Genomic DNA, 71,530 nt, shown 5'->3' on the forward strand with positions numbered 1-71,530 from the left:
AAGGATTCTTGAATTTGAAGATCATCCCAGCAGGTTGGGACCAGGCAGGAACTTTCCTCGGGCTTCACAGGGATGCAGATTGGTTGGGCCTCTGGAGGGAGTGGGCTCGCTACCCTCTCTGGCATTGAGCTTCTGCAAGCCTTGGTTACTCTTCTCTTTTCTCAAACAAACACAGAGGAGTGCAGTAACCTGGCATGCAGCAGCCTCACACCCAGTTCCTCACACCCACGTGGTTCTCTGATTCAGGGGCCAAGTTTCCTATTCCCATTTTTTTTTGTCAGTGGTATTTGTTAAGTGCTTACTAGGTGCCAGGCATTGTACTAAGTGCTGGTGTAGATAGAAGATAATCAAGATGGACACAGGCCCTATCCCACCTCGGACTCACAGGTTAAATCAGGGGGAAAAGGGTTTAATATTCGTTTTACAGATGAGGTAACTGAGGCACTGAGAAGTTAAGTGACTTGCCCAAGGTCACCCAGCAGATAAGTGGAAGAGTCAGGATTAGAACCGAGTACCTATGACTCCTGGGCCCATGTTAGTTCCACCCAGTGCTTAGAACAGTGCCTAGCGCTTAGAACAGTGCTTCACACATAGTACGCATTTAACAAATGCCATCATTATTATTATTATTAGGCCTTACTGGTTTTTTTCCCCTTTGTTAGGGTGATGATGCCTAGAAACATGCATGGACAGAACTATGCACCTTTCAAGACAAAAGTGAACATCCATCCTGACTTCTGCCAAACTTTCTGCACCTGGATCTGGCAGGAAAAGGTTGTGGAAGCCCAATCAGTGCTGTTTTATCCAGCATCCTCAGGTAAAGGCCCCTGAATCAGAGAATCTCCCCCTCTTCCCCCTCCCCATCCTCCTGGCCTTACCTCTTTCCCCTCCCCACAGTACCTGTATATATGTATATATGTTTGTACATATTTATTACTCTATTTATTTATTTTATTTGTACATATTTATTCTATTTATTTTATCTTGTTGATATGTTTTGTTTTGTTGTATGTCTCCCCCTTCTAGACTGTGAGCCCGCTGTAGGGCAGGGACCTTCTCTATATGTTGCCAACTTGTACTTCCCAAGCGCTTAGTACAGTGCTCTGCACACAGTCAGCGCTCAATAAATTCAGTTGAATGAATGAATGAATAAAGGTTGTGGCTTGTCTTCAGGGCATTTTCGAGAACTTTCTTAGCATTTTATGGCAGACATAATGCCAACAGCAGAGCAGAACAGGGTGAGGTACAGATCTATGTCTTTCTGGGAGACCACTGTTTTTTTAGGGCTTAAATCTGTCTGGGAATGCAAACCAGCCCATTATCTTATTTCTCCATCGACACAATAAATAAACCATTCCACTTAACTACTTCACTTCATGCCTTCCCTGAAAGAACTGCTGCTTTATTTTCCAGCTTCACTGAATTCTTTCTAGCAAGCAGTGGCACGTGCACACTGCGAAGGAGAAGCTGAGGAGATGCACAGGCTGAGGGCCCCGCACCACACTACGCCCCGACTGACCACACCGTGAAAAGAAGATACAAGTAACTACTAAATCCCCTTGCCCTCTGAATTTCCAATACAGTCATCCTTTCTTTCCACATTGTTGTGACCGACCCAAGAGAGATTGCCCACCGTGATGTTTGTGACCCTAAACTGAAAGCACGAGCGAATTCTGGATTCACCATGATGTCAACAAGCTCCTGAGCTTGTTGAGGGTCCACGGAGGGGATGGAGCTGAGGTGTACATCAACCTGCTGCAGAAGATGAGGGAACTGAGGCACAGAGAAATGAAGTGACTTGCCCAAAGTCACACAGCTGACAATTGGTGGTCACCACCACGGTCTCGGCACACAGTGCCAAAGTTAAAATTGCAGAACTTTCCCCGACTCCTGAAGACTTTTTAAAGTAGCATGATGAGCTGAAATCCAAAAATACAAGAAACTTGGATCCTTTGGTTTATCTGCTAACAAAGCTCACCGAAGATAAAGAAACTCTCCAGTACTTACAGCAGAATGCTAAAGAACGAGCTGAACTTGCCACCAGTGCCACAACGAGTAAGGTCTCCAACTTGGCCATCTCTTCCACCAGCCCCAAGATCTCTATGCAGGAGCTGAAGGAGTTACACAAGCAGCTGGGCAGCATGGCCACCAACTCCAACATACAGAAGATCAGTTGGTAGGTCAGTAGTATTTATTGAGCGCTGACTGTGTGCAGATCAGGTGTCTGTACACCTTGCTCCCTTCCTGCCCCAGGCTCAAGTCTGGAGCCACGCTGAAACCCGGCCATGGGGTCTGCTTGTTTTCTGACATCCCTACAGCCGGGCGGCTTGAACGTTGAAAGAGGGAAGCAGTGTGGCTCAATGGAAAGAGCACGGGCTTGGGAGTCAGAGGTCATGGGTTCAAATCCCTGCTCTGCCAATTGTCAGCCATGTGACTTTAGGCAAGTCACTTCACTTCTCTGTGCCTCAGTTCCCTCATCTGTAAAATGGAGATTAAGACTGTGAGCCACGCATGGGAAAACCTGATCACTCTGTATCCTCCCCAGTTCTTAAAACAGTGCTTTGCACATAATAAGCACTTAACAAATGTCATCATTCATTTTGTTTCCCAGACTGAGCCCCCTTTTTCCTGTCCTCCTCCCCTCCTCATCACCCCCCACCCTATCCCCTTCCCCTCCTCACAGCACTTGTATATATTTGTACATAGTTATTACTCTATTTTATTTGTACATATTTACTACTCTATTTATTAATGATGTGCATGTGTGGCTCAGTGGAAAGAGCCCGGGCTTTGGAGTCAGAGGTCATGGGTTCAAATCCTGGCTCCACCACTTATCAGCTGTGTGACTATGAGCAAGTCACTTAACTTCTCTGGGCCTCAGTTACCTCATCTGGAAAATGGGGATGAAGACTGTGAGCCCCCCATGGGACAACCTGATCACCTTGTTAACTTCCCTAGTGCTTAGAACAGTGCTTTGCACATAGTAAGCGCTTAATAAATGCTATTATTATTATTATTATTATGTAGCTATAATTCTATTTGTTCTGATGATTTTGACACCTGTCTACATGTTTTGTTTGGTTTTCTGTCTTCCCCTTCTAGACAGTGAGCCCGTTGTTGGGTAGAGCCTGTAGCCTCTATATGTTGCCAACTTGTACTTCCCAAGCACTTAGTACAGTGCTCTGCACAAAGTAAGCACTCAGTAAATACGATTGAATGAATGAATGAATGAATTCACGCTTTGAAGGGAGGAAGATAAATTATCAGTTGGATATGAGGCAGGAGAGCACCCAGGCAGGATGTGGGAGAGAGGTCAGCGGCAAGAAAGATGGGATTGAGCTACAATGAGAAAGTTAGCATTAGGGGAGCGAAGTGTGTGGGCTGGGTTATAGTAGGAAAATAATGAGGTGAGAAAGGAGGAGGGGACAAGTTGATCAAGTGCTTTAAAGCCAGTGGTGAGGAATTTCTGTTTGATGTGGATGGGCAACCACTTGAGATTCTTGAGGAGTGGAGAAATGTGAGTTGAATGTTTTTGTAGAAAAATCATCCACACAGCAGAGTGAACTAGGGACTGCAGTGGGGAGAGACAGGAGGCTGGAAGGTCAGATAACAGAAGTGATTGGTTTATCATGGTAGCAGTTTGGTTGGCGAGGAAAGGGTTACCCTAAGCTGAAGAACTGCAGACTGTAGACTGCAAGCTCCTTATGGGTGGAGAACATGTCTAACCAACTCTCTTATGTTATACTCTCCCAAGTACAGTGCTTAGTACAGTACTCTGCTCAAAGTAAGCTCTCAATAAATAACATTGATTTGATTACTCCTGACCCACTCCCCTTCCCAGTCCCTCCCCCTGCCTGAGTGGAATGACTGTGGGTTACTACAAAACCCCCACCCCAAACAATTACCCATAACCCAACCCCTCAGAATTCTTAAAATATGTGCCAACATAGGAAACCACGTTCCTCCATTTCCTTCCACACTTCAATCTTCAGGCAAGCTTAATTTAGTTCTCAACAGGAAGTGGAAGCAGGCCCAAGATGAATAATTAACTAATAAAAGACTAAAACAGTAAAACTTGACAACATAAAGCATTTAGCTGGGTCAGTTCCTAGGTGAAGTAATTTTGCCCTGCTCCAGGTAGACGGTTCTTAGTAAGAACTGTTGCAGCCTTACCAGAATTCCATAAATGGGAATGGTGTTTATTCCCTTAGTGTCAGACAGTAAGAAGGTGGATGTTCTGGCCATTTGGGGGTCCTGCAAACCCCAGAATTTCCCATACTTCAAGGACTACGGGGTGTGTGGATCTCACTTTTTACTTATTTTCCTGTAGTTGTTGTCAAGGTATCTATTGTGTGTCCACTGTATGCAATGCACTGTACTAAATAAGTGCTTAGGAAAGTAGAAAAGACTTAAAAATAGTGTTACCAGCCTATAAAAAGCATACAGTCTAATGGGGAAGCAAGACATGAAAGTATTTACAAATACAATAATCAGAAAAATAAACTGACTATAACATAGATAATAATAATAATAATAATAATAATGGCATTTATTAAGCACTTACTATGTGCAGAGCACTGTTCTAAGTGCTGGGGAGGTTACAAGGTGATCAGGTTGTCCCACAGGGGGCTCACAGTCTTAATAGAGATCATAGTAGATCACACATATATCCATAAGTGTCAATGGAGACAATACATAAATATCTAATTACTAGAGGACCTGAGGGATTGATCATCATCATCATCATCATCAATCGTATTTATTGAGTGCTTACTGTGTGCAGAGCACTGTACTAAGCACTTGGGAAGTACAAGTTGGCAACATATAGAGACAGTCCCTACCCAGCAGTGGGCTCACAGTCTAAAAGGGGGAAACAGAGAACAAAACCAAACATACTAACAAAATAAAATAAATAGAATAGATATGTACAAGTAAAATAAATAAATAAATAAATAAATAGAGTAATAAATATGTACAAACATATATACATATATACAGGTGCTGTGGGGAAGGGAAGGAGAGGGGGATGGAGAGGGGGACGAGGGGGAGAGGAAGGAAGGGGCTCAGTCTGGGAAGGCCTCCTGGAGGAGATGAGCTCTCAGTAGGGCCTTGAAGGGAGGAAGAGAGCTAGTTTGGCGGATGGGCAGAGGGAGGGCATTCCAGGCCCGGGGGATGACGTGGGCCGGGGGTTGATGGCGGGACAGGCGAGAACGAGGTACGGTAAGGAGATGAGCGGCAGAGGAGCGGAGGGTGTGGGCTGGGCTGTAGAAGGAGAGAAGGGAGGTGAGGTAGGAGGGGGCGAGGTGATGGAGAGCCTTGAAGCCCAGGGTGAGGAGTTTCTGCCTGATGCGCGGATTGATTGGTAGCCACTGGAGATTTTTGAGGAGGGGAGTAATATGCCCAGAGTGTTTCTGGACAAAGATAATCCGAGCAGCAGCATGAAGTATGGATTGAAGTGGGGAGAGACACGAGGATGGGAGATCAGAGAGAAGGCTGATGCAGTAGTCCAGATGGGATAGGATAAGAGCTTGAATGAGCAGGGTAGTGGTATGGATGGAGAGGAAAGGGTGGATCTTGGCAATGTTGCGGAGCTGAGACCAGCAGGTTTTGGTGACGGCTTGGATGTGAGGGGTGAATGAGAGAGCGGAGTCGAGGATGACACCAAGGTTGCGGGCTTGTGAGACGGGAAGGATGGTAGTGCCGTCAACAGAGATGGGAAAGTCAGGGAGAGAGCCAGGTTTGGGAGGGAAGACAAGGAGTTCAGTCTTCGACATGTTGAGCTTTAGGTGGCAGGCAGACATCCAGATGGAGATGACCTGAAGGCAGGAGGAGATGTGAGCCTGGAGAGAGGGGGAGAGAGCAGGGGCAGAGATGTAGATCTGGGTGTCATCAGCATAGATTGATGAAACTTGGGTTTGGGGAGTTAATCAGGGAAGGCTTTTTGGAGGAGGTAGAATTTTAGGAGGGCTTTGGAGGAGGGGAGAGCTGTGGTTTTTCAGATTAAGGGATAGGAGGGAGTTCCAGGCTGGTGGAAGGGTACGAAAGAGGGGATGGAGGAGGGAGAAACAAATAATAAGTTCATTGTGGGCAGGGAATGTGTCTACCAGTTCTATTATATTGTACTCTCCCAAGCACGTCTTAGTACAGGGCTCTGCACCCGGTAAATACTCAGTAAGTACCATTGATCAAAAGTGAGGTACAGCTAGAAGGTTGACTTGGGAAGAACAAAGAGAAGAAGCTGGAGAGTAGTGGTTGAAATGTGCAATGCCGAGGGTTGGTGGAGAGACTTAATTTTGGTATTCAATTATGGTATTTGTAAAGCACTGTTCTAAACACTGGTATAGATACAAAATGATTGAGTTGGACACAGACCCTATCCCATGGGTGCTCACAGTCACTTCCCTTGACTCCATGGCTCCCTCCAATTATTGCACCATCTCTCTCTTATCATTCCTCTCCAAATTCCTTGAGTGAGTTGTTTACACATGCTGTCTCAAGTGACTCTCCTCCAATTCTCTCCTTGGCCCCCTTCCAATCTAACTTCCTACCCCTTCACTCCGCAGAAACTGCCCTCTCTTATGTCACAAATGATCTCCTTACAAAATCAATAGCTTTTATTCTGTCCTAATCCTTCTCAACCTCTCAGTTGCCTTCAACCACCCCCTTCTCCAAGAAATATTATCCAGCATTATCTAAGGGAGTGGGTGTAGATGGAGAATAGAAGGGACCCAGAACTGAAGGACTCCCACAGTTAGGGGGCTGGAGGCAGAGGAGCATCCCACAAAAGAGACTGAGAGTGAGTGTCCAGAGAGACAGGAGGAGAACCAGGAGAGGACAGTGTCAGTGAAGCCAAGGTTGGATACTGTCTCTAGAAGAAGGTGGTTGACAGTGTCAAAAGCAGCTGAGAGGTCAAGGTGGATTTAGGATGGAGCAGAGGCCTTTGGATTGGGCAAAAAGGTGATCATTTGTGACCTTTCAGAGGGTGGTTTCTTTGGAGTGAAGGGTGCAGAAGTCATATTGGAGGGAGTCAAGGAGAGGAACTTGAGACTGCGGGTTTAGACAACTTGCTCAAGGAGTTTGGAGAGGAAGGGTAGGAGGATAATGGGGCAATAAAGTATGTGGCCAGGTCATTAGGGAGAAGAGATGGGAGAAGTGGGGGGGACAAGGGATTTGAGTAGGGAGGTAAACATCTGAGTCAATAAGGATGGAAAAATATTGTTGCTGGGAAGAGAAGAGGGTAGAGGTATAGCAAGCAAGGATCAACTTGAAGTGGACAAGGTCAGCCTGATATCTGGATTTCTACCAACAGCATTCTGGTATTATGGCCCTGGCCATAAGATAACTATTGTATTGTACAACTTTACCAACTATTGTATTGTATTTCCCAAGAGCTTAGTACTGCTCTCTGCACAGAGTAAGCACTCAGTAAGTGACCAAGATGGTGGCTGCTTGGATGAAGGGGAATAGGCAGAAATGCTGGATAGTAATAACAGATAGGATTTGAAGTGGTTTGGGTGTGAGAATTGAAATAAATGAGGAATAAAAGATGACACCAAGGATGTCGACTTCTGGGACATAGAGGATGGTGGTGTAATTGACAGGGATAGGAAAGTGTGGAGATGGAGAATGTTTAAGAGGGAAAGTGAGTAATTTAGTTTCAGATATATTAAGTTTGAGATATCAACTGAAGACTTCCTGGAAGCAAGAGGAAATGCAGGTTGACAAGTGCGAAGAGGGGTCAGAGTTGGAGACGTAGATTTGAGAGTTGTCCATATTAAGAGGGTAGTTGAAGTGAAGAAAGCAGATGGGTTCCCCAAGAGAGTGAGTGTAAAGCTAGAGTAATAATAATGATAATAATAATAATCATTATGGCATTTGTTAAGCAGTTATTATGTGCGAACCACTATTGCACTATTGCACTGCAAAGTATAGGGAACACAGGACAGTGCCTTGCGGGATGCCTTCAGTTAGGGGATGCAAAGCAGGAGAGGGGCTAGTGAACGAGACTGAAAAGGAGCAGTAACAGAAGTAGGAGAATCAAGTTATTATGGTGGCAAAACCAAGGTCTGATAGTTTTTTTATGGTATTTGTTAAGCACTTACTATGTGCCAGCTACTGTACTAAGCACTGGAGTAAATACAGATAATCAGATTGGACATAGACCATGTCCCACTGGGGAGGTCACAGTCTTGATTCCCATTTTATAGATGAAATAACTGAGGCACAGAGAAGTTAGATGACTTGCCCAAGGTCACACAGCAGATAGGTGGCAGAATCAGGATTAGAACCTATGTCCTTCTGACTCCCAAACCCGTAATCTATCCAGTAGGCCAAGCTGCTTCTTAAGGAGGGGAAGTCCACAGTGTCCAAAGTACTAAGAGATCACAGAGGTTTAGAACAGAATAGTCTCCTGGACTTGACCATAAGCAGGTGATTGGTGACTTTAGGAATTGCATTTTGAATGGAATGAAGAGGCCCAAAACCCTGATTGAAGAGGAGCCAAGAAGAGAGTAGGTAGAAAGGTATTAGTAGGTAGACAGGTAGAAAGTAGGTAGAAAGGTAGAAGCAGTGTGGCTTAGTGGAAAGAGCATGCTCTTGGGAGTCAGAGAATGTGGGTTCTAATCCCAGCTCTTCCACTTGTAATAATAATAATAATTATGGTATTTATTAAGCGCTTACTATGTGCCAAACACTGTTCTAAGAGCTGGGGTAGATACAAGGTAATCGAGTTGTCCCACGTGGAGCTCACAGCAGACAAGTGGTAGAACAGCTTTAGAACCCAGGTCTGTAGTGTGACCTTGAGCAAGTCACTTAACTTCTCTGTGCCTCAGTTACCTCATCTGTAAAATGGGGATTAAGACTGTGAGCCCCATGTTGGAAAACCTGATTACTTTGTATCTACCTCAGCACTTAGAACAGTGCTTGTAACATAGTAAGTGCTTAGCAAAGACTATTATTATTATTATTATTATTATTATTATTATTATTATTATTATTAAAGACAGTGGGTATATGTAACCTGTTCCAAAAGTTTGGGTAGAAATGGGAGTAGGGAGATGGAGTGATAGCCAGAGGGGGATGCCTTGTTTTTAGTATAGGGAAACCTGAGTTGCTAGAAGGCAGAAGATATCAGAAAGTGAAAGGTAGAAGAAAGTAGTAAGAGAAAGAGAGGAGAAGAGGGGCAACGACGTAAGAGAGAAGAGTGTCAAGAGGCCCAGATGAAAGGAGTTAGAATTAGAGAGCAGTGAGGGACTTCTTCTTGAGAAAATGGAGCTAAGCAGAAGGAGGATAAGGAGGGCATGATGAGGAGGAGGATAAGGCAGGGCTTTGGGGTGCTCAAGGTTGGTGTAATAGAAGGAAGTGGATAGATGAGAGGGAGAGAGCTGAGGGACTCTCTTAAAGCCAATGGTCAGGAGTTTCTGTTTGTTGCAAGGATGAATGGCCAACCACTGGAGGTTGTTGAGGAGTAGAGAGTTGTGTTTTGAACGTTTGATTAAGACAATCCAAGTGGCAGAATGAAATATAGACTGAAGAAGGAGAGGCAGGGTGAAGGCAGGGAGATCAGTGGGAAGGCTAATTCAGTATTCAAGATGGGATACAGCTAGCTCCTGGTCCAGGGTGGCCATCATTTCGAGGGAGAGGAAGTTGGCAGATTCAGAAAATGTTGTGAAGGAAATGAGACAGGTTTTAGCAACAGACTAACTGTGAAAGATGAAAAAGAGAGAGGGAGGGAAGAATCAAGGATAATAATAATTATAGCATTTGTGAAATACTTACTATGTACCAAGCACAGTCCCTAACCTCACTCAGGTGTCATAGTCTAAGAGGAGGGAGAACAGGGATTACAGGTATCTTATCCCCATTTTATCATCATCATCATCAATCGTATTTATTGAGTGCTTACTATGTGCAGAGCACTGTACTAAGCGCCTGGGAAGTACAAATTGGCAACATATAGAGACAGTCCCTACCCAACAGTGGGCTCACAGTCTAAAAGGGGGAGACAGAGAACAAAACCAAACATACTAACAAAATAAAATAAATAGAATAGATATGTACAAGTAAAATAAATAGAGTAATAAATATGTACAAACAAATATACATATATCCAGGTGCTGTGGGGAAGGGAAGGAGGTAAGATGGGGGGGATGGAGAGGGGAACGAGGGGGAGAGGAAGGAAGGGGCTCAGTCTGGGAAGGCCTCATTTAGCAATAGAACTGTCTCATCCTTTGAATCCCAAAGCCGAGAATTCGGGAAGCAGTGTGGCCTAGCGGGAAGAACCTGGGGCTTGGAGTCAGAGGACCTGGGTTCTCATCCCACCTCACCATTTGTCTTCTGAAGGTCCTTGGGCAAGTCACTTCATTTCTCTGGGCCTCAGCTTCCTCATCTGTAAAATGGGGATTCCTACATAGACTGTGAGCCCTGTGTGTGGGACATGGAGTATGTCCAACCTGCTTAGCTTGTAATAATAAGAATAATAATGATGACATTTATTAAGCGCTTACTATGTGCAAAGCACTGTTCTAAGCGCTGGGGAGGTTACAAGTTGATCAGGTTGCTCCACAGGGGGCTCACAGTCTTAATCCCCATTTTACAGATGAGGGAACTGAGGTACAGGTAATTGACTTGCCCAAAGTCACACAGCTGACAATTGGCGGAGCTGAGATTCGAAGCAGCGTGGCTCAGTGGAAAGAGCCCGGGCTTTGGAGTCAGAGGTCATGGGTTCAAATCCCGACTCCGCCACTTACTGGCTGTGTGACTCTGGGCAAGTCACTTAATCAATCAATCAATCAATTGTATTTATTGAGCGCTTACTGTGTGCAGAGCACTGTACTAAGCACTTGGGAAGTACAAGCTGGCAACATATAGAGACAGTCCCTACCCAACAGTCGGCTCACAGTCTAGAAGGGGGAGACAGAGAACAAAACCAAACATACTAACAAAATAAAATAAACAGAATAGATAGGTACAAGTAAAATAAATAAATAAATAAATAAATAAATAGAGTGATAAATATGTACAAATATACACAACTTCTCTGGGCCTCAGTTCCCTTATCCGTAAAATGGGGATTAAGACTGTGAGCCCCCAGTGGGACAACCTGATCACCCTGTAACCTCCCCAGCACCTAGAACAGTGCTTTGCACAGAGTAAGCGCTTAACAAATACCATTATTATTATTATTATTATTATTATTATTATTATTATTATTATTATTTGAACCCACGACCTCTGACTCCAAAGCCCGGGCTCTTTCCACTCCTTAGTACAGTGCCTGGCACATAGTATGCGCTTAACAAACACCATTAGAAAAAAGTCAGAAGGACCTGGGTTCTAATCCCACGCCTGCCACTTGTCAGCTGTATGGACTGACCCTCCGCTCCTCTGCCGCTAATCTCCTCACCATTAGGCCTCGTTCTCGCCTGTCCCGCCATCGACCCCCGGCCCACGTCATCCCCCTGGCCTGGAATGCCCTCCCTCTGCCCACCCGCCAAGCTAGCTCTCTTCCTCCCTTCAAGGACCCACTGAGACCTCACCTCCTCCAGGAGGCCTTCCCACACTGAGCCCCTTCCTTCCTCTCCCCCTCGTCCCCCTCTCCATCCCCCTCATCTTACCTCCTTCCCTTCCCCACAGCACCTGCATATATGTATATATGTTTGTACACATTTATTACTCTATTTATCTTACTTGTACATATCTATTCTATTTTATTCTGTTAGTATATTTGGTTTTGTTCTCTGTCTCCCCCTTCTAGACTGTGAGCCCGCAGTTGGGTAGGGACTGTCTCTCTATGTTGCCAACTTGTACTTCCCAAGCGCTTAGCACAGTGCTCTGCACACAGTAAGCGCTCAATAAATACGACTGATTGATTGATTGATTGGACTTCGGCAAGACAAGTCACTTCTCTGGGCCCAGGTTCCCTCATCTGCAAAAGGGGATTAAGACTGTGAGCCCCATGTGTTCCGGGGACTGTGTCCAACCGGACTAGCTTGGATCTACCTTGGCGCTAAGCGCTTAGTACAGTGCTCTGCACACAGTAATTGCTCAGTAAATACGATTGATGATGTTGATCTACCCCGGCACTTAATACAGTTCCTATCCCATAATAAATGCTTAATAAATCGGATTAATCACAGCGCAGATGGGACCACGTCTCCCCCTGGCGGGAGCATCTGGAAACGCATCGCCTGCTGCCAGCCTCCCCTGGGCCTCCTGGCCACTGAAAGCCAGATTTGGAGGGGAGCCCAAGCCCCCCTAATAATAATAATAACGATGGCATTTGTTAAGCGCTTACTCTGTGCAAATCACTGTTCTAAGCGCTAGGAGGGATACAAAGTGATCAGGTTGTCCCACGTGGGGCTCACAGTCATCAACCCCCTTTTGCAGATGAGGGCACTGAGGCTCAGAGGAGCGAAGTGACTCGCCCAAGGTCACACAACAGACATGTGGCGGAGCCGGGATTCGAACCCATGACCTCTGACTCCAAAGCCCGGGCTCTTTCATTCATTCAACTGTATTTATTGAGCACTTACTTTGTGCAGAGCACTGTACCAAGCGCTTGGGAAGTACAAGTTGGCAACATATAGAGACGGCCCCTACCCAACAGTGGGCTCACAGTCTAGAAGGGGGAGAGAGACAACAAAACAAAACATATTAACAAAATAAAATAAATAGAATAAATATGTACAAGTAAAATAGAGTAATAAATATGTACAAACACATATACATATATACAGGTGCTGTGGGGAGGAGAAGGAGGTAAGGCAGGAGGGATGGGGAGGGGGAGAAGAAGGAGGGGGCTCAGTCTGGGAAGGCCTCCTGGAGGAGGTGAGCTCTCAGTAGGACCTTGAAGGGAGGAAGAGAGCCACTTGGCGGATGTGTGGAGGGAGGGCATTCCAGGCCAGGGGGAGGACGTGGGCCGGGGATCAACGGCAGGACAGACGAGAATGAGGCACAGTGAGGAGGTTAGAGGCAGAGGAGCAGAGGGTGCGAGCAGGGCTGTAGAAGGAGAGAAGGGAGGTGAGGTAGGAGGGGGCGAGGTGATGGACAGCCTTGAAGCCGAGAGTGAGGAGTTTTTGCCTGATGCGTAGGTTGATTGGTAGATTTTTGAGGAGGGGAGTAACATGCCCAGAGCGTTTCTGCACAAAGACAATCCGGGCAGCAGCGTGAAGTGCTTACTATGTGCCAAGCACTGTTCCAAGCGCTGGGGTAGATACATGGTAATCAGGCTGTCCCATGTGGGGCTCACAGTCCCAATCCACATTTTACAGATGAGGGAACTGAAGCTCAGAGAAGTGAAGTGGCCTGCCCGAGGTCACACAGCAGATAAGTGGCAGACAAGGCACAGCAGACTTGTCTGGCACAGCAGACAAGGGCTCTTTCTCTCCCCGGGGCAAAGCGAGCGCTCCCCTGAGCCCCCAGGGAGCCCCAGCGCCTTGAGTCAGAAGGGATGGGGGAGCTCTGTCTGAGAATGCTCTTCCACTCTGCCCTTTCCTGTCCCCCGCATTTCCGAAGCGCCCCGGAAAATAGGATTATACAGATGCCAGGAACCTACTGGTGGCTCTGCTCACTTGTAGAAGTACACCAAGCCACCTGTATCAGCGTTAAACTTTAAATTCTGGGCCTCAGAGTCAGAAGGACCTTGGTTTTAATCCCGGCTCTGCCACTTATCTGCTGTTAGACCGTGGACAACTCACTTTACTTCTTTGGGCCTCAGTTACCTGCTCCGCCAGCTATCAGCTGTGTGACTTTGGGCAAGTCACTTAACTTTTTAATTTTTAACTTAACTTTTAATTTTAGAGATGAGGAAACTGAGGTCCAGAAAAATGAAATGATTTGCCCAAGGTCAAATAGTGGGCAAGTGGTAGAGCCAAGATTAGAACTCAGGTCCTCTGACTCCCAGCCCCATGCACTTTCCTCTAGGCCATGCCGTTTCTCACAAGAGAATCCTCAGAGTCTGAAGGAATCAGAATTGAAGTCCCAGGCTGGGTTTTGTTTTTTGCCCTGGCAGAAGGATGCCACTCCTCTCTCTGGCCCCTAATCTGACCGTACTTCTGTACGGTCCAGGCTCCAGAACTAGGCCAGAGGCATCTTTTACCCTGGACTCCAAGGCTGGTGGAAGTGAGACCCAAGATGTCTCTCTCACCTCCAGCCCCTCAGAGAGCCAGGGAGGGCAGGAGGACTCTGAAGGTAAGATTCGATAAACTAGAATCTCCTTGAAAGCAGGAAACATTCCTTCTATTGTATTTTCCCAAGAACTTAGAACAGTACCACACACTCAGATGCTTCATAAATACCAGATTGACTGTCTAATTGTAGCTAATTAAGGCAATCTCCATGCTGCTTCTGAGGTTGAACCTGCCATTTTATTATTGTCATTGTATTTGTTAAGCACTTAGTACAGTCCTCATGTGCTTAGTTCAGTGCTCTGCAATGCCCTGTCAATCAATCAATTGTATTCATTGAGTACTTACTATGTGCAGTGCACTGTACTAAGCACTTGGGAGGGTAATCAATCAATCAATCAATCATATTTATTGAGTGCTTACTGTGTGCAGAGCACTGTACTAAGTGCTTGGGAAGTACAAGTTGGCTACATATAGAGACAGTCCCTACCCAACAGTGGGCTCACAGTCTAGAAGGGGGAGACGGAGAACAAAACAAAACATATTAACAAAATAAAATAAATATAATAGATATGTACAAGTAAAATAAATAAATAGAGTAATAAATACGTACAAACATATATACATATATACAGGTGCTGTGAGGAAGGGAAGGAGGTAAGGCGGGGGGGATGGAGAGGGGGAGGAGGGGGAGAGAAAGAACGGGGCTCAGTCTGGGAAGGCCTCCTGGAGGAGGTGAGCTCTCAGTAGGACCTTGAAGGGAGGAAGAGAGCTAGCGTGGTGGATGTGGGGAGGGAGGGCATTCCAGGCCAGGGGGATGACGTGGGCCAGGGGTCGATGGCGGGACAGGCGAGAACAAGGCACGGTGAGGAGATTAGCGGCAGAGGAGCGGAGGGTGCGGGCTGGGCTGTAGAAAGAGCCCACTGTTGGGTAGGGACTGTCTCTATATGTTGCCAATTTGTACTTCCCAAGCGCTTAGTACAGTGCTCTGCACATAGTAAGTGCTCAATAAATACGATTGATGATGATGATGATGATGAAGGAGAGAAGGGAGGTGAGGTAGGAGAGGGTGAGGTGATGGAGAGCCTTGAAGCCGAGGGTGAGGAGTTTTTGCCTGATACATAGGTTGATTGGTAGCCACTGGAGATTTTTGAGGAGGGGAGTAACATGCCCAGAACGTTTCTGGACAAAGACAATCTGAACAGGGGCATGAAGTATGGATTGAAGTGGGGAGAGACAGGAGGATGGGAGATGGGAGAGGAGGCTGATACAGTAATCCAGACGGGATAGGATGAGAGCTTGAACGAGCAGGGTAGCGGTTTGGTTGGAGAGGAAAGGATGGATCTTGGCAATGTTGCGGAGGTTAGACTGGCAGGTTTTGGTGACAGCTTGGATGTGAGGGGTGAACGAGAGAGCGGAGTCGAGGGTGACACCAAGATTGCGGGCTTGTGAGACGGGAAGTGCCGTCAACAGTGATGGGAAAGTCCAGGAGAGGGCAGGGTTTGGGAGGGAAGACAAGGAGTTCAGTCTTGGACATGTTGAGTTTTAGGTGGTGGGCAGACATCCAGGTGGAGATGTCCTGAAGGCAGGAGGAGATGCGAGCCTGGAGGGAGGGGGAGAGAGCAGGGGCAGAGATGTAGATTTGAGTCTTAATCCCCATTTTACAGATGAGGTAACTGAGGCACAGAGAAGTTAAGTGACTTGCCCAAGGTCACACAGCTGACAATTGATGGAGCCAGGATTCGAACCCATGATCTCTGACTCCCAAGCCCGGGCTCTTTCCATTGAGCCATTCTGCTAATCCCACACTGCTAAGAGTAAGCGCTTAGTACAGCGCTCTGCCCTTGGTAAGCGCTTAATAAATACGATTGAATGAATACAATATAACAGAGTTGGTAGACAGGTTCCCTGCCCACAATGAGCTTACAGTCTAGCAGGGAAACAGACATTAATATAAATAAATAAATTATGGATATGGAAATAAGCGTTGTGGGGCTGAGGGAGGGGTGAATAAAGGAGGCTAGGGCAATGCAGAAAGTTGTGGGAGAAGAGGAAATGAGGGCTTAGTTGGGGCCAAACTAAGCTCTCATCTAGATGAGAAGCAGCATGGCTTAGTGGAAAGAGCACAGGCTTGGGAGTCAGAGGTTGTGAGTTCTAATCCCGGCTCCACCACATGTCAGCTGTGTGACTTTGAGCAAGTCACTCACCTTCTTTGTGCCTCAGTTCCTTCATCTGTAAAACAGGGATTAAGACTGTGAGCCCCACATGGGATAACCTGATTACCTTGTATCTACCCTGGCACTTAGGACAGTGCTTGACACATAGTAAGCACTTAACAAATACCATCATTATTATTGTTATTATTATACAAGTTAATCAGGCCAGACATAGCCCCTGTCCCCCATGGGACTTGCAGTCTAAGTAAGAGGGAGAACAGACATTTAATCCCTGTTTTTACATATGAAGAAACTGAGGCAAAGAGAATTTAAGTGACTTGTCCAAAGACACACAGCAAACGACTGGCAGAGCTGGGATCAAAATCCATGTCCTCTAACTCCCAAGATCATGGTCTTTCTACTAGGCCATCCACATGTTTCCTTTTCCCTTATTTCCCTCCATCTTCCTCATTTCCTTTCTCTCCCACTCTCTTTCCACTCTTCTGTCCTTTCCCCTCTTTCTCTTCCCCTCTTTGGCCTTCTCCCCTTCCCCATTTTTTCCTCCTTCTCCTTTTCCCCACCCCTCACAGCTCTGCCCCAAGCTTATCTCTGTATGCAAACAATAATAGTAATAATGGTATTTGTTAAGCGCTTATTATATTGCCAGGCACTGAACTAAGTGCTGGAGTGGATACAAGCAAATCATGTTGGACACAGTCCCTGTCCCACGTGGGGCTCACATTCTCAATCCCCATTTTACAGATGAGGGAACTGAGGCACAGAAAAATGAAGTGACTTGCCCAAAGTCACACAGCAGACAAGTGGCTGAGCCAGGATTAGAACCCAAGACCTACTTACTCCCAATCCAATGTTCGATACACCACGCTGCTTCTCCAAACAATCAGTTCAATCACCCGTCTGAATCTGCCATGACAAGGAACTTCATGACCGCAGCTTATAAAACCCAGACTTCAAAAGGATGCGAGAGTTTTTGCAGAGATGGAACGGAAAAGCAGGAGGGTGGCCACCCAAAGGAGGATGCTAGGTGGATTCTTCTGGAGGCCAGGGTTGAGCATCTCCAGGCCATCACTAGCATGAGGAGTCTTTGATATTTGCCCTGGGCCCCCATTTTCTTTCAAGCCCCTTGGAGGGGAGGCTGCACATGGGTGTGGAACAGGGGAGGGAGAGTAAAATTGGAAGAAGAAGTGCAGTCATGTACTTTTCTCTGGCACTCTGGCCTGCAATTCTGCCTAATTTCATTTCTGTATTTCAGTTAGTGAGCATGAAGCCCCTTGAACCCCTTGACTCCAATTCAGCTGGTCCTGTGAATTGCAGGATTCCATCTTGGGCCACACATGTGGTGACTTGAAATGTCCTTGAAATGCTCTGAAAAGCAGAGACTGAGAAATGACCGGTGATGCATATTTGTACTCTAACTGGGCAGTACTACTGGAGACTGCATCCAGGCAGTGCCAGAGGAAGCATTCTGACATCGGTCACCCCTGCAGAGCTAAGGAAGTGACCCAGAAAAGAGCCCTCCGGGTGGTTTCAACCAAACGAGTAACATCCCCACCCTGTCCCATTTCCTCTCTATGCAACATCAATCATCACGCTCAGGGAGCAGAGGCTTGAGCAGTCTCTCAAGATCCTCATCTCAGAAGAGCTTAATAATGGAGGGGAAGGGGAGTTTCACCACTCTGGACTTTCCAAGAAAGCAGCATTGGTCAGAAAGAGGTAAGGTGGATCAACGTGTGTTTTCTCTTGTATCTCTCAACTGTTATAATTGTGGCTACTCTTTCTCTTTTGCTTCACCCATCTCTCCAAATGCCAATGCTCGGCTATTCATGAGAACAGAAACTCTGTCCTTTCTGAGGTATTGTAAAAAAGAAAATACAATGGGTGGAAAAGTGATCTAAACAAGGAGTAGAACTGTGCAGGATGTTTATGAATCTTGATCGTGGAAATATTGATGGAGTAAGTAGACTATGAGCCACATGTGGGACATGGACTGTGTCCAACCTGTTTAGCTTGTATCCACCCCAGTGCTTAATACAGTGCTCGACACATAGTGTGTACTTAACATATGCCATACTGCCATACTGATTCTCTGTTTTGCTGTCCCTTCTATCTGTGCATTACTCTTGGATAATTTTCAGGAAAGAAAAGCAGTGTGGAGAAGCATGGCTTAGTGGGAAAAGCCTGGGTTTGGGAGTCAGAGGTCATGGGTTCTAATCCTGCTTCTGCCATTTGTCAGCTGTGTGACTTTGGGCAAGTCACTTAGCTTCTAAATGGGGATGAAGTCCATGAGCACTACTTGGGACACCCTGTTTGCCTTGTATCTCTGCCAGTGCTTAGAACAGTGCTTTGCACATGGTAAGCGCTTAACAAATGTCATAATAATTATTATTGTTATTATTATTAATAAACAATACTGAACTAAATGACTGAATTGATGATGATAATGATGATGATGATTATGACTGTGGTATTTGTTAAGTGCTTACTATGTGCCAAGATAATCAGATCCCTGCTATATTCTATTCATTCAATTGTATTTATTGAGCACTTACTGTGTGCAGAGCACTGTACTAAGTGCTTGGAAAGTACAATTTGGAAACAGATAGAGACAGTCCCTACCCCACAACAGGCTCACAGTCTAGAGGAAAAGTCTCACCACTGGACCCTATTTCAACACCCCCTCACCTCTGCCTATGTGTGATTCATTTCCTCTGAAGTGACCAAAAGCTATCTCTTTAAGAGGAAGCCCTGACTCTGGAGTGTTACACTTTCAATTCATTTTCAAAAAATCCCCTAGTTCAATGCCCCGCGTGATGTGGACATCGCTACTTTCTAATAATGGGGAATGTGATGGATGTGTGACTAACCAACAGAAAGGGCAGACCATAAACAGTGACGGTTTTTCTTATAGCAGTCTTCCAGGATTTACAGGGTGTCTGCATCAAGTTCTTTCCTCTCTGAAGACTGGCCACTGATGATGAAGATTGCTTTAGGGTTTTTATGTCAATGAAGAGACCAATAAACTCCCCATCATTTTTTCATTCACTTGTATTTATTAAGCACTTACTGTGTGCAAAGCACTGCACTAAGTGCTTACTATGTGTCACTAGGTGATACACAAAGATTTCCTTCTGTTGTGCTGGAGTGTTTTCTGTTTGCTGGGTCCGGCCCTTTTTCTGATTTTGCCTCTTTGTTTCACAATCCTCTTGGAAATTTCTGCTCATAAAGAGCCTCTCTTTTCTTAGTTGTGATGCACCCAATTGATGTGTAGCCATTTCTAACTTACAACTCTGATGCCACTCTGCCTGCAGCTTGAATATTTCCTTTGACCCTCTTGCTTTTGATGGCCCCATTTCAACTCACCACAGAGTAAGTCTTTAGGGGGTTTTTTTGGTCCTCCAATCTCCACTCCTCCCCCTGGCTTTATATTCCCTCCCAGGCCTCAGCCCTCTTCAGCTTCAGAAACCTCCTAAAATATGTCACCTCCTCCAACAAGCTTTCCCTGACTAATTATCCAAACCCCAAATCATGCAACATCTTAGGGAAGCCAAATTTACTAAGCAAGTCAATTAATCAATCAGTCAGTCAATGGACTATTTTGAGTGTCTACTGAGAGCAAAAATATTTGGGAGAGCCCAATAGGAGAAAGACAAATATGTCCTGCCCTGAGAGAGACAATCAATCAATAGTATTTATTGAGCACTTTCTGTGTTCAAAGCACCATACTAAGCACTTGAGAGAGTTCAACAGAACAGAGTTGGTAGACACATTCCTTGTCCACAGTGGGCTTACAGTCCAAAGATACCAGTTTAATGGAAGGATGAATCGTAAATTTGTCCAAGAAGAAAGTTCCAGGCTAAGGGAACACAGTTGAATGAGGGAATGGAGGCCAGAGAATAAAGAGTAGAGGTATAGTTAGAAGTTGCGCTTGGAAGACACAAGAATATAAGCTGAGAAGTAGTGGGTGAAGAGAGCTGGAAGATGTAAGAAATCAGGTGAAAAGTCTTGGAGCAAATTCTGAGGCATTTTTGCTAGACGCAGCGGGAAACAAGTACCCATCGAAAATGTGTGGGGAGTGGAGAGAGGTTTGCCAAGCAGTACTTCAAGAAGGGGATTCATAAAGTGGGTTATGCTATGAACTGAAGTGAAGAGAAGCTGAAGGCCGATCAGTAAGGAGGCTGATATGAAGCAACAAGTGCTCGGGCCAACATAGGTAGCTGTTTGGATGGAGAGGAAGGAGTGGATCTGGGAAAACAATAGAAAGAACAAGAAGGATGTATCCATCCATTGAGCGAGAGCTGCAAGACAATGAGAAGTCAAGGATGATATGAAGGTTGTGGGCTTCTGGGACAAGGAGGATAGGGGGTGCCATCAACGGAGTTGAGGAAGGTAGGAGGAGGAGGAAGTTCAGAAGGGAAGATGACAAGTTCAGTTTTGAATAATGTCCAGGGTGCAGATACACTGATGGTTTCAGATGCATTTTGTTAGATGGATGAAAATTGGAAAGAGTTCTTCATGGGGCTTCTCCCTGCATTTCTCCTAGATTCATTCATTCATCCATTCAATCATATATATTGAAAACTTACTGTGTGCAGAGCACTGTACTAAGCCCTTGGGAAAGTACAATACAACAATAAGCAGTTGAGTTGAGTAGAGAGGGTGGTGTTGAGAGCATCTATTTGGTCATCAAGAGTGGGTAGACTGGAAATGGAGGCTAGGTAGAATGTGATGTTCTGAGAGAGAAGGATGGGGTTGAGAGACTGAAGGTCTCTGTGGGGGAATAGTACAAATTTATGGGGAGGAGGATTGTGGGAGAGGAGGCAAATGAGAAGGTTGTGGTCAGAGAATGGGATTTCAGAGTTGGTGATATTGTGCACTGTGTAGAGATGACAAGATCGAGTATGTGTCCAAGTTGGTGGGTGGTCCTGACACATGAAAGACTTACAGAAATCTACAGCTTGACATGTAAATCAAATTAATGCGTGTGGACCCCCAGAGGTGGGATACTAAAATAGAAGAGATCCAGGGTTACACAGAGCAACACCAAATCAAGGACTTTGACACATCACTGAACATTACCAATAATTATAATAATAATGATCATAATACAGCTATTTAATAATAATAATGGTATTTATTAAGCACTTACTATGTGCAAAGCACTGTTCTAAGCGCTGGGGTGGTTACAAGGAGATCAAGTTGTCCCATGGGGGGCTCACAGTCTTAATCCCCATTTTACAGATGAGGTAACTGAGGCACAGAGAAGTTAAATGACTTGCCCAAAATCACACAGCTGACAATTGGCAGAGCCGGGACTTGAACCTATGACCTCTGACTCCAAAGCCCAAGCTCTTTCCACTGAGCCACACTGCTTCTCTATTTTGGAAACACTTACTATGTGCTAAGCACATTGCTAAGTACTGAGGTAGATATAATTCAACAGATCAGGCACAATTCCCATCCCACAGTCCAAGGGAGTAGGAGGACAGATATTTAATCTCCATTTTACAGATGACCTCTACCCTCGCTGCTTCGAATTCCTCCCCTCCAACTCTCTCCTGGACCCACTCCAATCTGGCTTCTGAAACCCACTGAAACTGCCCTCTCAAAGGTCACCAATGATCTTGCCAAATCCAACTGCTCCTACTCCATCCTAATCCTCCTCGACATCTCAGCTGCCTTTGACACTGTGGACCATCCCCTTCTCTTCAAATACGTTATGCAACCTTGACTTCTCTGACTACCTCCTGTCCTGCTTCTCCTCTAATCTCTCTGGCCATTCATTCTCAGTCTCCTTCATGGGCTCTTCCTTCCCCTTCCCATCCCCTAACTATAGGGGTCCCTCAAGGTTCAGTTCTGGGTCTCCGTCTATTCTCCATTTACACTTACTCCCTTGGAGAACTCACTCGCTCCATGGCTTCAACAACGACATCTATACAGATGACACCCAAATCTATATCTCCTTCCCTGTTCTCTCTCCCTCCCTCCAGGCTTGCATCTCCTCCTGCCTTCAGGACATCCCTACTTGTGTGTCCTCCCACCACCTCAAACTCAACATGTCCAAGACAGAGCTCCTTATCTTCCCTCCCAAACCCTATCCTCTCCTGAACTTTGCCATCACTGTAGACGACACAACCATCCTTCCTGTCTCATGAGCCCGTAAACTTGGTGTTATCCTTGACTCCGCTCTCTCATTCACCCCTCATATCCAATCCGTCACCAAATCCCGTCGGTCTCACCTTCACAACATCACCAAGATCCACCCTTTCCTCTTCATCCAAACCTCAACCACGTTAGTACAATCACTCATCCTATCCCAAATGGATTACTGCATCAGCCTCCTTTCTGACCTCCCAACCTCCTCCCTCTCCCCACTTCAGTCCATACTTCAGTCCTCTGCCTGGATTATCTTTCTAAAGAAATATTCAGGGCATGTTACCCCCCTCCTCAAAAACCTCCAGTGGTTGTCTATCAATCTCTTTATCAAACAAAAACTCCTCACTAACTTTAAAGCTTTAAAGCTCTCCATCACTTTGCCCCCTCCTACTTCACCCCCTTCTCTCCTTCTACATACCAGCCTGCACACTCTGCTCCTCTGCTGCTAACCTTCTCACTGTGCCTCGATCTCACCTGTCTCACCACCGACCCCTGGTCCACGTCCTACCTCTGGCCTGGAACACCCTGCCTCTTCAAATTGGCCAAACAATCACTCTTTCCCCCTTCAAAGCCCTACTGAAGGCACACCTCCTCCTAGAGGCCTTCCCAGATTAAGTCCCCTTTTCCTCAGCCCCCCTTTCAGCGTCACCTCAACTCGCTCCCTTTGCCCTCGCCCCCACCCCAACACTTATGTATATATGTATATATCTATAATTTATTTATTTATTTGTATGCCTGTTTACTTGTTTTGATGTCTGTCTCCCCCACCGCCGCAGACTGTAAACCCATTGTGGGCAGGGATTGTCTCTATTGCTAATATTGTACTTTCCAAGCACTTAGTACAGTGCTGTGCACACAGTAAGTGCTCAATAAATATGATTGAATGACTGAATGATCACAAGGGGCTGCAAAATGGTGTTGTTACATTGCTTTCTTTATTACAGTTAAGCATTTACTATGTGCCAAGCACTATATTAAATGTTGGGGTAAATACAAGATAATTAGGTTGGACCACATCCCTGTCCCACAATGGACTCACAGACTCATTAGGGAATGGTTAGGATTGAATCCCCATTTAGAGTTGAGGAAATTGAAGCACAGAGAAGTCAAGTGACTTGCCTAGGATCACACAGCAGACAAGTGCTGTCTTTTTATTTGTGACTAATTTGAATCAAACCAGTTTTGGGGTCTCTGACTTGCCATAAAAACAATAATGGTATTTATTAAGTGCTTACTATGTGCCAAGCACTATGGTTGATACAAGATAATGAGATCAGATACAATTCTTGTTCCTTTCAAGGAATGGAAGATAGATATTTTAACCCATTTTACAGATGAGGAAACTGAGGCACAGAGAAGTTAAGTGACTTGTCCAAGGTCACACAGCAGGCAAATGATGACCCTGGGTTTAGAACCCCGGTGTTCTGACTCCCAGGCCCATCTTCTTTCCATTAGGCCACACTGCCTCCCTCCATGAAGTTTAGTGCCATCCACTGTCATGGATTTAAGAATAAAGCTTTCCAAATCTTGAAAGTTGTGCCCTGATTAATCCCTGCAAGAGGCAGATTTTGGGACCCCTTGGGTGGTGACAACGAGGCCAGTTGCACATTTCACAAGGTACACAAAAGTTTCTGTTTCAGTTTCCTGTGAATTCTCTAATGACCATTTCTTCACACTGAAAGCCCGTTCTACCCTCTTCCCCCAATCAATAATGACACTTGTCTTGTCTTTTGTTGTTTTATGCCATCGAGTCATCTCCGACCTATAGTGATGCCATGGACACATCTCTCCCAGAATGCACCAAATCCATCTGCAATCATTCTGGTAGAATATCCATAGGGTTTTCTCGGTAAAAATATGGAACTGGTTTACTGCCTCCTTCTGTGCAGTAAACTTGACTTTTGAGTTTCATCCACACTTGACTCTCTCCCATGCCGCTGCTGCCCAGCACAGGTGGGTTTTGACTTGTAGCAGATTGCAGCAAAGTTTACATTTGACTCAATTTCTCAATCTGTTAAATGGGGACTCAACTCTCTCAGCAGGGACTAGTGAAGATTGATGTGATAATAAATATCACTGACGATGATGATGATGGTGATAAGAATATGGAAGTCATTCGAGATCGTGAAAGGAAAATCACAGAAAGGACATAATTGAGTTATTGAGCTTTCTTCAGATTTTCAGGTGAACACAGATAAAATCTGAGAAGCAGCGTGGCCTAGTGGATAGAACACGGGCCTGGGAGTCAGAAGGATCTAGGTTCTAATCCCAGCTCCACCACCTGTCTGCTGAGTGACCTTGGGCAAGTCACTTCACTTCTCTGGGCCTCAGTTTCCTCAGTTGTAAAATGGGGATTTAGACTGTGAACTCCTTGTGGGACATGGACTGTGTCCCACCTGATTAACTTGTATCGACCACAGTGCTTGGATCTCCTGGTATAAGTAAGCGCTTAGCAAACACCACGAAAACAAAAAAAAAAATATTTTCCTAGGACATGGATTAACATCCTTTAACTTTAAACTAGTTTTAAAATGTCAAACGTTTGTAATTTGCACTGGGCAATGTTTAAAATAGGTCCAGATCCTGCCCTCAGAGAGCTTACAGTTTAAATAAAGAATGGTAACATGACTGCGGGGAGGAAAGATGCAGGCAAAATGGACCCTGGGAGTGAGAGGCCCTGCTTTCCAGGCTTGCTTGGATCAGGAGGAAGTTTAGAGACCGAGCTAAGGAACACACTGGTGCGGCAATTCCACTCCTTCCACCTCTCCTTCCTAAGCCTGGGCCCACGAGACGTTGATTCTGGGCTCTGCTCTAGTCCAACATCAGCTGATTGCCTGGACTGAGGGGGGCAGGGTGAGGCCCCTAAAACATGGAGCCTGAGGCAGTAGCCCTGATTCACCCCAGAGCTGGAATGGCACTGCGGCCTAGTCTAAAAAGAGTCAGGAGATCTGTGCTCTAACTGCAGCTCCGCCATGCCCTTGCTGTAGGATCTTGGGCAAGTCATTTCACTTCTCTGGGTCTCAGGCTCCTCATCTGTAAAATGGGGATTAAATACTTCTTCTCCCTCCCACTTAGACTGGAAACCCTGCGTGGACAGGACCTGTATCTGATCTGATAATCTTGTATCTACCACAAGTTCAGTACATGACAAATGTTGAGCAAATACAGTATGGCTTAATGAATAGAGTATGGGCCTGGGAGTCAGAAGGACCTGGATTCTAATCGCAGCTCCACCACGTCTGCTATGTGATCTTGGGCCTTCACTTCTCTTATCTGGGCCTCAGTTACTTCATCTATAAATGGGGATTAAGAGTGTGAATTCCATGTGGGACTGTGTCCGACCCGATTAACTTGTATCTGTCCCAGTGCTTGGAACAGTGCTTGGCAAACAGTAAGCACTTAACGAGTACCAGAATTATTATTATTATTATTACAATGATTAGGGCGTCTCCCTTCTGACCCCGACTCTCTGTTCCCACAGGACCAAGCTGGTGTGTTCTTGGTGCCATCCTGGGGCTGAAGGCCATAGTGCTGGGCATTGTAGCTGTGGCAACTCTGCATGGTGAGTGAGAAAACAAGCAAGCAAGCAATAGTATTTATTGAGTGCCTACTGTCTACAGAGCATTGGATCAAGTTTTTGGGAGAGTACGATATAACAGAATTGGTAGACATGACTCCTACCTGCAAGGAGCTTGCAATCTAGCAGGGGAGATAGACTTTAAAATAAATTACAGGTTGGAGATCAGTCAATCAATGGTATTTATTGAGCACTTACTGTTTGCAGAGCACTATACTAAGCACTTGGGAGGGTATAAAGGAGAAGTAGCGTGGCATAGTAGATCAATCAATCAATCAATCAATCAATCGTATTTATTGAGCACTTACTGTGTGCAGAGCACTGTACTAAGCGCTTGGGAAGTACAAGTTGGCAACATATAGAGACAGTCCCTACCCAACAGTGGGCTCACAGTCTAGAAGGGCACAGGGCTGGGAGTCAGAAGGTCATGGGTTCTAATCCTGGCTCTGCCACTTGTCTGCTGTGTGACCTTGGGCAAGTCATTTCACTTCTGTGTGCTTCAGTTACCTCATCTGTAAAATGGGGAATGAGACTGCGAGCCCCATGTGGGACAGGGACTGTGTCCAACCTGATTTGCTTGTATCCATCCCAGCACTTAGTACAGTGCCTGACACATAGTGAATGCTTAACAAATACCATAATTATTATTGCAATACAACAGAGTTGGAAGACATGTTTCCTGCCACAGTGAGCTTATCATCTGAAGGGAGGAAGGGGATAGACACTAATATAAATAATTCAGAGGCAGGAATATTAGTCTCCTCTCAGAATCGCACCTAAAGAGTTTCCAGTACTCTTCCAGTCTTGGCTATGGGATAGAGAGTCAAGCAGAGGCCTACACATTCCATTCCTAGTTTGAGCAGTGGCTAGTGAGTAGAAGGCAATCTCCTAGAAGTCAAAACTCGCCTGTGCTAGGCAGCAGCAGCATGGGAGAGAATCGAGGGTGGAGTCTCAAGTTTACTGCGCGGAAGAAGGCAATGGTAAACCACTGCCCTATTTTTACCAAGAAAACTCTATGGATCCACTACCAGGATTACAGATGGAGATGGGGCATTCTGGGAGAGATGTGTCCATGACATCGCTATGGATCGGAGACGACTCAAAAGCATGAGACAAGAGACAAGGAACATAAGTGGTGTTGGTCTGGGGGTGGTGTGAGTTTCAAAGTGCTTAGGGATACAGACCCAAGTGCATAGGTTACATACATGGGATGGGGAGTAGGGTGAGGGAATGAGAGGTTAGTAAGCGGAGGCTCTTGTCCCCTCCCCAGGTGTCAGAAAGAGCCTCTTCAGGGTTCAAGCCCTCAACCTGAGAAAGATGCTAGATGAGGCTGATATTTCAGACTTATTTGCTTAGAGAAGCAGTGTGCCCTAGTGGAAGGAGCACAGGTCTGGAAAAAAAGGACCTGGATTCTAATCCCAGCTCCACTACTTGCCTGTTGGGTGACTGAATAAAAATAATGATAATTTTGGTATTTGTTAAGCTCTTACTGTGTGCCATGCACTGTACAAAGTGCTGGTGTACATACAAGATAATTAGGTCCCACTTGGAGGTCACGGAGTAAATTGGAAGGAGAACAGGAATTGAATTCCTATTTTGCAAAAGAGGGAGCTGCGGCGCAAAGAAGTTAAGTGACTTGCCCAAGATCACATAACGGGTGGTGGACCCGGAATTAGAACCCAGAACAACGGCCTTCCAGGCCCATGCTCTTTCCACTAGGCTATTCTGCATCCCAACAAGTCACTTAGCTTCCCAAACCTCCATCTCCTCATCTGTAAAATGGGGATTAAATGCTTGACCTCCCTCCTCCTAAAACTGGGACAGGGACTCTGTCTGACCTGATTATCTTGTTCTCTACCCCAGAGCTTAGAGTACACACTTAACAAATGTCGCAGTTCTTATTATTGTTTGATGTGGAAGAGAAGGAAAAAGGAGGGAGTCCAGGAGGCTCCCTAGATGCTCCAGTCCCGCTTTGGCAAATATCCCCCTGCAGATTGTGCTTCCGCTTCCATGCCCCTGTCTCTGTTCTAACAACTTGTGAGTTGAATTCAGGGCACACAATTATCTGCTGGATGGCGGTCAGCTCCAGGGCCACCCACCAAGAAACCCGTGGGGAGCCAGAGAGCACTCTGGAGGGGAACAGCTGCCGAGAGATAATGCAGGAGTTCCAGGAGGATTTGTGCGTCCATAAGCTGGGTGAGTAGAAACTGCTTCTGGGCTCCTTTTCCATAACCCCCACTCCCTGTCCAGGGAACTGGGGATGTAATAGTAAACTCCTCTGAATCAACAGAAGACCTACTCCCTCCTATCAATCAGTCCATCAATCAATGATAATTATTGAGCACCTACTGTGTGCAGAGCACTGTATTAAGCTCTTGAGAGAGTACAATACAGCAGAGTTGGTAGTCACACAACAGTCTAGAGGGAGCTGCTTCCATGAGCTGCACCTTAAGAGAGGCCTCAGGAACATTCCATGCCAATGGTGAGGAAGGACAGTGATCTTCAGAGCCTTATTGAAGGCACACCTGACTAAGCCCTCCTTTCCTCTTCTCCCACTCCCTTGTGCATCACCCTGACTTGTTCCCTTTATTCATCCCCCTCCCAGCCCCACAGCATTTTTATACATATCTGCAATTTCTTCATTTGTGTTAATGCCTGTCTCTCCCTCTAGACTGGGTGTGGGCAGGGCGTGTGTCTATTTATTGTTATATTGTATTCTCCCAAGCCCTTCAGAGCTCTCCACATAGTAAGCGCTCAAAAAATATGATTAACTGATTGACTGAATGACTGTCCTCTAAGCAACACTTTATCCTGAGAAAGGGTGCATGACTGGTTCCACCACTGCTCTGTTGAGTGAATCAGGCAAGGGTCACCCAGTGGCAGTGGGCCAAATGAGGAAGGAAAATTGTACCCACTATATAATGGTTTTCTCATTATAATTGTTATGATATTTGTTGAGCACTCAATATGTGTCAAGCACCGTTTTAAGCACTGGAGTAAATAAAAGTTAATCAGATTGGACACAGCCCTTGTTCCACATGGGGCTCACAGTCCCATGTAGGAGAAGGAAACAGGCATTGAATTCCCATTTTACAGATGAGGGAACAAGAGGCACATAGAAGTTAAGTAACTAGACTAAGCTGAGGTAACTGAGTCCCAGAGAAGTGAAGTGGCTTGCCCAAGGTCACACAGCAGACAAGTGACAGAGGCAGGATCAGAATCCACGTCCTCTGACTCCCAAACCCGGGCTCATTCCACTAAACCACGCTGCTTCTCTGAAAGTCGATGAGAGTATTAATATTTTTTATCATTATTTGACACAATATATTATAATCATACCTCAGAGAAGCAGTGTGGCCTAGTGGATAGAGCATGGGCCTGGAAGTCAGAAGGACCTGGGTTCTAATCTCAGCTCTGCCACTTGTCTGCTCTTTGTCTGTGAGCAAGTCACTTCACTTCTCTGTGTCTCAGTTACCTCATCTGTAAAATGGAGATTAAGATTGGGAGCTCCATGTGGAACAGGGACTATGTCCAACCTGATCATTTTGTATCTGACCCAGTGCTTAGAACAGTGCCTGGCGTGTAGGATGTGCTTAACAAATACCATAAAAGAAATAAAGATACCGCACTGATTTTTTGTAGAGCACTTTTATTTTCCCAAAGCATTTTCACAGCTATTATCCCATTTTATCCCTTTGAGGATGGGAGATTATAGAACCACTGGCTACTTCGATTGGTGGAGCTGAGCAGGGACTTAATGAGTCTCTCCTTCTACCCTGAGCCAAGATCATCCTACACCGAGCTAGGGCAATAAGAAGAATTCTAATATAAGTGCATACAGTATGCCAAGCACTGCACTAAATGCTGGGGTAGATACAAGATAATTGGTTCAGAATTAGTCCCTCCCCCACATGAGACTCACAGTATGTGGGGCAGGGAGAACTGATATTCCATTGCCATTTTTTCAGATGAGGAAATTCAGGCACTGAGAAGGTAAGTGACTTGCCCAAGATCACACAGTAAGCAAATGGTGGAGGCAGAATTAAAAAGGAGTTGACCTTGTTCCTGAAGATCTCTAGCAGATAGAACATGGATCTGGGATTCAGAAGGACCTGGGTTCATTCTTACATTCATTCTATAGTATTTAACAGGGAAGCAGCGTGGCTCAGTGGAAAGAGCACGGGCTTTGGAGTCAGAGGTCATGGGTTCAAATCCTGACCCCACCAACTGTCAGCTGTGTGACTTTGGACAAGTCACTTAACTTCTCTGTGCCTCAGTTACCTCATCTGTAAAATAGGGTTTAAGACTGTGAGCCCCCTGTGGGACAACTTGATCACCTTGTACCCTCTCCAGAGCTTAGAACAGTGCTTTGCACATAGTAACCGCTTAACAAATACCATTATTATTATTATTATTATTATTGAGAGCTTACTATGTGCAGAACACTGTACTGAGCACTTGGGAGAGTACAATACATTCTCTGCCCACAACGAGCTTACAATTTAGAGGTCATGGGTTCTAATCCCGGCTCCACCACTTACCTGCTGTGTGGCCTTGGGCAAATCACTTAACTTCTCTGTACCTCAGTTATGTCATCTGTAAAATGGAGATGAAGACTGTGAGCCCTTTTGCAGGGCAGGGACTGTGTTCAACTCAATTTGCTTGTACCTACCCCAGTGCTTAGTACAGTGACTGACACATAGTAAGTGCTCAACAAATACCGTAATAATAATAATAATAATAATAATAAGGGGGACAGACATTCATATAAATAAATAAATTACAGATATGTACATTAGTGCTGTGGGGCTTCAAATCCTGGCTCTGCCACTTGTCTGCTGTGTGACTTTGGGCAAGTCATTTCAGTTCCTCTGTGCCTCAGATACTTCATCTGTAAAATGAGATTAAGACTGTGAACCCTATGTGGGACATGGACTGTGTCCAATCTGATTATCTTGTCTCTACCCCAGTGCTTAGTATAGTGCCTGGCAAATAGTAAGCACTTTACAAGTATAATAAAAAAAAAGACAGAAGATTACACAATTTCACAACCTTCCTCAGTGACTCATGTCAAGAACTACTAATCCCTCCCAAGGAAAAGTTCAAGTCCCTAGAACTGAAATCTCTATCCTCCATAGAAATGGTGGTGATTTAGCCACAATATGAAAACAGCAGGGATATATCCTGAAAATCCCAAACAGGAATAGGAATAGGAAAAGTTAAAACCATTAGGGGTTATCACAATATATCTCTGTTTTCCAGCTTCAATCCTTCCCACTGCTTTTGTCCAGACCCTCTCCTGAGGATGTTTACAAATTTATTTGATATCCTTTCTCCTAAACCCTCATTTCCCATATCTGCCCTCCCTTCACCACTGACTATGCATTGTGAACTCCTTAAGCACTTCGATACACCAGCCTCACAGCACTTACATAAATATCCTTATACTCTACTATTTCTCCAGTCTATAATTTGTTTTAATGTATGTCTCTCCGTGAAGACCATAAGATTCTTATGGGCAGGAATCATGTCTATCAACTATCAGCAGCATGGCTCAGTAGAAAGAGCACAGGTTTGGGAGTCAGAAGTCATGTGTTCTAATCCCAGCTCTGCCAATTGTTAGCTGTGTGACTTTGGGCAAATCACTCAACTTCTCTGTGCCTCAGTTACCTCATCTGTAAAATGGGGATTAAGACTGCGAGCCCCATGGGGGACAACCTGATTACCTTGTATCTACCCCAGTGCTTGGCACATAGTAAGCACTTAACAAATATCATTATTATTATTATTATTGCCCCTTCCCAAGCACTTGTACAGTTCTCTGCTCACAGTAAGCCCTGAATAAATGCTTCTGTTTGATGAGTTGATTCCTCTTGAGGAGACAGAAGCAACAAAAGGCAACTAGAGCTCTCCCTTTCTTCAAAGCCTGTCTAAAATCCCACTTCCTCCAAAAAGTCTTCCCAAATTAATTTCCACCACCTGAAGTTGCATCAGCTCAATACCTCACGTGTAATTATACCTGTCCTCAGCACGTCCATATTTATATATAATATATATATGTTTGTGTGTGTGTGTGCGTGTGTGTGTATGAGCACATTATTTATCTTATTTGCCTGTCTCCATTCCTCTTTGAGTGTAGGGACTGTGCTGTTTGCTTCTGAGGTACCTTCGCAAGTGTTTAGAGGAGTGTTCTACTCTCCATAGATGAATGATGAATTCTACTGACTGCTTGCTTGACTGACACAATATTATCAGTGTCTGTTGTCCTTCCTCCCCCACCTCCCCTAGCAGGAGCGGTTTGTGAGCTCTGTCCCCAAGGTTGGCTGCTACACAGGCACAGCTGTTACTACTTCTCAGAAGAGCGGAAGAGCTGGGAGGACAGTGTCCGAGACTGTGAGGCCAGAAGATCCCGGCTCCTGGTTCTAACGGACGAGGCAGAGATGGTGAGCCCTTGGGAGGATTTCTCAGGCCACTTCAAGTGAGGGAGAGTGGAGGCCGCCAAGCCTGTAGAAACCTGCTTATGGAGAAGCAACTGCCTAAGAGACAGAGATCTGGGTTGAAATCCCAGCTTTGCCACTTACCCGCTTGGTGAGCAGAGGCAAGCCACTTAACTTCTCCTGTCCTCAGTTTCTTCATCTGTAAAATGGGGAATAAGTAACAGTTTCCTTTCCTACTTTAGACTGTGAACCCCATGTGGGACAGGGATTGTGTCCAACTTGATTAACTTGTACTTATCCTAGAGTTTAGTGCAGTGCTGCACACCCCTTAGGCACTTAACAAATACCACAATTATTATTATTATCATTGTTACCAGGGCCAGGCAGGGGAATTTGGCCCAGAAATGTGGAGAGCTAAATGTAGGGGGCAGAGGTGGGAGGTTCACTCCTTCCATTCCATGAGCTAACCATGACCTGAACAGGTGAGGTATGGGGCAGAATAAAGCCCTCGAGGCAGAAGCTCAGAGCCACATTTGATCATTCGCTCCCCAGGACTTTGTGAGCAGCCATAAGGAAGAGGACTATTACTTCTGGATTGGACTCCATTTCCAAGAGAAGGAAGGAAAGTGGCTGTGGCTCGGACAGCCTGAACTGCATGGATACAGGTCAGGACCAACCAGAATTTAAAGTTGTAAGTCTGCAGCTGTGTCACTGCCAGGGCACCGAGGACTTTGAGGGGCCTGGTCCTGACCATCCAGTCTGGGGGCCTGTGACCAGCAGGGTGTCCTCAACCCTTCTCCACCAAAATAGCCCCCACCACCACAGTGGGAGGGCCCAGGTGCCTGGGATGTCCATGGTATCTAACCGTCTTTGGGTTTTCCTTCCAGGAAAGGATGAGAATTTGGAGGCCTTGCCAAGCAATCCCCAATTCCTCCACCAGTTAGGCTGCTACTACCACCCATTGGCCCTCAAATACGGTGCCCAAACAGTTAAGGGGATGATTCGGACTCAAGTCAGCCATCTTCCCTCCCGAGGTTGGTTGTAGGAAGCTCAGAGGAATCTTACCTCTGCACCAGTTCTGTTTCCTGGTAAATGCATCTCCACTGCATCCCTGGAACTACCCAAGACCCTATCATAGGCTGGAAGGGTTCAGCTCTATATAGGTTTTTAACAGATGAAATGAAATAAATCAATCTATCGATCAATGGTATGTATTGAGTGCTTCCTATAGATTATAAGCTTCTTGTGTGCAGGGATCCTCTCTACTAATTCTATTGTAATGTACTCTCCAAAGCACTTACTACAGTGCTCTGCATGCAGTAAGCACTCAATAAATACCATTGATTGATCCATTACTGGGAAAAGGGAATGTGATAGAGGAAACGAATAGGCACTATACTAGCACTTGGAGGAGTGTGATACAGTAGATGTGGTAAATATGATCCCTGCCCTCAAGAAGCTTGTTATCGAGGGGGGAAGACAGACATTAAAATAAATTTCAGTTAGGGAAAGCAGTAAAGTAGAAGGATATGTACATAAGTGCAGAGGGGCTAAGGACAAGGGAGTATGGACCTAAGTGCATAGGTGACACAGAAGGGGAGCAAGCAAGGTGGGAAAATGAGGTATTAGTCAGGGAAGGCTTCTTGAAGGAGATGTGTTTTTAGTATGGCTCTGAAGATGGGGAGAGTGGTGGTCTGTCAGATGTGAAGGGAGAGGGAGGATGTGAGTAATGAGCTGATGGTGAGAGAATCCAGTTTGAGGTACAGTGAGTAAGTTGACATTAGAGGAGCAAAGCATGAGAGCTGGGTGGTAGTGGGAGATAAGCAAGGTTAGGAAGGAGGGAGAGAGCCGATTGAAAGGATTTTCAACAACTTATAGTGACAAATATAAAAAGATTTGGATTCAAAAACACATTCTCCCTTTCCCAGGGCCTTTCAACCTTCCTTTTAAACATCCTGGTGCACAAGTTCTTCTGGTCCATTCCCCTCCCCCTCTCTCAAGGAATTCCCAGTTCCAGGTCCACCACTGTTGGATCCTTCCCTCAGGATTTTGAGGTGCCACATGACCATTTTCCTCCTCACAGGGGGAGGTGCCTTGCTCTCTGGGCCCATAATAATAATAATAATAATAATAATAATAATAATAATAATAATAATAATAAATAATAATAATAATAACCTGGTATTTGTTAAGTGCTTACTATGTGTGAAGCACAGTTCTAAGCCCTGGGGTAGATACAAGGTAACCAGGTTGTCCCATGTGGGGCTCACACTCTTAGCCTCTGGACCCTCTTTTGAAGAACCTTCCTCTTGCTTTCTGTCCCCCAGGGTCACTCCATCCCAACTACTAAAAATGGTGGAGGGGCTTCTCCCCAATTTAACTCTGTCCCTCCTCTTTTCCCAATTCTCCTCCATGATTGGCTGTGCTCCAGGGACAGTCACCCACTAATCCAACCAGCTGTCCCTCAGTCCATGAATTTCTACCCTCTCTCTAGCAACCTCTGAAGTCTTTTCCCACCTCAACCCAACCTGTACGCATAGGCGAACTTGAGTAACCATCACAGGGCCTCAGTTCTCAAGTCTTGGTCCTCTTGACTTTTGCAGCTTTGGTTTTGTTAGCCACCAGTCCCACCGTCCCACTGTGCCCAACAAATTATTTGGGATTCCTTTCTTGGCCAGGGGGGCTCTGAATGGCAGCCGAGATCAGCAGAACTGCGTTGCATTCCGGAACAAAAAGGAGATCCATCCTGATCGCTGCCTGTCTTCCTACAAATGGATCTGCAAGAAAAATTCCACCAGACTGAACACCTGAGTTCTAGCCAGCTTCCCCTGGAGGCCAGCCATGGGGCAACTCTCCTTTCCCTGGAAAATTACTGCTGTGATTGCCCAGTGCAGTGAGTTCATGAAGCAGAACTAATCAGCTTGGCCGAATGGGAGGGACTTCTGTGACCCATGGGGATCGTGTTTTTGTAATTTATGGTAGGTTCTCAAGTGCCTAGCAGAATGTACTACATAGAGTAGGCACTCAATAAATATTGATGGTGATAATCATGATTCACATTGATTCAAACAGATGGCTAGGTGTATTAAGCAGCAAGACCAAATGGAGAAATCACAGGTCTGAGAATCAGGAGACCTAGGTTCTAGGTCTCCTGATTAGGGCAGAATACTGACTCTGCCACTTGCCTGCCATGTGACCTTGAGCAAATCACTTCATTTCTCTGTGCTTTAGTTTCCTCACCTGTAAAATGGAAATTAATCAATCAAAAAATCAATGGTATTTATTGAGCACATACTGTGTACAGAGCACTGTACTAAGAACTTGGGAGAATGCAATCCAATTGAGTGGGTAGACATGTTCTTGTCCACAGGGAGCTGGAAGGAAGGGAAGAAGGAAGGAAAGAAGTCACAGCTATCATCATCATCATCAATCGTATTTATTGAGTGCTTACTATGTGCAGAGCACTGTACTAAGTGCTTGGGAAGTACAAATTGGCAACATATAGAGACAGTCCCTACCCAACAGTGGGCTCACAGTCTAAAAGGGGGAGACAGAGAACAAAACCAAACATACTAACAAAATAAAATAAATAGAATAGATATGTACAAATAAAATAGAGTAAAAAAATATGTACAAACATATATACATATATACAGGTGCTGTGGGGAAGGGAAGGAGGTAAGATGGGGGGGATGGAGGGGGACGAGGGGGAGAGGAAGGAAGGGGCTCAGTCTGGGAAGGCCTCCTCGAGGAGGTGAGCTCTCAGCAGGGCCTTGAAGGGAGGAAGAGAGCTAGCTTGGAGGATGGGCAGAGGGAGGGCATTCCAGGCCCGGGGGATGACGTGGGCCGGGGGTCGATGGCGGGACAGGCGAGAGCGAGGTACAGTGAAGAGATCAGCGGTGGAGGAGCGGAGGGTGTGGACTGGGCTGTAGAAGGAGAGAAGGGGGCTGAGGTAGGAGGGGGCAAGGTGATGGAGAGCCTTGAAGCCCAGGGTGAGGAGTTTCTGCCTGATGCGCGGATTGATTGGTAGCCACTGGAGATTTTTGAGGAGGGGAGTGATATGCCCAGAGCGTTTCTGGACAAAGATAATCCGGGCAGCAGCATGAAGTATGGATTGAAGTGGAGAGAGACACGAGGATGGGAGATCAGAGAGAAGGCTGATGCAGTAGTCCAGACGGGACAGGATGAGAGCTTGAATGAGCAGGGTAGTGGTTGGGATGGAGAGGAAAGGGAGGATCTTGGCAATGTTGTGGAGCTGAGACCGGCAGGTTTTGGTCACGGCTTGGATGTGAGGGGTGAATGAGAGAGCGGAGTCGAGGATGACACCAAGGTTGCGGGCTTGTGAGACGGGAAGGATGGTAGTGCCGTCAACAGAGATGGGAAAGTCAGGGAGAGGGCAAGGTTTGGGAGGGAAGACAAGGAGTTCAGTCTTCGACATGTTGAGCTTTAGGTGGCGGGCAGACATCCAAATGGAGATGTCCTGAAGGCAGGAGGAGATGCGAGCCTGGAGAGAGGGGGAGAGAGCAGGGGCAGAGATGTAGATCTGGGTATGTGTTGTGGGGCTGAAGGTGATTAAATACCTATTCTCCTCCCTTCATAGACTGTGAGCCTAGGGTGGGACAGGCGTCGGGATCTGATTATCTCACATCTGCCAAAGTGCAGGTGTAAACAAATATCACAATCATTATTCCTTTCCAGGGAAAGGAAGCTTCCAGGTAAACTTACTCTCTGTACCTGTTCTTCTGTACAAAATCCATGGCCCAGGTGGTTCAGGACTGGCAATCCCCCAGCCACTGGAAGCAAGGCAATGAAGCTCTGAGAGGCAGAACTTAAGGGCTGCCATGTCTCAGTAAGCCTCTGTAGCTAATCAGCCAGGCAGGTTTGGCAGGTTCTCCTTGTGGGTTTAAGGGTTATGCAGGGTCCTCTTGCCCAACAGAATAACAGGTCGGAGGTTGGATGAGAAATCTATAACAGGGACAGGTTGTTCCAAGGTAGACGATGGGCTAGTGCAGGTTTACCTTTTTATGGCAGGGCCTTTTGTTTCCTTTGTGTCCAACAAGCCAGTTTGTAAGGCTTAGGAGGACCCTAGGAACTGCAGGAAATTTTAAGGAACTTTCTTCAGTCTTTTTGAATCCACCAACGTGACTTCCCTTTTTGGGACTTGCTTGACTTTTACTTTCCCTCTAAACTGTGCTTAATTTGGATGTGGAGGGGAACTTTTACAGTATCTCAGATCAAGTATAGACTGGCAATTGAACTTTCAGCTGTCCTGAAGGAAAATGGATCAGATTCTTTGGCTATTTTACTATGAATTGTTTTATAATAATGAGATGATTCATAAACTGATAATATACTACTACCATACTGTGCTGGGCAGCAGCAGCATGGGAGAGTGTCGAGGGCAGAGACTCAAGTTTACTGTGCAGAAGGAGGCAATGTTAGGCCACCTATGCTACCACTTGTCTGCTGTGTGACCTTAGGCAAGTAACTTCACTTTTCTAGGCCTCAGTTATCTCATCTGTAAACTGGGGGTTGACACTGTGAGTCCTACATGGGACAGGGACTGTGTCCAACAGGAGTTGCTTGCATCTACCCCAGTGCTTAGGACAGTGTCTGCCAAGCAGTAAGTGCTTAACAAATACCAGAATTATTAATCATTATCATTACCAAGAAAACTCTGTGCGCACACTACCAGAAAAATCGCAGATGGAGGTGAACTATTCTTGGAGAAATGTGTCAAGTAAGAGGGAGAACAGTATTGAATCCCCATCCTACAGACGAGGGAACTGAGGTACAGAGAAGTTAAGTGACTTGTCCAAGGTCACACAGGAGATAGGTGGCAGAGCCAGGATTAGAAACATGGAAGCCTGTGCTTTTTCTACTAGGCCACACTGACATGAAATGGCAAAGCAGGAAGTCTAAAAAGACAATCCATCAGACATGTAGGCTGAGAAATCCCTTGACTAGATGCCAAAATGCAGACCTGCAAACTTGCCCAGGTTCCAGGTTAGAAGGCAATCAGGCTGGACCCAAGGAAGACTGTTCACAAAAATGAAAATCCCAACCCAACCACTGACCCTAGAATGTGTTCTTACCTATCGCATGAGCCTACCAGAAACCATTTGGGAGCTCGATTAGGAAGGTTTTGTTAAATTTAAAAAAAAATGTAAAAACCTGTGATGGTTTACCACCTTGTTGATATTCAGAAGAGGGAGAGAACATGCAACACATCAGCATGAGAAGAAACCAGGTGTGAAGCTTTTTATGTTTTTAAAGTTTTTGGGGGGAAGCAGCATGGCTCAGTGGAAAGACCTTGGGCTTGGGAGTCAGGGGTCATGGGTTCGAATCCCAGCTCAGCCACTTGTCAGCTGTGTGACCTTGGGCAAGCCACTTAACTTATCTGTGCCTCGGTTACCTCATCTGTAAAATGGGGATTAAAACTGTGAGCCCCAAGTGGGACAACCTTATCACCTTGTATCCCCTCTCGGCACTTAGAACGGTGCTTTGCAAGTAGCGAGTGCTTAAAAATACCATCATTATTATTATTATTATTATTATTATGTGAGAACTTGTGGGGTGCAAATCTTGACAGGCCTAGTCTCCAGATAGTTATGGGATGAAGCTTTTACTTTATACCAGGCACTGTGCTAAGTACTGGGGTGATTACTAGTTTGTTACCCCTTAAAAAGCAGGGATAATGTCTATGCATTCTATGGTATTCTCCCAAGTGCTTAATGAAGTGCAATTAGCACTCAATAAATACTGACTGATTACAAAATAAACAGGTCAGATCCAACAGGGCTCACAATCTTCTCCAAGTCAGTGAATGCCACCTGACCTGTCAGCAAAACCCAGAGAGCCCCAGGTCTCGTTAAGCATTGCACTAGTGCCATAAAGAACCTTTCTGAGTTACTCAATTGCTACAGGATGGTGCCAGGACTTTCTACAGTCATAGCATAGCAGTCCCCAGGTTTCTTTTACTGTCCCTACTCACCTAGGCAGAGATGTGCCATGGCTGACAGGGGGCACCAGGGTAATGGAGGTAGGTGGAGAAGGGTCTGGTGCAAATGGCATCTTGAACTTTCTTCCCACTCCATAGCCCCCTGCCCACATTCCCTGCTGCCTTGTTTTAGCCCTACTTTGGCACAGTTTGTGGCAGTGTAAGTAGCAATGTAAGCCCAGGACTAGGAGTCAGGAGTCCTGGGTTCTGATCCTGACACTGCCATTTGCCTGCTGTAGAACCTGGGGTGAGTCACCTAACTTTTCTGGGCCTCAGTTGCCTCAGCTGTAAAAATCGAGATTTGTTTTCCCACCCCCTACGTGAGCCCTATGTCAGTCAGTCATATTTATTGAGCACTTATTGTGTGCAGAGCACTGTATTAAGCACTTGGGAGAACACAACAATAAACACATTCCCTGCCCACAGTGAGCTTACAGACTACAGGGAGAGACAGACATTAATATAAATAAATTACAGATATATAAATTACAGACTATCTTGAAATAGGAGCTGCAAAAACCTGGGGTACTTGGATTCTGAAGTTCTCCATGTGTGAGATGGAGATACAAAATCATAATACACACAATACGGCCAAGAAAGCATTTTGATTTTATAATATTACTGCTACAAAGATGCAAGAGGGATTCGGTAGGATAATTGCAGTCAATACGTATACACATAGTTAGAGGAATAGGTCCTGAAGAGATAGATAATAATAACAGTACCATAGCAGTGTCCTTCTGGCCTGAGGAAGCCCCAGGTTTTCCAGTAGGATTTATGCACCCAAGGCTGAGGTTCAACTCCCTAGCTGGTCCCAAGGTCTTATATACCATCTGGCTGTCCATCTTACATGTGCAGCTGGGCCTCTGAAACATATCAGCCTATTACCTCCCTATACCTCTTGTCACTGCTTCCTGTCCTGGGAACATTCAACTGTCTGCAAGATTGATTAGTGCCTTTGTTCTAGGCCATACATCAAAGTGTTATGTAAACTGTGTGTGTGGCCTCCAGGATGTGATACACAGCACCCCACATTCCTCTGGCTTTCCTCCTGGAGTATAATGTTCTTGTGTGAGGCCAACAACTATACGTATAAGTAAATTACAAGAAGTATTGTCTGATCTACTTTATACAGATCAGGACTTGGCACTTAGTAAATGCTTAGCAAATTATTACTATTATTCCCTTGCCTCAGGCAAGAAAAACAGCCTGCCTTAGTGGAAAGAGCATGGGCTTGGGAATCAGGTAATGGGTCTAATACCGGCTCTGCCACTTATTAGCTGTGTGACTTTGGGCAAGTCACTTCATTTCTCTGTGCCTCAGTTACCTCATCTGTAAAATGGGGATTAAGACTGTGAGCCCCACTTGGGACAACCTGATTAACTTGTACCTACCCCAGTGCTTAGAACAGTGCTTGGCACATAATAAGTGCTCAACCAATACCATTATTGTTATCGACAAGTAGGGTGTAAAATAAGTTAACCAGAGTAAATCAGCCGCAGGGTTCGAGAACCCAAGGTGGTGACACAGATAGGAAAAATGACTCAGAGACATGAGTTCAGTTAGAGCAGTAGAGGAGAAAGGTGACTACTTGCCCGTTCACTTCCCTTGAGAGGTACAAGTGACAAGCAGCCCAGACCCAGCCGCTTTCTCCCCTTTTATTTGGTTCTCCCGTTTTATTTGGTTCTCCATCCGAGCTACACAACACAAAGGATTCCCATGCAACTTGGGCAGGTATCCCTGTTATCAGAAGATAACACCCACACAGGATGGGGTCGTCCCAGACAGGGTGGAACTGCTCTGATTAGTGTCAACCCTCCTCCATTACAGAATCTTCACTGAGTCCAGAACCTATTCCTCAAACATCCTGTTGTTGAGCCTTGCACACAATGGAATCGTTTGTGCTAAGCCTATAGGGAAATTGGAGTCAATGCCACTCTGTGGGAGTATGTGGCTAGCTAGGGTGGACAACAATTATTATTGTTATTATTATTAACAATAATAACAATAATAATAAGCCTGAGGGGAGGGAATTTGCTGTTGGAGGATGTTTCTATGCCGTTTTCCACCCTGGGCATGCCCAAAAGAACCACCTGAAGGCACTGTGAGTCACATTTGGCTGAGAAGCCCCAACCTGCTCTGAACCCAGAGCCCCCTGAGGGGGGTGGGAGGAAGACAAGGAGGGCCCGCTGCTCATAGTTCTTCCTCCACCCACCAAAGCGTTCATGCAGCCCATGCCATCCTCCTCTTCCTCTCAGCTTATGCACTGGAGCAGCAAGATCCCCCCGCCAAACAGCACATTTCACTTCTGAACAAGGCATGGCAACTCAAGCGGCCCTCCACACTCCACCCCCACTCCACCACCTGTCAAACACATAAGCCCTTCCTTTCCTACCCTCAGTCCCACTCAGAAATTTCTCTCTCCCCATGTCTATTTTGGCCACCACACCTGACCCTGGCTACATGCTGAAAGGATTTATTTTTGACTCAAGGCTGACACACTGTCCCATCCCTCCCTTGAAGCTGGTCCCTCCTGGCACCCACAAGGCCCCAGGGTTAGGACAGGGCAGAGTGAGGTAGGGCAGTTTTATCTCCATCCCATTTTATCACAGGGATTTTGGAGAGCCAGTCTGCACCAGGCTGAGGTGGACAGGCAGGGTCAGGCCAAGGTGGCAGCAGTGAGACAAGGTTAAAGAAGAGTGGTTGGGGTCAGCCCAGAGGGGATTCGGGGGCCGGAGGGTGGGGAAGGGGGAGGCAGGGGACCCCAGGAGGACCGGCCCTGGAGCTGCGAGGGCAAACACTTCAAAGAGCTGTGCAGAGGGGGACCAGTGGGGACAAGGAACAGGGAGCAGGCTGGGGGATGGGATGGAGCCAGGGTGCTGGCTCCCACGTACTGTGCACTCCCACGTGCTGTGCCACAAACGCAATCAGCCAAACCATTGGCCGTCCAAAGGCAACTCTTACAAATGTCCTGCAGGTCCAAGCAATACTTCATCAGTGAACAGCAGGGGCAGAGGGGAGGGTACTGAAAAGAACACTGACTCTGAACTGCAATTCCACTGTCAGTAAGAATCATAAGAATGGTAATTGCCACATTAGTTCAGTGCTTATTCTATGCTCAGCACTAAGCTAAAAGTGAGATAGACAACACAATCAGAGCACCTGATTGTGAACCCCTGTCCCATTTGGGGTTCACAGTTTCAAGTGGAGGGAGGATAGGTCTTTAAACCCCATTTTACTTTTTGCACAGTTCCAAAATGTCTTACAATAAACAATCTTATTTTATCCTCCCAAGATCCCTGTGAGAGGGATTATTATGCTCATTTTACAGATAAGAAGACTGAGACCCAGAGTGGTTAAGAGACCCAGATCCCATGGCAGGTGGCTGGTAGAACTGGGATTGGAACACAGCAAGGTCTAGTGGAAAAAGTACAGGCCTGGAAATCAGAGGACCTGGGTTCTGATCCTGGCTCTGCCATGTACTTGCTGTATGACCTTGGACAAATCACTTCACTTTTTCGTGACTCAGTTCCCTCATCTGCCAAGTCGGAATTCAATACTTGTCCTCCCTCCCTAGACTGTGAGCCCCATGTGGTAATTAATTATCTTGTATTTACCCCAGCACTTAGTAGAGTGCTTGGCATATGGTAAGCATTTAGCAAGTACCACAGTCATTATCATCAACCCATGTTTCCAGACTCCCACATCTACTGTTTCCTCTAGACCTCACTGCCTCCATGTTCCTGAGCTAAACATTGGACAGCAAAGACTGGGTAAGGCACAAGGACTCAAGAGAATGAATCTTGTTTTTTAATCAGTCTGGGCAGAGGCAGCTCTCATAGAGCTGTGGCAATAGTAACAGGGTCCCTAGGGGTGACTATTGATGCCTGCTAACTTGTTCTGATCTCCCCACTTCTAGACTGTGAGTGTTTTGTGGGCAGGGATTGTCTATTTGTTGCTAAACTGTCCTTCCAAGCACTTGGTACAGTATTCTGCACACAGTAAGTGCTCAGTAAATACAACTGAATGAATGACAGGGGCCGTGTCTGACCCGCTGTGTCTACCCCGGGGCTTAGTCCACAGGAAGCGCTGAGAGAAAGGCGAGCACGCGGGGCTGAATGGGAATGGCATGCCATCCAGCACGTGCCACGGCCCCAGCTCTGGCCAAGGTGTGGCCACGCTCCTGTCGGGCTCTGGCTGACTTCCGGGTGGGCTGTGCCTTGCCCAGCTCCCCGGAAACCGGCTCCCGGGACAATTCCTCCTCGACACCTCTTCCCACCACTCCCTCACGCTCCAGGATGCTCGCGACCAGGGGGAGACCCAGTCCAGGCGCCAGTCTCCTAGAACATTGCTCATGGCGGCTTCTGGGCGGGAGGTGGGTGACTTCCATCTGGAGGAGGGGGGCTTCCCCGGGAGCTGAGGGAAGGAAAGGGAGGACAGGAGGAGGGAGGGAAGGAGTGGGAGGGGAAGGGAGGAGGTGGTATTATACAAATAAACCATATTAAATAAATAAATCGTAAATAAATAAATAAACTGTATTTATTAATATGATTAATAATAATAATAATAATAAATACTGAGAAGTTGGGAGATAGTACAGTGTAATAGAAAGAGAATGGGCCTGGGAGTTAGGAGTCCCAGGTTCAAGTCCTGGCTCTGCCTCTGAACTGTTGTGTCTGGTGATCAGGACACATGCGTGGGAGTCGGAGGGCTTGGGTACTTGGTAGGCTCTGCAGCTTGGGCAAATCACTTCATTTCTCTATGCCTCAGTTACTGCATCTGTAAAATGGGGATTATGACTGTGAAGCCCATGTGGGACAGGGACTGTGTCCAATCTCATTAGCTTTGTATTTACCCCAGAGTTTAGTAAGGTGCCTGGCACATAGTAAGCACTTAAATATCACAGAGGAATAATGAAACCCTAGGACAAGACACAACCTCTCTGTACCTCAATTTTCTCATCTGCAAAAAGGGAACTAAATACCTGTTTCTCCCAACTTACACTGTGAGCCCCATGAAGGACAGTGACTGTCTGATCTGTGGTGGACCCATGCCAGCAAATAAGAAGTCCTTAATAAATACCATAATTACTATTATTATTAATAATAACTAGCTTTAAGAGAAAATTACTTTGCTTGGTCTCTTGACAATCATTTGGTGTTCGGAGGAGATCTTGTTTGATGGATGGACCTGGGAGATTGGAAAGGCCGGCAGCTGCAGATCCAGTTCCTGCGCATCTCACAGGATGAGGTAGACACAGTGGATGGAGTGATATAGGCACAGTCTGCATGGTCTTCCACTTGGAACCTGAAGCACATGAAGAGATATGGGCAAGATTAAGTTACTAAAAGGAACCATTTCCAATCTATGTGAGAGTCATAAGTTGGATTAGATAGGCAGGGGGCTTCTCTTTTTTTCCGGAGCTGAGATGAAAGAGAAATCCTGATGAGGAACCCCAGGACATTTTGTTCTTTTTTCTGTCTATCAGGGCAGTCCAGAAAACACCAGCCTCTCTCCCCTCCCTCCTTTCCCCTCTCCCCGCCACCCCCAGGTGATTTTTTTTCCTGGTTTTCCCAACCCAGTCCTGCCCCTGCTAAAGCTTGCTGGTGGAAGAAGGAGCAGACTTGCCCCTCCCCACTGTCCACAAACACGTGCTTCTCTACACAATCAAGCCAGTCTTACCTTTCCGAGTCCAGCTTAGTGCCATTCACCCAGAAGAAATAGCTCTCATTCCTGCGAAGCCCAATCCAACATTCTTTCTTAAACATGAGTTTTCTTAGAGTGGTCTGGAATGAAAACGCCATGATTCAATCCCCAAGCAATGTCAGGCCACATGTCGCTCTCTCTGCCAGGGACATGTGAGGATGGGAGTGGAATGGGGTGACAGGACCCGGAAGAAACCAGAGTGAGGCAGCATGGGCCTGGGAGTCAGATGACCTGGGTTCTAATCCTCGCTCTGCCAACTGTCTGCTGTGTGACCTCAGGCAAATCACTTCTCTGAGCTTCAGTGTCCTCATTTGTAAAACAGGAATTAAGACTGACGCCTATGTGGGCAGGGACTGTGTGCACCCTGATTATCCTGTATCTACCATAGTGCTTAATACAGTGCCTGGCACATTGTAAGTGCTTAACAAATACCATTAAAAAAAGGGAGGTTGCCACCTTCCACCTCAGCACAGTAACACTCGGACAAAGCCCTCATCACAGCAAAGGGGGAATCTTAAATAGATCGCTAAAACACTTTTCTGATCTTCTCTGCGCACTCTCTACCCCCTGAGGACGATGCAGACCAGAGAAGAGTTTGCCAGCCAAACAGATGAAAACCCGATATGGGGCACACCCTGGGTTGACATCATTAAGAAGGATGGCAGAACACCCAGATCTGGTCATGTGTCAGCTGGGAAGTGACAGATCTCTAAATAGGAGCTGATATATCACTCGGTTGTCTTCATAGGTTCTTACTCAACATGTGGACCACTGAGGAAATGCCCAGGTTTTCAAGGCCTTACCACCAACTTCGGGAAGGAAAGAGAGATTTTGGGATCTCACTGCTCTTCAAACCCTCCTATTGGGCCAGGGGAAGGAATGTGATTCTGGGAATATAATGGGTTCTAATTATTATTATTATTATTACTATTATTATATTATATATAATAATTTGATAATAATAATTATTATATATATTAAGCACTTACTCTGTATCAAGCACTGTTCTAAGCACTGGGGTAGATATAAGTTAATCAGGTCAGACACAGTCCCTGTCTCTCATAGGCCTCACAGGGTAAGTAGGTGGGAGAACAGGTATTGAATTCTCATTTTACATTTGAGGAAACTGAGGCAAAGAGAAGTGACTTGCCCAATGTCACACAGCAGGCAAATGGTAGAGCCACAATTAGAACCCAAGTTTTCTGCACTTGGAATCTTCTCCCTTTATTCAGCCCTCCCTCAGTCCCACAACACTTATGTACACTTATGTACAATGAGTTTACAGTTCCACAATGATTGTAAGCTCACTGTGGGCAGAGAACATGTCTACCAACCCTGTTATATTGTATTCTCCTAAGCATTAAGTATAGTGCTTTGCACACAATGAGCGCTCAGATTTGATGGATTGGTTCTGATTCCCCGACCTGCACTCTTTCCACTAGGCCATGCTGCTTTCTAATCCTAACTCCATCCATAGCTGGTTAATGTGGACAGAGACTTAGACTTAAGCTCCTTGTAGACAGGAATCATGGTCCACCAACTCTACTGTATTGAATTCTCCCCAGCTCTAATTACTGTGCCCTGCAAAAAGTAAGCATTAAGCACTCAATAAATACCATTAACTGATTAACTGATTGATGTACTTTGCCAAATGCTGCATCCTTGCCCACTTATACTCTTACTGCACTGTCTACCCATGTTGGAACAAGACCAGCAGGGACAAGAGTGTGTGAGAATGGCAATACAAGCCACTAGCACTGGAATCAATTCCTCTGCACAGATTCTTTAGTCCTCGGCTCATCCACCATCCCTGACACAACGGATATGACTTTTGCTGCAAGCAAAGTGTAGGAGAAAAGCAGGGAACAATGTCAAGATTTCTCTACGGAGTTTATAGACTCCGCTCAGACAGGCTCTGACACCTGACATCTGTGGTTCACTGAGGCCCTGACTCTGGCTATGAAACAGTCCCATTGAAGCATACCCCCATCCCCTTGAGACTCTGGACCCTCAGGACTGCACTTGCACTTACTTTCCTCCCTGACTACTTCATCAGCCTCCTTGCTGACCTCCCTGGCTCTCCCTTCTCCAGTCCATACGTCACTCTTCTGCCCAGATCATTTTTCTGAAAAAATCTTTCAGTCCACATTTCCCCATTCCTCAAGAACCTCCAGTGGCTTCTCATCCATCTCCGCATCAAACAGAAACTCCTTACCATAGGCTTACAGTACTATTCATGTCTCTACCTCCCACTTTACCTTGCTGATCTACTGCATCCCAATCTGTACATTTTGCTCCACTAATACCAACCTATTCACTGTACCCCAATTTCATCTCTCTTGCGGCAGGCCCCCCGCCCACATTCTCCCTAGAGCCTGGAGCTACCTAACTCTTGATACTCAATAGTCCGCAACTTTCCCCATCTTCAAAACCCTCCTAAAATCACTACCCTTCCAAGAGGCCTTTCCTGATGTGACCTGTCACACCTTGGCCAGGCAGACAAGCTTAGCTCATTAACACCAGAGGGGCTGGCAGTGAGCAACACGAAGTAAACACATCCCATACCTTCGAGTTTCAAGTGACCGATCGGACCTCCTCAATGAAGCAAGGAGAATTGAGTATCCCCTGTGGCGTGGGGCTCGATTTCCAGGTGATCTGAAAGGCAGCCTGTTACTGGGTGATTTGAAAGGTAGACCCTGGAGACAAACAGCATCTCCTTCCCAGTTCCACCAGCTGGTAGAAATTGGGGACCATACTGGCCACGTAAGTGTATTCCTCCTGGGTGGGAAGTGTTTGTGGGGAGGGACCTAGGTACTTCACCATGCGAGCACAAATCCCATAAAACAAACAAACAAAAAAGAGTAACTAAATAAGCATATTCCTCCCAAAAGGGAAGTTCAATTCACCATGCAGAATAAATCTTGCATGGCTCTCACTCTTCATCAATCGTATGCCGCACCGATACTCAAACCCGTCCCCACACGAGGGTGACACCTGATTAAGCCCTCATTTCCCCATCCACCCTCCCCTCTGCTTTGACTATCAACTTGGCTGTGTACCCCTTAAGCACTTTGATGTTCACCTGAATCACACAGCATCGATGTACATATCCCTAAATTCTTCATTCTGCAGATCATAAGCTCCTTGTGGGTAGGGATCACATCTACCAACTCTGTTGTATTGTGCTTTCCCAAGCACTTTCCCAAACACTCACTCTGTAAGTGCTCAATAAAAATAATTGATTGATTGACTGGGTTCTGGATGCTGCTGACCTTCACCATGACCTCACCAATCTCTCACTTTGCTCATCATATCCCTGCCCTCCTTTACGACTGCTGCTGCAACCTCCCACCCCATCCCCAGCATCACACCCTTTCAGCTCATGTCTACCCAACCCACCCCACACCCCTGATGCCATGCCCTTTCCCTCCAACCTCTCTCAATGTGCCTGAAGAATCCCCACTCCATCATAGGCAAGATCCCCCTCATCCTCTTCCTTATCTTTTCGGGACCTGTTCTTATTCCTGATCCCAGTTCCGGAACCAATCTGTTCCTTCTCACCATCACTGAAACCTGGCTCGCTCAAGACAATACTGCCTCCCCCATCACTCTCTTCCGAGTGGGCTTCACCTTCTCCCAGCCCCTGACTCACTGGAAAAGTGGAAGCATTCAGCCTGCTTCTTGCCCACCAATGCTGTTTTCACCCCCATCCCTCCCTGGCCATCCCCCAAAGCTCACCTCATCCACCAACACCCACTTCGATGACTTGTTGCAGTCACCTCCCAAACTCCTAGTCTCACCTCCCAATTTCTGAACAACTGAGCAATTTCTGACACCTCTCTCAGCCTTCTTCTCTCCTTTTCCTCCCATACACTGATCCTCAGGGACTTCAACCCCCTTGTGGATGATCCTGAAGACCCTCCCCAGCCACCTGCTTCTCCTCAACCTTCAATTCCACCAACCTCCCACTCTACCCCACCTCATAACCATTTGTCATTATACCATTTCTAAACTTACCACTCTCCAACCACAATTTCATAACCAACTTCTCTCCCATACCTTCCGTCCCTGTAAAACTTCCTCTGCTCCCCTACCCTCTTCCATCTCAACTCTAGACCACTACCATCACTTATTCGAACCCATAATGTTTCATAATGTTTCATAATGTTTATGTTGCCAACTTGTACTTCCCAAGCGCTTAGTACAGTGCTCAGGACACAGTAAGTGCTCAATAAATACGATTGATTGATTGATTATGGACTCTTCTCAAACTCCCTTCTCTTGAAATGAAGAAATCTGCACCCTCAACTCCACCCTCTCTGCCATACTCCACTCCTTCTCCTCTCATTCTGCCGCAACCTTACACCCTAGAACACCTGAATAGTACACTTGCTTACCTGGAGCAGTGTAGGTGGAAATACACAAACCAGACCGACTTCAGCTACTTCAAATTCACCCTGATTTACTGTAACTCTGCTCTGTTCTGCTCAGCAACACTATGTCACCCTCACTGACTCTGCTGCCTATTCCTCTCCCACTCCAGACCTTTGCTTCTCCCCTAAAACCTCTACAGGCCCCACTTTCCTCTGCTCTCACCCTGTTGATCCCCCCAGATTCTCCCCCTCACTTCCTCAATTTCCTGCCAGCCCAACATCCATTCATCCTTCTCAGGCATCTCTCAAGAGGAGATCTCTTACCTACTTTCAAATCTACCCCCTCCAGCTGTGCCTCCCAGCCCATCTCACCCTCTAAAAACACTTGCACCAACTTTTCTTCCCTTCCAGACAGCCACCTTCTGATGGCTTCTTCCAGTCAGTCAGTCAGTCATTTGTATTTATTGAGCACTAACTGTGCAGAGCACCGTACTAAGTGCTTGGAAGAGTACAAAATATCAATATTATAGACACATTCCATGCCCACAACAAGCTGTCTACAGTCTTCCCTTCTGACTTAAAACATGCCCTTGTCCCCCAATTTCCAAAAATAACCTTTTCTCAATCCCATGGCTTCCTCAACCTGTTGTTCCATCTCCTGCACCTATTTCTGTCTAAACTCATCTACAGCTGCTGCCGCCACTTTCTCTCCTTCACCTCCCTTCTTGACCCTCAACAATTTGGTCTGCATACTCTTCACTCTATTGACACTGTTCTCTCCAAGGTCACCAGTGACCTCTTTCCTGCCAAACTTAAAGCCCTCCCCTCCATCCTAATCCTCCTTGACCTCTCTGATGCCTGCGAAACTGTGGACAATCCCCTTCTCCTGGAAACACAATCTAACCTTGGTTTCACTGACAGTTCTCTTCTGGTTCTCCTCCTCTAACTGGTCCTTCTTAATCATTTTTGTTGGCTCTTCCTCTGCCTACCAGTCTGTGACTGTGAGGATTCCTTAAAGCTCTGTCCTGGGTCCTCTTCTATTCTACACTTTCTCTTGATGAGTTCATCTGTTCTCACGGCTTCAACTACCACTGCCAGCAATGATCCTCATTATCTACCTCTCCAGCCCTGACTTCTCTCCTCCTCTGCTTTCTCACATGTCCTCCTGCCTCCAGGTCATTTCTACATCGATATCCCACCAGCACCTCAAATTCAGCATGTCCAAACTGAATTACTCATCTTCCCTGGAAGCAACAGTGATTTCAAACCAGCTTGAGCCTCTCCAGTCCATCCATCTACTGCTTGAGTCATTCTTCCACATCATTCTGCACACTTCTCCTTTGTCCATTCCTCTCTGCATCAGCAGAAACTCCTAATCATTGGCTTCCAGACATTCCATATGCAGTCTCCCCACTACTCATTGTCACTCCTCTCCCATTACACTTAACTCACACACTTCATGTTACCATCAAGTCAACCTATCCTCTATGCTTTGCTCTTTTCTCTCTCTCCTCTCCAACCTCTTGCTCATGTCTTCCTCCTCTCTGGAGCTCCCTTCCCCATCACCCCGGCAAACCACTGCTCTCTCCATCTTCAAGGCCCTTTTTCCCACCTCAACTGCTGCCCACCACTCTCATATCCTGAATTTCTCTCTCCCTTCAAATCCATAAGATTATACCCTTCTCCATCCTCAAAGCCCTTCTGGAGGCCTATTTTCATCAGAGGGCTCTTCCCTGATTAATTTCTGACCTCCTCTGCTTAGATTTCACCCCTATTGCCTCTCCAGCACCTATGTGTCATCAAGGCACTTAAATTCTTCCAAGCTCTTGTGAAGCCCTTATCAATCAGTGGAATTTATTGAGTGCAGCAGAGCACTGTAATAAGCGCTTGGGAGAGTAAATCCTCCCTTTCCTCTTCTTCCAAACTACTATAATGTTAATCCAATCACTTCTCCTATCCTGCCTTCTCCTATCCTAGCTGCCTTGCTGACCTCCCTGCCTCCTATCTCTCCCCATTCCAGTCCATACCTCACTCTGCTGCCCAGACCATTTTTCTACAAAATCGCTCAGGCCACGTTTCCCCACTTCTCAAGAACCTCCACTGGTTGCTCATCCACCTCTGCATCAAATGGAAACTTCTCACTATTGGCTTTAAACCACTCAATCTCCTTGCCCCCTCCTACTTCACCTCGCTACTCATCTACTACAACCCAGCGCACTTACTACACTCCTCTAATGCTAACCTTCTCATTGTACTTCGATCTCGTCTATCATGCCACTGACCTCTTGCCCAAGTCTCACCTCTGGTCTGGGATGCCCTCCCTCCTCATATCTGACAGAAAATTACTCTCCCGCTCCTCAAAGCCTTACTGAAAGAACAACTCCTCCAAGGAGGTCTCCCCTGACTATGCCCTCTTCCTTTCAATTCCCTTCTGCGTTATCTTGACTTGCTCCCTTTATTCATCCCCCACCCCAGCCTCACAGCACTTATGCACATATCTGTAATTTATTTATATTAATGTCTTTCTCCCTCTCTAGACTGTAAGCTTGCTGTGGGCAGGGAATGTCTGTTTATTTTGTTATACAGTACTCTCCCAAGTGCTTAGTTCAGTGTTCTGCACACAGCGCTCAACAAATACAGGTGACTAACAGAGTTGGTAGAGATATTCCCTGCCCATTACAGTCTAGAGAATATTCATACCTTGAATATTCTAGTACTCAATCACTAACTCATGTGTGAATACCTTCTCTCTCATCTGATTTTTTGGTCTGTCTCCCATGCTAGATTGTCACTTCCTTGAGAGCAGAACTCTTATTTTACTAATTCTAAGGTACTCACTCAAATACTTAGTGCAGCACACTGCAGAGAAAGTACACAATAAATACTGGTGGAGTTGGGTTCCTTAGAGGCAGTGTCCTATTACAACCCAGCCCACGCACTTCACCCCTTTAATGCCAACTGACTCACTGTATCTCACTACCGACCTCGCACCCGTGACCTGCTTTGGGCCTGGAATGTCCTCCCTGTTCATATCCAACAGACGATTACTCTCCCCCACTTTTAATCCTTATTGAAGGCAAATCTCTGAGGCCTTCCCTGATTAAGCCCACTTTTCCTTTTCTTCCACTCCTTTCTGCATTGCCCTGACTTGCTCCCGTTATTCATCACCCCGCCCAGCCCCACACCACTTATGTAGCTATCCGTAATTTACTTATTTATATTAATTCATTCAATCGTATTTATTGAGCGCTTACTGTGTACAGAGCACTGTACTAAGCGCTTGGGAAGTACAAGTTGGCAACGTATAGAGACAGTCCCTACCCAACAGTGGGCTCACAGTTTAGAAGGGGGAGGCAGAGAAAAAACAAAACATATTAACAAAATAAGTAGAATAAATATGTACAGGTAAAATAAATAAATAAATAGAGTAATAAATACGTACAAATATATATACATATATACAGGTGCTGTGGAGAAGGGAAGGAGGTAAGGCGGGGGGATGGAGACGGGGTGGAGGGGGAGAGGAGGGAGGGGGCTCAGTCTGGGAAGGCCTCCTGGAGGAGGTGAGTTCTCAGTAGGGCCTTGAAGGGAGGAAGAGAGCTAGCTTGGCGGATGTGGGGAGGGAGGGCATTCCAGGCCAGGGGGATGATGTGGGCCGGAGGTCGACGGCAGGACAGACGAGAATGAGGCACAGTGAGGAGATTAGCGGCAGAGGAGCGGAGGGTGCGGGCTGGGCTGTAGAAGGAGAGAAAGGAGGTGAGGTAGGAGGGGGCGAAGTGATGGAGAGCCTTGAAGCCGTGTGAGGAGTTTCTGCCTGATGCGCAGGTTGACTGGTAGCCACTGGAGAGTTTTGAGAAGGGGAGTAACATGCCCAGAGCGTTTCTGGACAAAGACAATCCGGGCAGCGGCGTGAAGTATGGATTAAAGTGGGGAGAGACAGGAGGATGGGAAATCGGAGAGGAGGCTGATACAGTAATGTCTGTCACCCCTTCTATACTGTAAGCTCATTGAGGGCAGAGAGTGTGTCTGTCATATTGTTATATCATCCTCTCCCAACAACTTAGTATGATACTCTCTACACAGTAAGCGCTCAATAAATATGATTGATTGATTGGAAATAACACGGCCTAGCAGTTAGGGCCCCAAATTCTAGTCTCAGTTCTCCCACTGACCTGGTGTGCAAATCACTTAATCACTTCAGGACTTATATGATGATTAAAATGGCCTAAGTAACATGAAGGGTTTATAAAGTCACAGTATCATAATTTCACTCCATCAGGCTCTGGGCTCAGTGTCTTTTCTCTCCCTGACCAATTCCTGCAATTTTTTTGAACGCACTGGAGGTGGAAAAGGAGGCAGACTTTCTGTCCTCAAAGTTTTGCCTTCAAACTCTCCCCATACTGAGCTCTGCCCCAGGCTGACTCTGCACACAATACATGAGGCTCCATAAAGAGAGGGGGAGGTCAGAGGCAAGAGATGTGATGGTGTCCTTACCAGCTCTCTCTCATCTTCAATCACAGCAAGGGATGCTCCCTGAGAGGAGCAGGCCTGTTGTCCCTCCGTCCACTGCCCTTGATCCTCAGAGAGGAAATAGCACTTCCTTTGATGATACTGCCAGGCCTCTGATGGACACGGTTCCGAGGGGCAGATGGGACAGCCAGCTCGCAATCCTAGAAACAAAGGTGCCACAGAAGGGGAATCCAAACCCATGGCAGAAAACAGACAGACAGTGGAGGCTTTTCTTGCCTAGGGGCTTCAACTCTTCTACCTTCTGTGGCTTTTCTGCAATTCTGAGAGCCACCCCATCCGAAGGGCCAGTGTATATATGTATATATGTTTGTACATATTTATTTCTCTATTTATTTATATTTATTTATTTATTTTGCTTGTACATATCTATTCTATTTATTTTGTTAATATGTTTGGTTTTGTTCTCTGTTTCCCCCTTCTAGACTGTGAGCACACTGTTGGGTAGGGACTGTATATGTTGCCAACTTGTACTTCCCAAGTGCTTAGTACAGTGCTCTGCACACAGTAAGTGCTCAATAAATATGATTGATTGATTGAGAGAGGGAAGTGAGGGAGGAGGTGCGGCTAGAAGAAGGGTGGGCGCATGGGCGTGAGAGCAAAGGGACCTCAGTTCTAGTCCCGGCTCTGCCACTTACCAGCTGTGTGGTCTTGGGCAAATCCCCTAACTGCCCCAGGCCTAAGTTTCCTCATCTGCAAAATGGGGACTACCTGTTCTCTCTTCTTCCCCCCTTGGACTGTGAGCGCCCAGTGGGACAGGGACTGTGTCCAACCTGCTTATCTATCCCAGCCTTTAGTACAGTGCTTGGCACATAGTAAGCACTTAAATACCATCCGGGGAAGCTCAGTCTCCAGAGAAGTGGTGTGCCTCAGACTAAAAGGAGATCAACATAACCAGAGCACATCAGAACTTACCTGGATAAAAGGGGAGAATGGAAAAGATTAACAAACAAATCAGAAGACCAATCCATAAGAATGGGTTCCTAAGTTTCTTTTGATTGCTGGAGATGATGGCTGCAAGAAGACAGAGTCAGTTAAGGTAGCTCTCTTAGATTCTGAGCTCCTTGAGGGCCAGGGACGGTGTCCAGTTCCCTGTATATGATGATAAGCGCTTAATGCATACTATTACTACTAATTCCTTTACAATTTAGTTTAGTGAGCATGGCACTGGGTCAAGCTGTGATCTGAGTGCCAGTGTAATGAAGACCCCAAACCTCAAAGAATCAAGCTCAAATAAGACTCACAGTCTTGTGCAATATCTACTACTTATTAAATCTACACAAGATAACGTCCAAGGTGTATTACTCAATTAGATTTATTTAGGCATGGAAAAGAGGAAAGGCCCACTCACAAACTATAAAATACTTGTTGCTAGTTACCACAGAAGGAAGCTGTAGTGACTGGGGTAGGAAAGACTATCAGAACCCTAGTTTTGATTAAGACAGTAAAGCTTGGTTTTTCAATCCTCTAGACTGTGAGCCCGTTGTTGGGTAGGGATTGTCTCTATTTGTTGCCGAATTGTACTTTCCAAGCACTTAGTACAGTGCTCTGCACAAAGTAAGCGCTCAATAAATACGATTGAATGAATGAATGACCTTGCTTTTTTTTTTCTCTATCTGGAGACCGAGCCACGGCTCCCCATCCCTCCCTCCAAACTCGCCCTACCTCCTCCACGCAGAATTAATCTTTATTATTTACTCAACTAATAATAATTTATTTATGATGAAGGCCTAGTGAATAGAACATGGGTTCTAATCCTGCATCTGCAACTTGTCTGCTGGGTGACCTTGGGCAAGTCAATTTAACTTCTCTGTGCCTCAGTTCCTTCATCAGTAAAATGGGGATTAAACTGTAGTTCAGGGACTGTGTCTCACCTGATCAGCTTGTAACTACCCCTGCGCTTGGTACAGTGCCTGGCACACGGTAAGCACTTAAATGCCAGAAATAAATAAATCTAAAGGGAGTGATAAGGAGAGAGTAAGCCCAAGGGAAACAGTCTGGGTTTACTTAAGGGGCCCTTCCCTAACCTGGGCCGGGATTCAATTGTGCAAAACCGGGGAGGAGGGAAAGTCCCAGCCCTCTCCCGGGTTCTAGTGTGCATCTGGCTCAGTGGAAAGAGCACGGGCTTGGGAGTCAGAGGTCGTGAGTTCTAATCTCGACTCTGCCACTTATCGGCTGTATGACCTTGGGCAAGTCATTTAACTTCTCTGTGCCTCAATTACCTCATTTGGAAAATGGGGGTTAAGACTGTGAGCCCCATGTGGGACAACCTGATTACCCTGTATATCCCCCAGCATGTAAAACAGTGCTTGGCACCTAGTAAGTGCACAGCAAATGCCATCATTATTATCATTATCATTATTATTATCTATAACCCCCCCAACACCCCCCACACCCCCGGTTCCCCAGCCTGGCCGGGGGTTTCCTTCCCTCCGATCTCGCCTCTGGGTTCCGCGGGCAGGCCAGACCCCCGGCGGCGGCTGTAGGTCCCGGGCCGCGGGCTGCCTGTCCGGGGACCCGTCCGGTCGGGGGTCGGGGGTCGGTCCGCCGGCTCCTCGCCCTCCCGCGGGCTCCCCCGCCCCCCGGGGCCCCCACCTCTCCCGGCCCGGCCCGGCCTCCCCACCAGCTTCTCGCAGCTCCCTGCCACCAGCCCCCCGACCCCAGGGGCCCCCCGGGCCTCGGAGCCCGGCTGGGCCGGGCCGGGCCGGGCCGGAGGGAGCTCCCGCCGGCCGCGCTCCGCCCCTCTCCGGCAACGGACGGACGGACGGACAGCCCGCCCAACGACCCCGGGCCTCGGAGCCCGGCTGGCCGGGGGGGGGGGGTGTCTCCTACCGGCGATGCCCTTCCCCCAGGCCCCCGCCTGACGGGACTCGCGTTGGTCTTGCATGGGCATGGACGGCCCGGCGGGGCGGGCGGCGGACCGGACGGCGGGCACAGAGGACCGGACGGCGGGCAGCGAGGAGCGGACGGCGGACAGAGGAGGAGGAGGACCGGACGGCGGGCGCCGGGAAGCAGAGACCAGAGCCGCTGCAGGAGCGTAAGTGCGGGCCCCCGCGGCCGCCCTCACTCCAGAAAACGCTGGGGGACGGTCCGGACGGGGCCCGGTGGGCTGCGTCCACTTGCGGGGGCCCGGGTCGGGCCGGGCCGGGGCGGGACTGGGCCGAGCCGAGCCGAGCCGAGCCGGGAGACGGAGCCGCACGGCCCCCGGGCTGGGGGAATTCCGGGACGGGCGGGGCCGAACCGAGCCAAGCCGAGCCGGGAGAGGGATCCCCGCGGACCCCGAGCGGGAGGAATTCCGGGGCGGGGCGGGGAGGGGCGGGGCGGTCCGGGACAGGACGGGACTGGCACCTAGGAACCTTGGAGGGGGGAGGCGGGGCTGGGAGCCCGCCTTCATTGGAGTAACTCACTAGGGCGGCGGGAACGGGATCACACACACACACACACACACACACACACACACACACACACACACACACACACACACACACACACACACACACACACACACACACACACACACACACACACACACACACCCCCCCCCCCCCCCCCATTCATTCCCTCTCTCCCCCTGTCCTTGTCTCCTCCCCCACGGACTGCCGATTCTCGGCCGGGCCGATCAAGGCTCCCGTGACCCGCAGCGGCTTTGGGGAGCGCTTAGAGCAGTGCTCCAGCGCTTAGAACAGTGCTTTGCACATAGTAAGCGCTTAACAAATACCATCATAATATTATTATTATTAAAGAGGAAGGCTGCGAGAGGAATGCCGCACGACACCGTGCCAACTGGGCTTTTTAGCTAACAGTCGGGGCCCTCTGGGCAGAAAAGTCACAGCAGCTCTGCTTCTTGGGCTGGGGGGCTGCCCCAGTTACACACACACACACACACACACCCTTCCTTCCTTCTGTTTGCACATAGTAGGCGCTTAATAAACGCCATCATTATTATTACAGGATAATCAGGTCAGGCATAGTACCTGACCCACGTGAAACTCACAGTCTGAGGGAGAGGGGAACAGCAATCCACCCGCTCATTTCCTCCTTTAAATTTCTCCCCCAGGCAGTAGCGAGGGCCTGGGAGTCCGAAGGACCTGGGTTCTAATGCAGACCCTGCCACGCTCAGACTCTGGGTGACGTTGGACAAGTCGCTTAACTTCTCTATGCCTCAATTCCCTCATCTGTAAAATGAGGGTTCAATCCTTGTCCTCCATCCCACTTAGACTGTGAGCCCCATGTGGGAGCTGATTATTTTGTATCTTTCGCCGTGCTCAGTATAGTGCCTGGCTCATAATAAGAGTACAACAAATGCCATTTAAAAAAAAAATGCCACGAGGAGAATCTTGTGCCTGGTGTCCTACTTGGGACTTCTTCCTGTTGCCTCTACTGCAATAGACCTGCATAGTAATAACTGTGGTATTTGTTAAGGCACTTAGTAAGCGCTTAATAAATGTCATCATTATTATTATTAAGTGCTTCCTATGTGCCAAGCACTGTAATAAGCACTGGGTAAGTACAAGTTAATCAGGACCCACGTGGGGCTTACGGTCTAAGTGGGAGCGAGAACAAGGATTGAACCCTCATTTTACAGATGAGGGAATTGAGGCATAGAGAAGTTAAGTGACTTGTCCAAGGTCACGCAGCAGGTAAGCGGCTAAGCTGAGATCGGAACCCAGGGCCTCGGACTCCCAGGTCTGTCTCTTTCCACTAGGTGACGTCGCATCACCTGAAAGGGCCTTTGGCCTTTGGCTCATTGATTTGTAGAGTAAGCCAAGTGGGGAGCTGCCCTTCGGCATTATGATTCTGGGACTTTCTTCAGGAAGCCTTCCCCAACTAATCTCTCATTTCATTTTGCTATCCTAGTCTCTCTCCCTTCTGTATTGCCTAAACATTTCAATCAATCAATCAGTCGTATTTATTGAGTGCTTACTGTGTGCAGAGCACTGTACTAAGCGCTTGGGAAGTACAAGTTGGCAACATATAGAGACGGTCCCTACCCAACAGTAGGCTCACAGTCTAGAAGAAGTCTGTACCCCCATTTTTATTACTCTATTTTATTTGTACATGTTTATTACTCTATTTTATTAATGATGTGTATATAACTATAATTATATTTGTTCTGATAGTATTGACACCTGTCTACTTGTTTTCTTTGCTGTCCGTATCTCCCTTCTAGACTGTGAGCCCATTGTTGGATAGGGACCATCTCTATATGTTGCTGATTTGTACTTCCCAAGTGCTTAGTGCAGTGCTCTGCACACAGTAAGCGCTAAATAAATACTATTGAATGAATGAATAAATGAATAAGCATTTTGATATGCAAAGCAGCATGACCTAGTGGATAGAGTGCAACCCTGGGAATCAGAAGGACTGGGTTCTAATTCCAGCTCTGCCCTTTGTCTGCTGTATGACCTTGGACAAGTCACTTAATTTCTCTATGCCTCAGTGGCCTCATCTGTAAAACGAGGATTAAGACTATGAGCCCTATGTTGGACAAGGAGTATGTCCAATCTTGTTATATTGTATCCACCCCAGTGCTTAATACAATGCTTGGCACATAGTAAGTGCTTAATCGTACCATAATTATTACGAGTCCCATCACAACAGCAATTATGTCTGTGTCCTGCTATTCTGCTGCTTCCTCTACCTATCATTTATGTAATGTCTGTCTCCCAGATTAGACTGTAAATTCAATGAGGGCAGGCATCATGTCTGTGCTCTCCTAACTGCTGAGGACAGGGCTATGTACATAGTAAGTATTCAGTAAATACCATTGATAGATTGACTGGGGGTCTGCCTGTCTCTTAGCCCCTTCATCTGCAGCCAAATAGTCTCTAAGGATGACTCCCTAATCCACATCCCCAGCCCTGACCTCTCCCCTGCATTACAATCTTGCATCTACTCCTGCCTCCAGGATACATCCACAGAGATGACTCAAAGGCACCTTAATCTTGGCCTGGGTAAAACTGAACTCATCCTCTCTGTTCAACTTTCTCTTCCTCATGGCTTTCCCATCTCCGTTGACAGCACCACATCTTCCCCATTGCAGAAAGTTGCAATTTTGGTGACTTCTTTGACTCTTCTCTGTCAAATACAGCCCAATGTGGGCAGGGATTCTCATTATTACTGTATTCCCAAATGCTTAGTACAGTGCTCTGCTCACACAGTAAGTGCTCAATAAATACAAATGAATGAATGAATGAAATACATCTCACGTTCAGGCTGTCTCTAAATCCTCCCTGAAGGAGACCACCCTGGTGCAAGCCCATTTCACCTCTGATCAGTTATCAATTAATCAAACAATACTCAAGTATTTACTGAGTGTTTACTGTGTGCAGAGCACTATACTAACTACTTGGGAGACCACAATAGAGGAACTAATAATCGCCTTTGTTGATCTAGTCTAAAAGTGGCTTGGGAGAAGCCTGGTGAGAGGGCAGAGCAAGAAACTGGGTTTGGAGGTCCATGGGGGCTGGGGTGGTTGAACCGAGGGCCGGGGAGTGGGAAAAAAATTTTTTTTTTGTATTTGTTAAGCGCTTACTATGTGCAGAGCACTGTTCTGGGCGCTGGGGAGGATGCGAGGTGACCAGGTTGTCCCACATGGGGCTTACAGTCTTAATCCCCATTTTACAGATGAGGTCACTGAGGCACAGAGAAGTCAAGTGACTTGCCCAAAGGCACACAGCTGACACGTGGCAGAGCTGGGATTTGAACCCACAACCTCTGACTCCCAGGCCCGGGCTCTTTCCATTGAGCCACGCTGCTTCTCTGAGCCACGCTGCACCGGATTTGAACCCATGACCTCTGACTCCAAAGCCCGAGCTCTTTCCACCGAGCCGCGCTGCTTCTCTAAGACTGTGAATCCCACGTGGGACAACCTGATCACCTTGTATCCTCCCCAGCGCTTGGAACAGTGCTTTGCACATAGTAAGCGCTTAACGAATGCCATCATTATCATCATTATTATTATCATCCACGGGGTCAAGCCAACTTTTCAAGATTGTTGAGAAGCAGCGTTGGCTCAGTGGATAGAACCCGGGCCTGGGACTCAGCAGGACCTGGATTCTAATCCTGACTCCACCGTTTGTCTGCTGTGTGACCCTGGGCAAGTCTCTTCACTTCTCTATGCCTCGGTTACCTCGTCTGGAAAATGGGGGCTACATCTGTGAGCCCTTTGGGGAACGTGGACTGCATCCAAGCCTTTATCTACCCTAGTGCTTAGTGCGGTGCCAGGCACGTAATAATAATAATGATGGCATATTTATTACTCTATTTTACTTGTACATATCTATCCTATTTATTTTATTTTGTTAGTATGTTTGGTTTTGTTCTCTGTCTCCCCCTTTTAGCCTGTGAGCCCACTGTTGGGTAGGGACTGTCTCTATATGTTGCCAATTTGTACTTCCCAAGCGCTTAGTACAGTGCTCTGCACATAGTAAGCGCTCAATAAATACGATTGATGATGATGATGATGAAAATGCAGGGGTGGAAGGGCAGCTCAGTTACAGACCCTCTCTAAGGTTAATAACTTTAATTCCTCCCTTTCTCCTTCCCCTTCCCCATCTCTCCCTCCTGCAGGGAACTCAGAGAGGAATGAGTGGGTAGAGGCCACAGAACTTGCCACAACCACCTCCTCTCCCCTTCCTTTCTCCCTCTTCCTTCCTCCCTTCTCCCTCTTCCTTCCTCCCTTCTCCCTCTCCCTTCCTTTCTTCTCCCTCTTCCTCCCTTTTCCCTCTTTCATAATAATAATAATAATTTGTAAATGTAGTATTTGTTAGGCACTTACTATGCACCAAGTTCTGTTCTAAGAGCTGGGATAGATAGAAGATTATCAGGTCCCGTGTGGGGCCCTCAGTCTCAATAGAACAGGTATTGAATTCCCATTTTGCAAATGAGGGAACTGAGGTTCAGAGCAGTTAAATGACTTGCCCAAGGTCACACAGCAGGTAAGGGGTGGAGCCAGGATTAGAATCTAGGTCCTCTGATTCTCAGGCCTGTGCTTTTTCCATTAGGCCACACTGTTTCATCCTCCCTTTTCTCTCTTTCTTCCTCCCTTCTCCCTCCTCCTTCCTCCTTCTCTTTTTAATCAACCAATAGTATTTACTGAGTTGCTTCCTACGTGCAGAGCACTGTTTTAAGTGCTTGGGAGAGTACAGTAGAACAGAATTGGTTATATTGGCTAGAGATGATGAGATTGAGTGTGTATCCAAACACTCCCTTTTCTCCCTTCTGGCCATCTCCCTTCTCTCTCTCCCTTTCTCCCTTCTCCCTCTTTTCCCTCTTCCTTCCTCCCTTCTCCTCCTCTCTATTCTTTCCTCCCTTCCCCCTCTTCTTTCCTTCTTCCTCTCCTTGTTTGGACTTGCTTGGGAGCCTTAATTTAAATTTTACCAAGAAGTGTAAATAAACCATTTCAATGTGTCATGCTGGTAAACCAGAAAGTGAGAAGCAGTGTGGCCTAGTGAAAAGAGCACAGTTCTGGAAGTCAGGAGAGCTGGGTTCTAATCTCTGTTCCACTACTTGTCTGCTGTCATTTTACTTGGTCAAGTCACTTTACTTCTCTGGACCTCAGTTTCCCCACCTGCAAAATGGGGATTAAATACCTGTTCTCTCCTCCTTAGATTGCGAAACTTATGCAGAGACCGTGATCTGACTGTGTTGTTTCTCTTTTCCCTCCCCAAGCACTTATTAATTAGGGTGGCCTAGTGGAAAAAACCGAGGCCTGGGAGTCAGAGGGCCTGGGTTCTAATCCTCGCTCTGCCACATATCTGCTGTGTGACCTTGGGCAAGTCATGTAATTTCTCTGTGCCTCGGTTACCTCATCTTTAAAATAGGGATTCTTTTTATGGTATATGTTAATAAACCAAACAATGACATTTACTGATGAATGGTTATTTTGTGTCAGGGACTGTACTATTCATTCAGTCATCATTCAGTCGTATTTATTGAGTGCTTACTAAGCAGCGTGGTGTAGAGGAGAGAGCACTGGCCTGGGAATCAGAAGGTCATGGCTCTGCCACTGTCTGCTTTGTGGCCTTGGGCAAGTCACCTCGCTTCTCTGTGCCTCAGTTACCTCATCTGTAAAATGGGGATTAAGACGGTGAGTCCTATGCGAGACAGGTACTGTGTCCAAATGGATTTGCTTGTATTTACCCCAGCACTTAGTACAGTGCCTGGCACCTAGTAAGCACTTAAGAAATGCATTATTATTATTATTATTACTAATCACTTGGGTGAGTACAACATAAACAGACACATTCCCTGCCCACAATGAGCTTCCAGTCTAGAGGGGGAACAGACATTAAAATAAATAATTACAGATTTGTACATAAATGCTGTGGGGTTGGGAGGGGGGATGAATAAAGGGAGCAAGTCAGAGTGATGCAGAAGGTGAGAGAAGAGGAAAGAATGGCTTAGTCAGGGAAGGCCTCTTGGAGGAGATGTGCCTTCAGTAAGGCTTTGAATGGGGGGAAGAGTACTAAACATGGGGGTAGATGCAAGCTAAACAAGTTGGAGACAGCCTATGTCCCTCATGGGGCTCACAGACTTAATTCCTATTTTATAGATGAGATGACTGAGGTAGAAGTGAAGTGACTTGTCCAAGGTCACATCGGAGACAAGTGGCAGAACCGGGATTAGAACCCAGGTTCTCTGGTTCCCAGGCCTGTCCTTTATCCACTCAGCAACACTGATTCTCACCACTGTGCCTGTGTGCTAAAATAGTGGAGCAGGTTGGGGAGAGGCAGAGATTCTTTGGTTAGGCTTCCTGGAAGAGGAAGGTTTTGCTACCAACTGGAAGAAGGGGAGGAACAAAGGTGAGTAAAAATCATATGGCCATAATCATGTAGGGCACTTACTGTGTGCAGAGCACTACTGTGCTGAGTGCTTGGAGGAGTATGATACAATAAAAAGACACATTCCCTGCCCACAACAAGCTTACAGTCTAGAGGGTAATAATATGATTGGTTAGGGAATTAGGGTACTGATTAGGGAATGTGTCTTTTTATTGTACTCTCCCAAATGTTGGTACGGTGCTTTGCACACAGTAAGCACTCAATGAGTACCATTGACTAAATTAAGTGATTAAACTTTTGCTTAGCACAGTGTTCTTTACATAATAGGTGTCCAATAAATACTCTTGATTTGATGTTGTATTACTTAGATTGCGGAATTCCATGATTAACATGCAACCTCGGGTTGTGCTTTTGTTGCCTGCCTGCAGCTAAATACGGATGACACCCGATATGCTTTTATAAGACTCTTTCATTAGGGCCAAGAATTGCCCAAAAAAAGAGGGTCTGCGGGGAGGGTGTTGACATAGTGCTTGTTTTGCTACACGTAATCCAGGAATCCGAGTCATTCTCACTGAGTCAGTCTCGGTGGCTTTGACTCACCAAACTCAGATTGCCCACAGCTAACTGGTCTCTAGTGAGGTGAAGAAGTCCCCTTTTGCTGTTTATGTGGGAGCTGGTAGATAAGGTCACGTGTTCCATCATGTTCCCACTGAGCTCTTTGCTGGAAGCTTCATTCTTCATTATTATTATTCAGCCATTTAGCCTTGAACTGTCTTGTTGGTTTGATACGCTCCAGGTTCCCACTGTCAATATAGACATTGGGTCAGATAATGGTCAGCCTGGCAACAACTCCAAAGGGGGATTCCATGGCCCAAACTGGTTTAGCGGTCACTGTGGTCTGGCGAGGCAGGCAGTTTTTAGGGACACACTTTCCGGCTCTCCCCTACCTACTCCCCGTGACCCCATTTGGGATGGACAAACATTTCTAAACAGCCAGAGCGTGCTTGCCGAACAGCACTGATGCCTCTTCCACAACCAGAACACCATGCTTCTGGCCACCTACCTAATAGTAATAATAATTGTGGTATTTGCTAAGCGCTTATTCTGTGCCAGACACTGTACTAGGTGCTGGGATGGATGCAGGCGAATCAGGGTGGACACAGGTCCATGTCCCACTTGGGGCTCACAGTCTTGATCCTCAGAGAAGTGAAGTGACTTGCCCAGGATCTCACAGCAGACAAGTGGCGGAGCCAGAATTAGAACTTGGGTCCTTTTGGCTCCCAGACCTGTGCTCTAGCCACTATGCTGTGCTGCTAGCATCAGACTTTCATTCATTCAATTGTATTTATTGAGCGCTTACTGTGTGCAGAGCACTGTACTAAGTGCTTGGAAAATACAATTCAGTTCTGGGTCCAGTTAGGAGGTTGTGTGCTTGGGATATGTCTCCATTTGGGGTGGTAGGATGCTCTGAGTTCCATCCCCCCACCACTTCTGGTCATCCTGTGGCTAATGAACCCTCTGTGGGGTAGGGTGTACCGTTTTCTCATTAACAACTTGCCTTGGCTGTGTTGGCATCCAATTTATTTGCCTTTGTGAATGAGGCACTTTTACCAGTGGTACAAATCTGTAGAGTCATAATGGGAAACAATACTAAGTAGTCGGTAGGGTAGAATAAGCAGGCATCAATTCGAGGTAGTAGAAGAAAGGGAAGAAAAGCAATGTAAGCTCTTTTTGGGCAGGGAATGTGTTTACCAACTCTGTATTGTATCCTCCCAAGTACTTAGTACAGTGCTCTGCATGCAGTAAAACACTCCATAAATATTTTTTACGGTATTTTATTGTGTTTATTGTGTGCCGGGCTCTGTATTAAGTGCTGGGGTAGATGCAGGCTAGTTGGGTTGGCCGCAGTGCCTGTCTGACATGGGGCTCGCAGTCTTGGTCCCCGTTTTGCGGTTGAGGGAACCGAGGCCCAGAAGAAGTGAAGTGGCTTGCCCAAGGTCACACCACAGAAAAGGGATGGAAGGAGATTAGACTAGGTCCTTCTGATTTCCAGGCCCAGGCTCTATCCACTAGGCCATGCTGCTACCCAATCAGAGGCAGTTAAAACCCGTTCAGCCTCCAAAGCCAAGATGCCCGGAGAATGAGTGTCTAGGATCTTCACAGATCTTCCTAGCCCAACCTAGCGTGGAGCTCCCCAGATCCTAGCCCAGATGGAGGAACCTAGCCCAAATGGGGGATCTACCCCAGTGCTTAGAACAGTGCTCAGCACATAGTAAGCACTTAACAAATACCATCATTATTATTATTATTATTATTATCATTATTATTATTATCATCATTAGACCAACATCATCATCCTTATGTCCTTTTCCAGCTGGGGGCATTCTCCATTCAAAACAGGACTTGCCAGACTCCCTAACTGTACAGCAAGTTACTTCTCTGGGACTCAGTTCCCTCATCTGTAGGGTGGGGATTGGGACTGTGGGCCCCATGTGGGGCAGGGACTGTGTCCAATCTGAATGACTTTAGCCTACCCCAGAGCTTGGAACAGCGCTTGATGTATAGTAGGTGCTTAACAAGTGCCATAATTAAAACAAGCTGTTTAAAATAGTCTAACACTATTTTAAATCCAGCAGATACGCTCTGAGTGTGAATGGTGTGATTAAGCCTATAGCTTAACCCTTTTTTGCTATGGGTTTTTTACTTCCCTCATCTAGCGAATGTGTGCATTGGTTGTACTGGGTCATACTTGTAATCCTGAGGTTGAAATATCTCCAATTTTTATTTAGGGTTTTTTTTCACAAGCAGAAATCATCTTCGGGTAAACTTTTCCAGAATTTTAGGAGTAGCAGAATCCACTGTTATCAGGGACTCTGAACCTCATCTGTTGTATAATGATTGGCTTTCTAGAGTTCCATACAATACAGTGTTGTTGCGCAGAACATCCCGATTCTCTGTGGATGCTGATTCCCAAGTCTAACTCTTCCCAGAACTCTGGCAGGACAGATTCCATGGCTTTCTGGTCAAGCCTTTAATATCATGCTCTGTAAACCATAGGCTCTTGATGAAAATTATTGACTAAGATCCTTGAAGCTGGCCACCTTCTTATGTGCAAAGCACTGTTCTAAGCGCTGGGGAGGTTACAAAGTGATCAGGTTGTCCCATGGGGAGGCTTACAGTCTTAATCCCATTTTAAAGATGAGGCAACTGAGGCACAGAGAAGTTAAGTGACTTGCCCAAAGTCACACAGCTATATGCACATCATTAATAAAATAGAGTAGTAAATTTGTACAAGTAAAATAAAGTAATGTGTACAAATATATACAAGTTCTGTGTGGAGGGGAAGGGGGTAGGGCAGAAGGAGGGGGATGATGGAGAGGGGAGGAGGAGAGGAAAAAGGGGGGCTCCACCTGGGAGGGCCTCCTGGAGGAGGTGAGCTCTCAACAGGGCTTTGAAGGGAGGGAGAGAGCTAGTTTGGTGGATGTGTGGAGGGAGGGCATTCCAGGACAGAGGAAGGACGTGGGCCGGGTGTCGATGGCAGGACAGGTGAGAACGAGGCACAGTGAGGAGGTTAGCAGCAGAGGAGCAGAGGGAAAGGGAGGTGAGGTAGGGTGTAGCCAAAGCTAGAGTAATGCAGAAGTAAAGCTCATGTCCACCGCTCCCCCAATGACTCATCCCCCCAACCCCTGGCTTCCCCTTTACTTGAAACACAAAGTGAGAAGCAGACACCTCTGTTTGGGTATAACATTCAGAAAGTTCCAATTTTGTACTCGCAAGGCATGGCACAAGTTGGAGCAACCTCTGTCACTGAAAACTCTCAGCAATGTGACAGAGTGAGCTGCTGCTGGGGTGTGTGTGTGAGAGAGAGAGAAAGAAAGAGAGAAAGCAAGAGAGAAAGAGAAAAAAGGAAACCAAGGAAATAGGCTGGTGAGGTCAGGGTCTGACTTTGTCTTCAACAAAGAAATTGTGGGAGAAATTGTAGTGAACTCTGAAAGATGACATTCAATGGGGTTTTCCCTCCGAGCTGGGTAAAGTTGATATAGCAAAACTGCTGATAAACCTTGGATGTCGGTCAGGCCTTTTGGGGAGGGAGGCTGTGAGGGCAGGGACATCAAGATCTGTTGGCAGCATGGAAGCGGGAAGCAGGTGGGTGGCAGTGGGCTGGAGGACCAGTTCTCATAGCCTCTTTCCAAAAGACAGGGCCCTCCGCCCCCCAAGTCTGGTGTCTTTCGAGAAGGGTTTTTACAAGAATGCTTCTCAGAGGAAGAGGAGCCAGAATGCCATGGGGATGGAAGGACAGTAAATCAATTGATAATTGAGAATCAGCGTGGCTCAGTGGAAAAAGCACGGGCTTGGGAGTCAGAGGTCACTCATTCTAATCCTGGCTCTGCCACTTGTCAGCTATGTGACTTTGGGCAAGTCACTTAACTTCTCTGTGCCTCAGTTACCTCATCTGTAAAATGGGGATTAAGACTGTGAGCCCCAAGTAGGACAGGTTGTCCCATGGGGAGGCTCACAGTCTTAATCCCCATTTTACAGATGAGGCAACTGAGGCACAGAGAAGTTAAGTGACTTGCCCCTTGTAACTTTGTATTCCCCCAGTGCTTAGAACAGTGTTTTGCACATAGTAAGTGCTTAATAAATACCATCATTATTATTCTTATTTGATCGATTATTATTTATTAAGCCCTTACTCTGTGAAGAGCACTGTTTTAAAGCACTTGGGAGAATTCAATGCAGTTTTCTCTTTTGAATGGTATTTAAGCATTTACTATGTGCCAGACACTGTACTAAGCACTGGGGTAGGTACAAGATAGGTTGGACACAGTTCATGTCCCAAATGGGGCTCCCCATTGTAATCCCCATTTTACAGAAGAGGTCACATAGGCACGGAGAACTGAAGTGACTAGCCCAATGTCACACAGCAAACAAGTGTTGGAGCTGAAATTAGAACCCAGCTCCTTTTGACTCCCAGGTTCACTTTCCAGTAGGCTATGCTTCTTCACGGCTAATAGTCCCAGACCTTATCTCCAAGAAGCTTACAATCTGCCCACAAAGACAAACACTAAAATAGGGGAATCAACAGTAGGAGTGATGAGAGATTGATCTGGGAAGGCCTCCTGGAGGAGATGGAATTTGTGAAGGGCTTTGAAGATGAGAAAAGTGATTGGCCTGATGTGAAGAGGGAAGGAGTTCTGGACTGGAGGGAGGCCTTGAACAAGAGATCAAAGTGAAGTTGTCAAGGCAGCTTAAAAAATTCACCTTCAAAAAGAAATGGAGAGTTGATGCAGCAGACAGATCCCAGGAGGCTCTTCCAGATGGGAAAACTCCCAGTCAGGGTGCTGAAACAGTAGCCATGAGTCTCCTGCATTAAGATCAAATGAGAAAGGGAATGAAGGAGGGTAGGTCTCATCTTAAACCCTTCTCTCTCTCTCTCTCCCCTTCTCTGGCCTGCCCATCCCTCACAGGTGACTTTCTTTTTACCCCTTCTAATTTAAATCAAAGCCTTTAATCGAGGAATGACTGCTAAACTTGACAGTGGTAAGAGCGGATGAAAAGGTAGAGGAGTGAAAGTAGGACACAGGATATCAGCACTGTACATGAAGGTTATCAGTATCAAACCCTACGGACGACTGCATTTGAAGAAAGACTTCTCAGGTGTAATGTTTTTGTAAAACTATCCCATTATGGATAAAATATATTCATTTGAGACGTTGGCTAGGGTCTTTCAGTGATGGACGTCTGTGTTTATACACATGCCATTTAGATGGTGAATAAACTTTTGGAGTAATAGGAGTGGAATTCTGCGTTTTGGCACAGCTGGTATGTGAGATGATTCAGCATAAAGTACTGTACTCGAGGATTGGGATAGGAGGGGGTGTTGTAACCAGCTACAGAAAAAGCCTGCATTCACTTCGATTTCATAATACAACAGAATAGTATAGGTGAAAATCAAGGAAAATGAAGTCCCCACATTAAAGTGTTCACCCAGTCGATCCAAGTATGTAATATCAATCGATTGATGGTATTTGAGTGCTTACTATGGGTGGAGCACTGTACTAGGTGCTTGGGAGAGGGCAACCCACCAATGTAACAGAAACATTCCCTACCCATAATGGCAATCGCTCTGTTAGGACTGCAACTAATTCAGACTAAAGAAGAGACCTCTGTAGAGGAATCATAGGAAGAGGTTACCTCATTCACCTGAAAAGAAAATCATTGTCTTGAGGCTTTTTATCTAAAATTCACACCTGTATTTAAAAGTGGATTATTCAAATTCATCCGGCAGAGGAGTCGTTCTGTAACTAACTAAATCAATCAATCAATCAATCGTATTTATTGAGCGCTTACTGTGTGCAGAGCACTGTGCTAAGCGCTTGGGAAGTACAAGTCGGCAACACGTAGAGACAGTCCCTATCCAACAGTGGGCTCACAGTCTAGAAGGGGGAGACAGAGAACAAAACCAAACATACCGACAAAATAAAATAAATAGAATAGATATGTACAAGTAAGATAAAAAAATAAATAGAGTAATAAATATGTACAAACATATATACATATATACAGGTGCTGTGGGGAAGGAAAGGAGGTAAGATGGGGGGATGGAGAGGAGGACAAGGGGGAGAGGAAGGAAGGGGCTCAGTCTGGGAAGGCCTCCTGGAGGAGGTGAGCTCTCAGTAGGGCCTTGAAGGGAGGAAGAGAGCTAGCTTGGCGGATGGGCAGAGGGAGGGCATTCCAGGCCAGGGGGATGACGTGGGCCGGGGGTCGATGGTGGGACAGGCGAGAACGAGGCACGGTGAGGAGATTAGTGGCAGAGGAGCGGAGGGTGCGGGGTGAGCTGTAGAAGGAGAGAAGAGAGGTGAGGTAGGAGGGGGCAAGGTGATGGAGAGCCTTGAAGCTGAGGGTGAGGAGTTTCTGCCTGATGCACAGATTGATTGGTAGCCACTGGAGATTTTTGAGGAGGGGAGTAACATGCCCAGAGCATTTCTGGACAAAGACAATCCAGGCAGCAGCATGAAGTATGGATTGAAGTGGGGAGAGACACGAGGATGGGAGATCAGAGAGAAGGCTGATGCAATAGTCCAGACGGGATAGGATGAGAGCTAAATGTGCCAGCTCCTAATAACTGGGGTGTTTGGGTCCTAAATCCCTATATTGGCCCCTTTCCCTCCTCAGTCCTTCCCCTTTCTGGCCTCCTCTTCAACTCCCCCATCCTTCGCAGCAGTATCTCTACTGGAGATCTTCTGCCTTCTCTCAATCTCCACCCCCTCCACCTGCTCAACTGACCCCTTTCCTTTGCACCGCCGACCCCTGGCCCACATACTACCGCTGTCCTGAAGTGCCCTCCCTCCTCAAATCTGACAGACAATTACTCTCCTAACTGAAGGCACATCACCCAGAGGCCTTCCCAGACTAATTCCCACTTCTCCTCATCTCCCACACCCTTCTGCATCACCCTGACTTGCTCCCTTTGCTCTTCTCCCCTCTCCCAACCCCACAACACTTATATATATATATATATATATATATACATATATATATCATCATCATCATCAATCGTATTTATTGAGCGCTTACTATGTGCAGAGCACTGTACTAAGCGCTTGGGAAGTACAAATTGGCAACATATAGAGACAGTCCCTACCCAACAGTGGGCTCACAGTCTAAA

At 46.6% G+C, this 71,530-nt stretch overlaps 2 protein-coding genes across 2 annotated transcripts; one reads left to right on the plus strand and one right to left on the minus strand.

Annotated features, from left to right (window-relative positions):
• The first annotated feature begins 2,136 nt into the window (after positions 1 to 2,136).
• LOC119939730 (killer cell lectin-like receptor subfamily F member 1) lies at positions 2,137 to 35,415 on the plus strand. The gene is made up of 7 exons (XM_038759913.1): positions 2,137 to 2,176; positions 17,900 to 18,016; positions 25,938 to 26,018; positions 28,086 to 28,229; positions 32,325 to 32,476; positions 33,023 to 33,135; positions 35,149 to 35,415. The coding sequence occupies exons 2-7, from the start codon at positions 17,953 to 17,955 to the stop codon at positions 35,279 to 35,281; spliced, it is 687 nt and encodes a 228-aa protein (XP_038615841.1). The 5' UTR covers positions 2,137 to 2,176; positions 17,900 to 17,952; the 3' UTR covers positions 35,282 to 35,415.
• Positions 35,416 to 44,059: 8,644 nt separating this feature from the next.
• LOC119939043 (C-type lectin domain family 2 member L-like) lies at positions 44,060 to 57,470 on the minus strand. Its single transcript, XM_038758815.1, has 6 exons — positions 57,276 to 57,470; positions 56,909 to 57,194; positions 54,992 to 55,090; positions 54,044 to 54,219; positions 45,153 to 45,256; positions 44,060 to 44,777 (listed from the first exon to the last, which is right to left on the minus strand). Exons 1-6 carry the CDS (start codon positions 57,468 to 57,470, stop codon positions 44,621 to 44,623), a joined length of 1,017 nt encoding a protein of 338 aa, XP_038614743.1. The 3' UTR covers positions 44,060 to 44,620.
• Positions 57,471 to 71,530: the final 14,060 nt, after the last annotated feature.

This window comes from Tachyglossus aculeatus, chromosome 17 (genome assembly GCF_015852505.1).
Source record: "Tachyglossus aculeatus isolate mTacAcu1 chromosome 17, mTacAcu1.pri, whole genome shotgun sequence".
Lineage (NCBI taxonomy): Eukaryota > Metazoa > Chordata > Mammalia > Monotremata > Tachyglossidae > Tachyglossus > Tachyglossus aculeatus.

What these genes read in the sequence shown, in the direction of transcription:
- LOC119939043 (XM_038758815.1), bottom strand. Translation starts at nt 57,470, where the DNA reads ATGAAGGCGGGCTCCCAGCCCCGCCTCCCCCCTCCAAGGTTCCTAGGT. An exon ending in CTGGGGGAAGGGCATCGCCG is followed by an intron (nt 55,091 to 56,908) that starts GTAGGAGACACC and finishes GTCTTCTTGCAG; the next exon opens with CCATCATCTCCAGCAATCAA. An exon ending in TTGAAGATGAGAGAGAGCTG is followed by an intron (nt 45,257 to 54,043) that starts GTAAGGACACCA and finishes TTTTCATTCCAG; the next exon opens with ACCACTCTAAGAAAACTCAT.
- LOC119939730 (XM_038759913.1), top strand. Translation starts at nt 17,953, where the DNA reads ATGGAGGGGAAGGGGAGTTTCACCACTCTGGACTTTCCAAGAAAGCAG. An exon ending in TTTGTGCGTCCATAAGCTGG is followed by an intron (nt 28,230 to 32,324) that starts GTGAGTAGAAAC and finishes CTCCCCTAGCAG; the next exon opens with GAGCGGTTTGTGAGCTCTGT. An exon ending in CCTGAACTGCATGGATACAG is followed by an intron (nt 33,136 to 35,148) that starts GTCAGGACCAAC and finishes TTTCTTGGCCAG; the next exon opens with GGGGGCTCTGAATGGCAGCC.